This window comes from Panicum virgatum, chromosome 5N (genome assembly GCF_016808335.1).
Source record: "Panicum virgatum strain AP13 chromosome 5N, P.virgatum_v5, whole genome shotgun sequence".
Lineage (NCBI taxonomy): Eukaryota > Viridiplantae > Streptophyta > Magnoliopsida > Poales > Poaceae > Panicum > Panicum virgatum.
The window spans coordinates 56,428,766-56,497,512 of record NC_053149.1 but is presented as its reverse complement, the minus strand read 5'-3'; the positions used below and the strand labels follow the sequence as shown (position 1 = coordinate 56,497,512).

General features: G+C 45.6%; 5 protein-coding genes, 2 non-coding genes and 1 pseudogene across 7 annotated transcripts; 4 read left to right on the top strand and 4 right to left on the bottom strand.

The window, feature by feature from the left end:
* Nucleotides 1–2,290: 2,290 nt before the first annotated feature.
* LOC120676261 lies at nt 2,291–4,642 on the bottom strand (annotated as a pseudogene).
* Nucleotides 4,643–6,592: 1,950 nt separating this feature from the next.
* Nucleotides 6,593–6,665, bottom strand: TRNAK-CUU. The gene has a single exon. It is a non-coding gene; the product is annotated as a tRNA-Lys (tRNA).
* Nucleotides 6,666–6,734: 69 nt separating this feature from the next.
* On the top strand, nt 6,735–12,657 carry LOC120673642 (golgin-84-like). The gene is made up of 21 exons (XM_039954589.1): nt 6,735–6,901; nt 7,199–7,279; nt 7,367–7,416; nt 7,513–8,148; nt 8,257–8,319; nt 8,413–8,490; nt 8,597–8,800; nt 9,417–9,473; nt 9,557–9,631; nt 9,720–9,791; nt 10,342–10,404; nt 10,499–10,597; nt 10,810–10,887; nt 11,037–11,105; nt 11,242–11,289; nt 11,379–11,474; nt 11,569–11,645; nt 11,799–11,844; nt 11,948–12,046; nt 12,137–12,181; nt 12,301–12,657. Exons 1-21 carry the CDS (start codon nt 6,874–6,876, stop codon nt 12,361–12,363), a joined length of 2,127 nt encoding a protein of 708 aa, XP_039810523.1. The 5' UTR covers nt 6,735–6,873; the 3' UTR covers nt 12,364–12,657.
* Nucleotides 12,658–17,547: 4,890 nt separating this feature from the next.
* Nucleotides 17,548–22,246, top strand: LOC120673322 (casein kinase 1-like protein HD16). The gene is made up of 16 exons (XM_039954104.1): nt 17,548–18,130; nt 18,370–18,483; nt 18,581–18,654; nt 18,761–18,830; nt 18,920–18,975; nt 19,051–19,122; nt 19,223–19,317; nt 19,444–19,510; nt 20,044–20,173; nt 20,254–20,472; nt 20,552–20,694; nt 20,805–20,979; nt 21,113–21,203; nt 21,286–21,443; nt 21,548–21,736; nt 21,814–22,246. Exons 1-16 carry the CDS (start codon nt 17,816–17,818, stop codon nt 21,871–21,873), a joined length of 2,028 nt encoding a protein of 675 aa, XP_039810038.1. The 5' UTR covers nt 17,548–17,815; the 3' UTR covers nt 21,874–22,246.
* Nucleotides 22,247–30,825: 8,579 nt separating this feature from the next.
* Nucleotides 30,826–41,314, top strand: LOC120676442 (villin-2-like). The gene is made up of 26 exons (XM_039957702.1): nt 30,826–31,014; nt 31,485–32,202; nt 32,278–32,373; nt 33,041–33,193; nt 33,333–33,432; nt 33,530–33,598; nt 33,675–33,911; nt 33,989–34,166; nt 34,250–34,382; nt 36,142–36,301; nt 36,426–36,582; nt 36,657–36,760; nt 36,863–37,021; nt 37,342–37,410; nt 37,494–37,562; nt 37,702–37,839; nt 38,020–38,148; nt 38,309–38,459; nt 38,620–38,630; nt 38,715–38,855; nt 38,951–39,076; nt 39,227–39,283; nt 39,519–39,617; nt 39,732–39,975; nt 40,241–40,485; nt 40,824–41,314. The coding sequence occupies exons 4-26, from the start codon at nt 33,141–33,143 to the stop codon at nt 40,935–40,937; spliced, it is 2,943 nt and encodes a 980-aa protein (XP_039813636.1). The 5' UTR covers nt 30,826–31,014; nt 31,485–32,202; nt 32,278–32,373; nt 33,041–33,140; the 3' UTR covers nt 40,938–41,314.
* A 2,327-nt stretch (nt 41,315–43,641) lies between these two features.
* Nucleotides 43,642–45,513, bottom strand: LOC120672202. The gene is made up of 3 exons (XM_039952511.1): nt 44,792–45,513; nt 44,289–44,643; nt 43,642–44,058 (listed from the first exon to the last, which is right to left on the bottom strand). Exons 1-3 carry the CDS (start codon nt 45,325–45,327, stop codon nt 43,822–43,824), a joined length of 1,128 nt encoding a protein of 375 aa, XP_039808445.1. The 5' UTR covers nt 45,328–45,513; the 3' UTR covers nt 43,642–43,821.
* Nucleotides 45,514–50,553: 5,040 nt separating this feature from the next.
* Nucleotides 50,554–50,626, top strand: TRNAF-GAA. The gene has a single exon. It is a non-coding gene; the product is annotated as a tRNA-Phe (tRNA).
* Nucleotides 50,627–50,932: 306 nt separating this feature from the next.
* LOC120673235 (kinesin-like protein KIN-14C) lies at nt 50,933–63,185 on the bottom strand. The gene is made up of 22 exons (XM_039953993.1): nt 62,833–63,185; nt 62,239–62,393; nt 62,049–62,156; nt 61,020–61,254; nt 55,462–55,559; nt 55,291–55,374; nt 55,110–55,187; nt 54,939–55,031; nt 54,823–54,852; nt 54,298–54,639; nt 54,139–54,220; nt 53,936–54,031; nt 53,672–53,851; nt 53,476–53,582; nt 53,213–53,388; nt 52,855–53,019; nt 52,521–52,774; nt 52,250–52,413; nt 51,808–51,937; nt 51,596–51,707; nt 51,351–51,451; nt 50,933–51,219 (listed from the first exon to the last, which is right to left on the bottom strand). The coding sequence occupies exons 1-22, from the start codon at nt 62,870–62,872 to the stop codon at nt 51,149–51,151; spliced, it is 2,901 nt and encodes a 966-aa protein (XP_039809927.1). The 5' UTR covers nt 62,873–63,185; the 3' UTR covers nt 50,933–51,148.
* Nucleotides 63,186–68,747: the final 5,562 nt, after the last annotated feature.

Here is a 68,747-nt window from a genome sequence, read left to right as displayed (position 1 = left end):
AACCCCATCTTGACGAAGCACTGCCATACTAGAATGTCTGCGGAGCTGCCATTGTCAACCAAGATCCTTCCGACATCATTCCCAGCGAAGTGTACTGAATTCTTGCCAATGTTGGCTCTGATGACAAGGGGATCATTGTGAGGGTAGTGTTGCAGCCGAAGATCTACCTATGTGAAGGTTATCGGGACATGCGACCACGGAGTTCGGAAGCATTTGCCTTCGCTCACATGAGAGACAGTTCTGGAGTATTCTTTGCGCTGCCTCTTCGTCTCATGCACCGGTTCATTGGATCCTCCGGAGATGGCGTTGATGATGTTAACCATGCTGCCAGAGGGTCCGTCGCCTGCTCTTTCCGGTATCTGTCCTGGCTTGAGCTTCGGTGGTGGGGGTAAAGGCGTGGAGCTCCTTGACCATGTGTTGGCGTACTGCGGAGCGGGTAGCATCGGCATCGGCTGGTGCGAAGGTGGTGGCATGGATTGTTGCGAAGGCAATGACGTTGGAGGTGTGTATGATGGGTTGTAGTTGTAGACTGGGTATGATACTGGCCAATTTGGTGTTGGGGTCCAAGTGGTGGGTGGAAGGGGAACTTGATGCGGTGGTTGCGAAGTGTAATTTACTGGTTTTGCTGACTGTGTATTTTTGCGTTCGAGCTCTGCCTTCGTTTCAATTGCGATTGGGCATTCATTGGTCCAATGACCTTGGTCCTTGCCATGGAAATAGCAAAATGGTGGTTTTTCCCTTCGGCCCCCCTTTTCTCTTCGGCCTTTCTGGTAGCGGTCTTCGCGATTGTATCTGTCTTCGCGGTTGGACCTGTTATCATGGTTGGACCTGTCTTCGCGGCTAGATCTATCTTCACGGCTAGATCTATCTTCGCGGTGATCTCTGCCACTCTTGTTCTTGTGGTGCCTGGTTTCGCGTGACTCCTCCTCGGAGACGCTATTGACAGTTTTCTGCTTCGACTGGTCGGAATGCCATGGCTTCTAGTGCGACCTCTCGCTGTTCCTTGACTTCCTCTTCTCATTCATTTCTTCGAGTTTCTGCCTCTTCGCATGGTAGGATATGCAATATTCTTGCATTATCTCGAACAATTTGGTAACTGTCTTCGGCCTTCGTCGGGTTAAGTACTCCCCGCATGGGCCGAGGCTGATCCCATTGACTACTGAGTCAATAATGCTCTGGTCGGTGACATCTGGCCCTCTTGCGCGAAGCTTTATCAAACTCTGAAGGTACTCCTATAAAGTCATGCTTCCTTGCTTCAAGTTATGGAAGTCGCAGGATGTGACTTCGTCGGGCCTGACGGCTCGAAAACTTGAGCGCAACTGGGAACGAAGCTGGTTCCATGATAGAATGCTTCCTGGGGGTATGTTTGCATACCATCACTGGGCCAGTCCTCGCAGCGCGAGGACAAGTGCCTTCGCCTTGCATGTTGTGCCTCCTCCGGCTATCTCTATGGTGGCACTTCAGGAGGAACTCTTCGGGGTCTGACTCACCGTCAAACTGAGGCAGTACTGCTGGGTTGAGACGATGAGGCCATTGTATCTTCCAGCTCTTTGGACAATGGCGTTCTTCGCGGGTGGCCCCTTCGATAATATCCTTCCTCCTCTGGCTCAGACTGGTCAGAGATCTCTTCGATTGGTATAGTCCTTGTTCGGACCCTTGATGGTGCATGTCCTGGTGGGTTCGTTGCGACCGTGCCCTTCGGCAGTGGCTGCGGCGGCTGCAGTGCCTGCATTTTTTCGAGCAGCAGTCGTTGTGCTCTGATCTTCTCTTGCAACGCCTTGCAGCAGAGCTCTTTTTCTTGCAGCTTGTTGTACTGCTCTTGCCTTTCTGCTTCAGTCAACATTATTTCCTTCCCCTTCGCCCTCGTGATAATTTGAGGCTCCGTAGTTTCTTCCTGAAGAACTTGTCTCTTGGCTCTTCGCGCCTCTTCGAGGCGAGCATCAACCCTTCGCATTGCAGCGATGTCTTAGGCAGAGATGCCAAGGTCCAGCAGATCGACTTCGTGTTGTCCTTCTGCGATGTCTTCGACGGTGATGTCTTCGTTGCCGGTTGCGGGCTCTTGCCCGGCGGCAGCTTCGTCTTGCAGAGGTGTCGTCGTCGTTGTCGTGTCTGTCGAAGTGGTAGTAGCGTCTCCCTTATTCTTCGCCGCCATGTGGTGTGGCGTGGTGTGTCGAACCGACGGGTGGGCGCCAAACTGTTGGTGGAGAGTGCCTCCAAAATGGACAAACACCACAACAGTGAGGTAAGAGCGCACCAGTCGAAGAGAACAACTCCAATTCAGAAACAGGGCTTCGCACAGTAAGAAGGATTCTCTCTGTCTTCCAATCCCCCCATCAATATACAGGGGTCGGTATTTATAGGTGACGGTTCACCTACCACCCTCCGTTATTACACAATAATGCCCCCTAACAACTATATTCCCAAAATATTTCCGGGGTACAACCGTATTTTTACATCCTTTGGTAAATTACATCCGAACCTCTTCTGACTATTGGGCCCATTACAGCCCATTGGGCCCAGACTCGCTCATCACCATTTGGTGAACAAGATTCCCTTCGCGGCTTCCGAAGCGCTTACTCTCCGATGCCTTCCTTTGCTGGTCTTCAACTTCGCAATCTGCGCCCTGGTCTTCGCCGTAGGCGCCTTGGTCTTCGCCTCTCTTCGCTTATCTTTGCCTTCGCCTTTGTCGCCTCGGTCTTTGCCGTATGCGCCTTGGTCTTCGCCACTATTCGCTTATCTTCGTCTTCGCCTTTGGCGCCTCGGTCTTCGCCGTAGGCACCTTGGTCTTCGTCACTCTTCGCCCGAAGCTTGAGGCCCTTCGACTGCTCGGCTTGCCGAGCCGGCAGAAGACCTTGTCGTTGCATTCAAATTGCGCGCGGGCCTTCGGTCGATGGCCGAAGGTGGCGCCCCCAACAGTTAGGGTGTTGGGGAAGTTGCACGGCCGGCGGGCACGGCAGGCGTAGGCGTACCGGTACCTCTTGCCGAGGTAGGCGGGGTTGATGCTGCACATGTTGATTCCCCGGCCGTGCTCCTCCGGGTCCAGCGTCGTGTCGAGCTCGCCGAACGGGCTGCCGTCCAGCGGTATCCTGAACCGACCCACCCTGCCGGCGGCGCGCGGCACATCGTCGTCAGGAAACTGTTACTCTCGAGAAGGCAGGAGGTGTTGACGCATCGGCTGCCACAATGTGACAACCATATGTGTATGTACATCGTGTGGTACCTGGCGTCTGGCAGCACGTCCTGGTCCCTGAACGATCTCAGCCTGTGGAGGACAAGCGTCTCGATGATGGCGGGATCGCCGTAGTGCTCGCAGCAGTCTACGACGACCGCGGCAGCCGGGCCGTCGTCCTCGCCTCTCTCTTCGTACGCGTTGATGTAATGGATCGCCAGGAACGGCGGCACCTCGACGCTCGCCACCTATACTTCAAGGCACGAGCTAGCTAGCTTACCGTCTTCCCGGTGGACCTGCACATGACGTGCATGTAGCTGCCGGACGCCGGGAGCCACTCGAAGGCGTAGTACGGGGCGGGCTCGCACTTGATCAGGCTGCTGGCCGAGTACCGGAGCGGCATCTCCGGCACGACGACGTAGTTCTCCGTGACGGCGAACGAGTGCATCCACCCCGGGGTCGGCCCCCCGCGGCAGTCCACTCTGCCAATCACCTCCCTCTCGTCGCTCCCGGCCGCCATCCGGACGACGAGGTGGCCCGGGCGGGCGAGATCGGGGAGCACCGTCAGGAGCTCGGACTCGGTCATGATCGGGTGCGCGGACTGGATCATCATCATCGTGCCGCCGAGGCCGTCGGCGTACCTGAGCTTGCCGACCGTGGCGAGCGTCTCCGGGTCGACCAGGACGGAGCTCTTGGTGGTCTCGGTGAGGCACAGCACCCGGCCGTCCCCGAGCGGCAGCACGGCGCTGTTGGGGTTGTCCGTGAGCGCCGCGCCGCTGAGGATCCCGACGGCGTTGCCCACGCGGTCCAGCAGGCTCCCGGGCTTGGGGCACTGCGAGAACTCGCGCAGGACGGGGGCGCCTCTCGCCACGGCGGACACGTACGCGTCCGACTCGATCTGCCGGTGCGCGCCCGTGGCGCGGCCCTGCCGGAAGGAGACGCGGACGAGCGTGGCGTAGCCGTCGAACAGGTGGTGGAACGCGCCGCCGCCGCCGCCCACGTCCCACAGCCCCCGGCCCGTTCCTCAGGTACGTGCCGCTCTGCCGCGCACACATGAACGGCAGCAGGGTGGGCTTAGGTGTAAGCACGCGAACGAATCGAGAAGGCGTTGTTACCGGCGGAGTGGGAGTTGTACCGTACCAGCCAGTCAGGGAGGCGTCCTTCGACGGGCAGCTCGCCCTCCCACCGCTCCTGCCGGACGCTGGCCCACGCGGAGAGCTCCGTGCCGCCGTCTCGTGCTGCTGCGGCCTCCTGCGGCCGCGTGGTCGCCTTCACGGGGCGTGCGGGGTTGCGCCGTGCCGTTGCCGTTGCCGGCACGGAGTTGGTCTGCCGGGAGCGAGGGGAGGAGAGGAGTGGGCATGTACTAGGAGCGGCGCAGAGCGTGAGGAGACGGGCCGCGGCCGCCATGGTTGTCGCCTTGGCCGTAGAGCTGCTTGCTATCTGATGATCGTGTTAGATATGGATGGTGTCGCACGGCTGCTACGGGGGTTGGCGGTATATATGCACATCGTGATCTCTGAAACAGCCTGCCGATGGCATCTTTCACTCATGTTGGCGCCCGCGGCGGTCACCCAGCGTCGCCACGACAGCATTTTTCATTTTGTGCGCCGTTTGCTTTCTTGGTTGTTTCCTGCGTGTGCTGCATGCATGCGTGAGCGTTCTGCTCCAGCGGCAGCGAGGCTGCGCGCGGTAGCAAAGAGGAATTCAGGAGACGCGCACCTGCTTTCCCTTTGCTGGAGGAAAAAAGCTTGGGGGGTCAATCATTGGTCTGATTGTTCCTATTAGTGGGAATGTATTTGTAACTGAAAAAAAAAATCCTATTTACCTTCCTAAACTGTGGCATGAGTTTATATTTCCACTCTGAACTTGAAAATTGGGTATTTTGGCTCCTCAGACTCGCGATACTGAACAAATGGCCTACTTAAGTGGTTTTCTTTCTTTTCTTTTATATTTGTTTTAGATAAATCTTCGAGAAATTATAGTAAATCAAGTAAAAATCATAAAATAGAAAATCCAATGTTGTTGGACACCACATGAGTATATCTATGTAGTCCAATTATGGTAAAATTTTATGTTGGGCTAATAATTATATTCTTGAACTGTAGTGAAACTTTCATGCTTATTGAATCATGTAAAGTCTGATATAGTATTAACTCTTGAATCTATAACTCAGGCATACGTAATCTATTGAGCATGAAATTTTTACTACAACTTAATCATATAATGATTAGACTACCATAAAAATTTCACCATAATCAAGCCAAGAAAAATGTAGATACAAATTAATTATAGAAAATATATATCTAAAAGTAAAAAATTACTAAATTATATCATATCATATGTTCACTGCATAGATCTACTCATGTGAAGTCCATGTTCTATTATATATTTTTTGTTATTTACTACAATTTCTCAAAGATTTATACAAAATAAATATAAAAGGAAAAGGAAAACAACTAAGAGAAACCACTCAAGGAAGTCATTTGTCCGATATCACGAGTCTGAGGATCCAAAATACCCGATTTTCGAGTTCAGAGTGGAAACGTAACTCGACCTATATTTAACGGAGGTAAATATAACTTTTTTCCTTTCTAATAAATTTTTACATCGACTAGCTCACTAATGCATAGTCCATTCTCCGTAAAAAAAGAGAGGAGGAATACGGCCCTCTTAGTCCATGTGAACCTGACACATATCAAGAAGCCCACAGACAATCTCCTTGTCTTGTCAGGGCAGATCTTGAAGTTGGTTGTCAGGCTGAAGCTGTTTCAGCTCTTCGCTAATGTTAGGAGTCATGTGCGTAGGTGCATTGCGTTTCGCCGTAGAAGGAGATCCACGATCACTGCACTTGAGCCGCTCCGGTGCTGTTCGTTTTCTACCTCGCGATAGGGGGGGGGGGGGGGGGGGGGGGGGGGGGGGGGGGCAGCCGAGATGATGGCGGCAGTGGGTTGGGGGAGGCCGTATCCTACTGCGGGAGTCGTCGGAGACGAAGACAAGCGGCATGGGGGGCGAACTCCTCTTGGACCGGGAGTGGGTCTTGTGATGCCACTGATCGCTCTCGCATATGCGGCTCTGGATTGCTCCACCAGCTCTTGGGCTCGAAACCTAGCAGCGTTAACATCTGCCAAAAATAAAATCAGATTCGAGTTTACAAATGAGGTTCATATTACACTGAGCAAAAGCTTGACCATTATAATGTTACAATTTACGATCAAGATGACAAAGGATAAAGCAGGCCCATGCTTCTATACAGTACGCTCGGTAACGCTTTTTTTACATTCTCCTCCGTGATTGTACGGGTTAACAGGGGTTCAATAATTTTTGAAGTATACTCGTTCGCACTCACAAAAAGGAGAATCAGCAAGCCAAAGTAAGAGAAGGCAGAAGATGAAAAGAGTACGCTAACGAGAAAAAAAAATCGAACGCCCACCGTGGGGCTCGAACCCACGACCACAAGGTTAAGAGCCTTGCGCTCTACCGACTGAGCTAGACGGGCTTGTATATTTAGGTCATGGTAGAATGTTACTTATTACTAATAGAACTGACCGGTTGGTCCGGGCGAACCTTACCCCGCCACGCTACCAACCATGGCGACACCTTAGAACCCCACTGCCGCGGCCGGAGATCTCACACCGGCCAATTCATCGAGCTCGCTCGCCGTCACACTGCGCCACCAGCGGGCTACCCGCCAACTCCCTCCCGCCATGGCCTCCTGGCTCAAGGTCGCCGAAGGTACGCACCCCCTCGACCTCTCATGCCCTCTCTCGCCGCGCACCCAGATCCACCCCTCCTCGCCGGCGAAGATCTGCCGTCCCCCTCCCCCATCCCACAACTCTCGTACTATCCCAACACTGATTAATTTGTAAGACTAGGATTAGCTCCTTACGATTTGGCTTTATTAGTGTGCTCTGTTTGATCATTCTGGTGTGCCCAATTTCAACCAACTGAACCCATCACTGTCTCATTGCCTGCTTGATTACGCTGTAAATGTTTGCAATGGAATTTAAAAGTTGTGTTCATTTGCAATAGACTTGCTCGAAGTCGTCGACCGGAGGGCCAAGATTGTGGCAACTGAGTTGTCGGATGAGCAGTCTACCTCTCAACCTTCAGGTAGCGTGCCTTCTTGGTTTATACGGTGCACGTTTAGCCATTTGGCGGGTGGTCTAATCTGTATTCGTCTAATGTTTGTTTGTGAAGGATCAAATAGCCAAGAAGTGGATGGGAAGAAGGGAAAACCGAGGGAGAAGGTCGCTACTTAATATCCTTCTTGAGCATAGCTTGTTTCTTTACACATTACAACATTGGACTCACTGTTCAGGCTTTGCTGTAAATTTGTATTGCAGGGTCCATTGAAGCTCACGCCTGCTGATGGTGGTAATAAGACAAGTGCTCAGAGGGAAAGGAAAAGTAGGCAACCGCCACGAGAGCGGATGAAGATTGAGAAGATCAGGCCTTCAGCACCAGCAGATTCAGCAAGTGTTGATACCAGTGCTAGTGAACCTGAAATTGCTCCAGTTGATGTTAAGGTAATGAATAATGAGAATACATTGGAGAAAGGAGAGAACGCTACTGATGATCTTAAGACTAATGGGGCTGGGACTGTTGCTGATAATGTGGTTGAAGTCCAGCCGATGAAGATAAACTCTGAGGATGCAGCTCCCACTGTGGATGCTGTTGCACGTTCCAGAAATTCAGAGATCGCTGTCGAGAGCTCTTCTTCAGTTCCAGATGAAAAAAGTGAGTCAAGCAGTAGTAACCAGACTGCTGAGACTGGTCCAGTGGTTAATTTGGAGGGGAGAGACTCAGCTGTGGCTGTTATCCAGGACAGGAATATGTCTGAGTTGTCAAATACAGAAGGTACTGTCAAACTGCAAGAATCAAAGAAAGAGAATGTTTCAGATTCACCAGAAAGCATAGAAAATCAACAAGGACAGAAATCGGATTCAGTTTCGGCCAAAGAACAAGACCAACTTGAGGAGGTACGTTGCAGCATCAGAATCACAGTGACCAAAATGTTCTGATTGATATGTGAATATGTTCACTTGTTCCTTTCCCACAATACATTTTGTTCTGTTTATCATTGGCAGGCTCAAGGATTGTTAAAAAGTGCTGTTAAGACTGGGCAATCAAAAGAAGCTAGGTTAGCTCGGGTAAGGATCAGCATAAGCTCAGTTGCCTCACTATGTAATCTATGTTGGCTAGATCTGTGTTAAGTTGTTTGTTTGTTTTCAACCTACCAATAGGTTTGTGCTGGACTTTCATCCCGCCTCCAGGAGTATAAGTCTGAAAACGCACAGCTGGAGGAACTTCTTGTTCAAGAGGTCCAATTGCCCGCACACTTTATTCTGATTTTTTTCTATTTATCTCCAACCAATTGCATGCTGATTCTTTTCTTCTAATATACATCAATGTTATACAACATGCCAGAGAGAGAAGTCTAGCTCATATGAGGTTCACATAAAGCAACTACAGCAAGAATTATCAATGTCCAGAGTAGAAGGTTCAAGAGCTGAGTCGAATATGGTTGATGCTTTGACTGCAAAAAACGCAGAGATTGAATCTCTTGTTAAATCATTGGACTCTTGGAAGAAAAGAGCAGCAGCTTCAGAAGAAAAGCTAGCTTCTTTAGAGGTTTCATCTTACATTAGTCTCTTTTCATTATTTCTTCTATAAGCATAATATTGCGAGTGTACTAAGGCCTAAGGAAACTAGATAGTAGCTTGTCATCCTATGATGAGTGGTACATGCTTCTGTAAATACATTTCAACACTTCATTTACTTGTGGCTTTAATATTTTTTATTGGTTGACATGTGCTGGTAAAGAGGGTGCCGTCTCTCAGATTTGATATTCTTGTCCTGATAATATGGTTGCTTTGACATGTTGGCACACGTACAGTCCAGATAAAAACCCAAGTCGAGTGCCCGTACCGTACCCTAATTGAGTAGAGGAGCTATAAACCTGGAATGGTCTTCTACACTACTATTGCTTGATTCTGAAATGTGTATCGATTATGATTTATATCTGGTGTCATTGGAAACTTTTTACTAGTTCGAAAATAATGCCACTTTTTCATTATGTGACGCTGCTTGCTACATTCTCACTTCTGAAGCAATATAGCTGTATGAGTAGCTATGAGCATTTTTTATTTTAATCCTCAATTAGTAAAAATTAATATCATTTAAAAGATAGATATTAATCTTAAAAAATATAATTTTTTTAATATAACCATGCTGTCTGTTGAACCAGGAAGATATGGATGGTCTCAAGAGGAATCGTGAACTTACTGAAACCAGGGTCATCCAGGTTAGTAAGGCAAAGATGGTTTCTGTCACAGTCCCCATGATGCTGATCAGATACATAACCTCCAAACACACTGTTTAAATTAGGCTTTACGGGAGGAACTTGCTACTGCAGAGCGTAGGGCTGAAGAAGAGCGCATTGCACATAATGCCACAAAAATGGTAATTTGTCCATGTTCAGTCTTTCCAGCACTTCATATTCGCCATTGTTACTTGTGTTATATTCTAATCACTTTCTGTTACAATACAGGCTGCTGTCGAGAGAGAAGTAGAATTAGAACATCGAGCTGTTGAGGCATCAAATGCTCTTGCTAGAATCCAGGTAATTTTACGAGGTACAACTATCCTTATGATCTTTGTTGCAAGGATGCGAGAGTTATGGAGCCAACTATTCAGATACTATCGGATAGTAGCACCTTGGTGCTAAGCAAATGTTTGGTTCTTGTTAAGGTTTCGTGCCATATTTATTCACAATATAACAACGAAAGGTCATCCTGGTTCTGTTAATCTTCAAGAACTTGTAAGATTAAAATTCTTGGCATGCTGTCCTGTTCAGGTGCTATTATGCTTTGTTTTCTTATGCAATATTAACACTTGGATCCTCATAGCTATTTGAACGTTGGAAACATAAATTCAAATTTAGATTTCAGAGGTTTATACTTGAAGCATCAACATGAGTACAATAAGAGGCGTAATCTTGGTAAAATTCATGTAACTGATCAACTTCAATGCTCCTATTCAGTATTTCCTAATTGTTATGCATATCCTACTTCCAATGTTGCATGCAGATCTCAGTTTTAGTGCTTCTAGCTAATTTTTAATATAATTGGCGATCCTCTAATACTGATCTTAACTCGTCTTTTGTCATCCAGAGAGCTGCTGACCAAAGCTCATCAAGAGCACTGGAATTGGAGCACAAGGTGTCTGTGCTTGAGGTAAATTTTGTTCCATTTTGTGTTTTGTATATGACACTTTGACGTCATAGCTGTTCCATTATCCTAGTTACTAATGATATTCTGGTTATTTCAGGTTGAATGTGCTTCGTTGCAACAAGAACTTCAGGAAATGGAAGCTCGTAATCGCCGTGCGCAGAAAAAGCCTTCAGAAGAAGCTAATCAAGTTCTTCAGGTGAAAATAAAGAATCATCTTATTCTTTCAGGACTTAAAATTGTTTGTACATCATGCCTTTGATGTGGAATGCCTCTTGTTTACACAAGGTCTTAAGATCAGGTTTCTAGTGTTTCTAAAAGTAACCCCTGCTTGCATGCATGTATATTGCTTTGGAAAGAAAAAAAAATGATATGACATGGTGTTTGTATCTTTTACTTTTGTGAAAACAGATGCAAGCATGGCAGGAAGAAGTTGAGCGTGCACGCCAAAGCCAACGAGATGCAGAGACAAAGATATCATCCTTGGAGGTGACAGTAATTTCATAAGCTAACTAAAAAGATTCAGTATTTCATTCAGCTAGAATTCTCAAACTTTATTTAACATAAACATTGATATGCTAATCAATTTGCTATGGATATTGTTTTGTATTTATGCATTGCAAATTTTCATGATGCAGGCTGAGTTGCAGAAGATGAGAGTTGAAATGGCTGGAATGAGAAGAGATGCAGAGCATTATTCTAGACAGGTGAAATAGTTATTACTTTGCTGGGCCCTAACCAAGTCATTCAGATTTTGGTTATTAAATATCTTATTAAGCTAATAATCGTTTGCTACTACCATACCATTCTAGCACTTACTTTTGTGGACGTTTCTTGCTATAGGAGCATGTTGAGCTAGAGAAGAGATATCGTGAGCTAACTGACTTGCTGGTATGCAATCAGCCTGTCTGTTTCTTCTATATATCCTTGGCTTTCAACAATTGAGAAGTAACTTGATTCTGCATGCATCCTTTTTCCAGTACCACAAACAAACACAATTGGAATCCATGGCCAGTGAAAAGGCTGCATTGGAGTTCCAACTGGAGAAATCATTGAAACAATTCCATGAAGTGCAGGTTGATAATTTATGCTCCTGCTGTTGCTGTTTTGCCAGACCATTTTACTGAAATTCTTATATTGTTGCCATTATGAATGCCCACCATTTGATAGATCGAAGCAGAAAGGAGCAAATCAACTCGTAGATCAGCATCGTCGTGGGAAGAAGATACTGATATCAAGGCATTAGAGTATGTTAACTGTTGCGCTTTTTACAATGCATGAAAGTTGCGTTTTCTGTTATCATTCTTGTATTTCATGAGAATTGAGGATATGCAGTATTAAATGTTTGCATATATTTGCGAATTCAAGCAATATTAGACAATTAACTATGGGTATTGTAGGCCTCTTCCTCTTCATCATCGCCACATGGCAACAGCAAATCAGCAGGTAGATATAACCAGTGTAAATTGGAAGGTCTACACCCTTTTAAATTGATGGGGAATGAGCCATCAATATTCACATCTATTTCTATGCATATTCTTTGTTCCAGCTACAAAAGGCTGCGAAGCTTCTAGATACAGGGGCTGTCCGTGCAACAAGATTTTTGTGGCGACATCCTGTTGCTCGAGTCAGCCTGCTATTCTATCTGGCAAGAACAGCACAACTTCAGTTTCATATGTGTTTGCCCTTTAATCAAATTAAGACTGCTTACTGACTAAATCTGTTATGCCTGCACCAGGTGTTTGTGCATTTGTTCTTGATGCACTTGCTGCACCGCCTTCAGGTACTCAACCATGCTGTCGCATATTCTCATCCTGGGTGTTTTGGGCTATATTAATGTAATAATGTGCATGTTAACCTCTAACTGAATTTTGTTGGTCACAATGTTTCTGAATGTCGCAGGACTTTGCATCCAGAGAAGGAACATCCGGCATGGGGGATCTGGCCAATGCTAACCTGCCATAGGCTCTGAGCTATGTGCACTTCCTCCTTCCTGCCGATCCAGGCAATCCTCCCTGATTCTAGCTCCACACGCTTGAGTTTCCCTGGTTGGACTTGGATGCGGTATTAACCCCCCAACATTTCATTCTTTTAATTTTCTACCCCTTTTCCATCTTTTGTAAAGTAGTAGTATTGGCCATGGGCAATATAATCCATTCTTTTACACTTTTAACATTGGGGATTCTGAAAGAGTATGTACCAGCTTGTATCACACCTTGACATAATATACCACCCAACCCACTTGAGCCAATTCCTGTACTCTCGAGCAAACTGTTGACCATTCTGAAATCTGGAGGGTTTCTTTCCTCGATGCAATGCAATCAGTCCCTGTTTTGAAAGCGGACACTTCACTCGCAGACCATGCTGGAGTTCCTGTACTCTGAATGAGCCTTGTGTCTGAAGAATACCGGTGCATTATTTGCAAGCTCTCGGTGTGCAGTGCGTCAAGCAGCGCGATTCAAATCGCAGGGCCAGCCAGGGGATGTGCCGCGCTGTGCATTGCTGGGGTACATGCTCCACTGTACCGGTTGGTAGGAGGGCGTTGGGCACGCGTCCCTTCCGGCTGGTCCCGGAGGCCGCGCACCGGCACCGCGTCGGGTAGCGAGGTGGCATGTGAGGACCGAGGAGACGGCGTTCGGAGGAGACGACGTGGGTGGAGGTGGTTTGGACGACCAGGGCCAGCCGGCCAGACGGTCGTCGACTCGTCGTCGTAGCTGCTCTAGCCTCTAGGCACGGGACGGCAGTCCCGCCGTTAGCTTCCTGGTGCCTGCCCTTTTCCACTTCGCGCTCCCAATTCCCAAATGCAAAAGTCCGGGAGCCCATCCGCGTCCCGCGCCGCGCCATCGCGCGCGTCCTTCGGCGGGAGCGCGAACCGCGCGAAGCAGCGCGCAAAAAAGAAAATGAATGTGCCGAGGCGGAAACCATCCGCCGCGCCCCGCGCGGGTCGCTGCGGTTATGTCAGGCAGCTAGTCCAAAATTTGGGAACTCCCCAGTCCCAGCAGCACCACCAGACACCGCACGGGAAACAGGCGGTATGGAAGAAAAAAAAAAGAATTCGTTCGTATCTGCTGTGTGTACACGTGAGTTTACCACGAAGCGGTAGCCTGTAGACATTTCGCCTCTGCTAATTTGGACCACGGTCGACACCGGTTTTCTTTATCTTTGCTTTTACTGAAGGTGCAATCCTTCTAAATTTTGGGGTGAGGTGTTAATAATTATGGTCGTGTTGTTATGTATGGTTATGTGGTTATATTTGAGATATCGCAAGATATACTACTGTATCTAGATCTAGACTATTCATTATTCGGATGCATGTAGGAGTTGTAAAATATCATCGATTTTCATTGCTTTTTTTTGTATGTTGTTGTTTGTATTCAAACATCTAGTATGCACTTAATGGATTTAAAATGTGAGGAACCGCTCAAATTATCCCGATTAAATCAGGTTATCATCCATTGATCAATCTCAATTTAAGCGAGATAATCCCGGTAGTCCCCGGTATGCGCCTTAAGCAACGCCTAGGATCAACTCGCATACCGTTTGTTCACGTCATAGCAACCATCACAAGGATACATATGAGAGCAAAATTTTAAACTTTTCATTACAAGTCTTATTTATCTTACAAAGCTCATGACTTTAACTAAACATAAGCAACTATATATGAGGGTTTTTAGCAATTAAAGAGTTTTTTTACACCTAAGATGTATCATAGGTCTAGGTGGATAACCTACCATGTTTTTCTTAAGATTCAGAGCCTAAACACAGTGGATATTTAGAGAGTATTAGGTAGCAATAGTGATGTCCTTGCCCATAAGACACCACTTGCATAAGCTTTGAGCGAGTTCCATCGTCCATCCACTTTGCCGGCTCCGGCAGGATGAACGTGGCGGTCACTCCTTAGGAGAGAACCTGCGAAACAACTTAACGGCAGCACCGTAAGTATATTTCGTACTTGTAGAATTTATCCATAATACTATATATTTGGTGGATGCAAGAGGCTAGTCAAGTTTTAACATTGATATATAAAAATGCGAGCATAGTTGTCAAGTGAATAAGCAAAAGACATGGCATCTAATAATTCTATATCAAGCACCAATACAATTTGCACAAGTAAAGTGATCATGTAATCATGAGCTTAATCTTCCATAAGCCCTTCACGAAACTCTACGTTAAAGTCAAAGTACAAGAGCGTGCTCAATGTCCAAGAGCGCGGCTATTGCAATAGATTATGAACCCTGCAGGGGTGTACAACTTTTCCCACACGACACGAGACCATAGGCTATACGACCCGTCGATCCGTAAGCAATGATTCACGTGTCAACCGTTCGCATATCCATCCCCAACGCTGAGACGAACGGCCAGGATGGACAGGTGCAACGGAACCGCCGACTACACCCCATCACAAATCGCGCCGAATCCACTCAGTGAAGGGTGTGCGTATGGTACTGAGCTTACCATCCCATTATAAAGCATGTGGCTTGTACGAAAAAATGCTCAAGTATCAAAGCGATGACGCGTCGGTCCTTAACCAACTCAAACAAGTCTAAACCATTTGGATTCCACTTCCAAGATGGCCCTACCACACTTGCTCAAGTCTCGATCCATCATTCATATCTTGCTCATGTTTTAATCTTTCTCATCTACTCAAGTATTTTTAAGCAAACACCCTATAGCTCACGAGTGATGGTGACCTTGCCATCTCTCGACTTCTACCCCAAGCTAAGCATGACTAAGCAAATTAATTCGAGAAGTCTAAGCATACATACTTTACCTAGTATAAGTTGTTCTAGAGGTAAAAGGGAAAACATGCCAAGTGAGTTCTACACAAATCACATGAACTAGATAGAGTTAAGCCCATGCACAAGTAATAATTTATAATAGCAAATCAAGATTCAAAAGTAAGGTTTGAGATACATAGGTGTCTGCCTTGGTACTCCGCAACCGCGACACTCCGGAACGTCATCCCCTAAGAAAGTAGAAAATACATGAATTAGAAAGGATGCCAATGCATATGCTTATGATGAGTTAGAAAAGATGCCACGAATGATTGCTATGAGATGTATATGATATGAGAAGCATAATTTATTAGTGCAAAACCATGATAAAAGAGGCTAAATACATAATATATATGGGGATCAAGTATAATTAAAAGCAGTGGGATTAAATGACTATCAAAGGGCCATATTATAGGGATTCCCGGACACTCCAGACAGTCAACCCCGGATAGTCCGCGTTTCAGCCCCGGATAGTTCGTACCTCCCGGATTTTTCTACAGTAATTCCGGACTTTCCGGCAGCTCGACGTATGAACCTTGAAACGTCCATTCCCGGTGATTCCGACCTTGGTTTGGGGTGGAGTTTGTTTCTAAAGGTTCGTAGGAATGTGGAGAGTCTATTTTGAGAGCTAAATCCAACATGCATTAGGATTTGAGAGCTCTAGGTCATTAATGGTGAAGGTGCTCTAACGGCTTCAACCTAGGGCAATGGGGATGGAACGGGGGAGAGGATGGACTTACCGGTGGCGAGTGCAACGCTTGCAAGGTCTTGAAGATGGTGGTGAGGGCTTGGTGCAGCTCGAGCTCGTTCTCCTTGCTTGAAACTTGAGGATGATGGAGGAAGAGCTTGGGGAAGCTCCAAGCTCCAAGGAAGAAGATGAAGCCGAGGTGGAGCAGCTCGCCGGCGTCGATCTCCGGCGTCCTCCGGTGAAGCTCTGGCGAGGTGGAGGTGCTTAATGGTGGGGGAGAGGTGAGAGCCCCTCCATGGCTTGGGGTAGAGAGAGAGGTGTGCTGAATGAATGAGGGTGAGAGAGAGGGCAGGGTGTCCTGGTGTTATGGAGCTCGGGCTGACGTGTGGGGCCCGTGGGGGCATGTGGCAGTCATGTAATATGTGTTTGACACATATTTAACTTGCAATACCCGGATACTCCGGGCGTCGGTTTCGGATAGTCCGGACCGAGAAGTTAATATGAGAAAACTTCTTTCTTTTCTCCAATCTTCAAAATTGATCTTCCGATCTCCAAAAATTCCACCAATTTTTGTGTTGATACTAGAAATCAAGAGCAAACCCATTTTGTTTGGAATTGGTAGAAAAACTATTGTAGATTTGAAATGAAAATTCTTCCCGGAATGCTATTTCTAGGTTTTCGGCTAAGCTGTTTGGCTTCAAGATGGTTTCCTAAAATCTGGGAAAAATCACATAAATTAAAGTTTTTGAAAGTAGTATTTTATCAAAATAATTCCCAACACAAGTCATATAATGAAAATGCAAGTTGCTTCCCAAAGCATGAGTTCAAAATACATTAATAATTCAAAATTAAATTTAGATGCATTCAAATTAAGCACAAAATCTTTATGAATGCTTAACAAAAGCTCATGATGCAATGCTTAACATGATAATTATATTTGGGTCGTTACATAAAATATCCTTGTGAGTTTCATAGTCACGTGTGACATGCAAACATAAAGTCGGACACACTATTTGTCGTTGCGATGTTATAGATATGTAATAGATAGTCAAAACTTGCAATCTATTGTCGTTTTACTTGTACTCAAACATGTATTACACACTAAATAGTTTTTAGATCTCTTTGTTGTTCATGATATTATGATGATCAATTAAAACTTGTACTCGGCAATGTTGGGCATATATTAAAACTATACAATTTGCATTTATGGTTTACCTCTTCTAATTTCATATCTCATGGCTACTGTCAGCCTGTTCGGCTGCCTAGAATTGGCTGGGGAAGCTGCTGGTGAAGCTAGGCAACGAGCTCACGCTACATCCAGCCAGCCAGCCAGCGGTTGCAGCCCAGCCGAACAAGCTGTGTTACGATGGACTTCGAGCACCTTCTATCTACAATAGTGAAATACCAAGTTCCAACCAAGACAATCATTAATGTTCGTGAAGAAAATAATCGATCACTCTATTTCTATTTCCTGACAACAATATATCAATGAGTAGGTAAGATGTTGTGACAGTCGTTACTATTACGCGTTGGCGTCGAACTGCCGTGGGTTCTCATGTGACGGTGAAAACAGGAGGTGTAGCCTCTGGCGTCGTCGGAGCAAATGACTGTCCCACACGCGGTCGCACGCGCAGCGGTGGCAAATCCTTTCCTTCCGCATAACGAACTCGCTCCCGGTCCCGGGCCTCCCGGCTCCCCTCCCTCTCCCTCTCTCGTGTCTCCAGCAGCAGCACCACCGCCTGCCTCCGCCTCCACATTCCCCATCCCCACCACATCACACATCTGCCCCCCACACCAACCCGAACCCTAGCCAGCGTCCCGGTCGCGGTGCCAGCCACCGCGCGCCGCAGCGTCGGTCTCCCCCCTCCTCAGCTTCAGAGCTTCTCCACGAGATCGGCGGCGGAATCTCAGGAGGTGGTGGCGGCGGCGGGCCCCTGGGGCTCCATGGCTGAGGATGCCTGTGCTGCGTAGCGCGGCGCGGAGGGCCCGAGAGGCGCAGGGGAGTCCGGCGGCGGCGGCGGGAGCTCCGGAGGCGGCAGCACCGGCACCGGTGCCACCGCCAGCAGACACGAGGCGGAGGGCGACGAGGGCCGCCGCAAGAACGGAAGAGAGGGAGCGGGAGGAGATCAGGCCCGCGGAGGTCGTCGCGGGGGAAGGCGGCGGCGACGGAGACGAGGGGGAGCGTGGGATGGGTGACCCGGACAGCGGGGGGCGCAGCGCCGACAAGCTGGTAGCCGATGACGAGGGCGGCCCTCCTGTCCCTGACACGGTGAGCTGTGTCTACGGTTTTTAATTATGCATGCTGCGGATTCTGTTGAGCTCTGATATGGTACTCCTTAGATGATTCCGAGAAATGAATTTTTGGTTCAGCTGGTAAAGCGTCCGTTGGTGTGGGCAATCTGTTCGATGCTTTTCCTGCCCAAAGGCGTTACCTTGTACTTTGCTTTCAATTGTTTGATTTCCAAATGATTTCGGTTTAATCCTTGCCTGTGTGCTCTATAAATACAGGTCCAGGTGGGCAATTCACCAAAGTATAGAGTGGACAGAAAGCTTGGGAAAGGAGGTTTTGGCCAAGTATATGTTGGCCACCGCATGTCAGCTACTGGTCCTGGTGCAGTTGAGGTAATAGGGGATTTTCCTTTTTACCAATTGATTTGGGAATCTGGAATCTTGGGGTTGTCTTAGCACTGGGATTTAATTGTCATCTTTTCTATCCTAGGTGGCATTGAAGTTTGAGCATAGGACCAGTAAAGGATGTAACTATGCCCCTCCTTATGAGTGGGCAGTCTACAAGTAAGTGGGTCTATGATCTTATGTTCTGGGTGTGAGGTGCAAGTTTTTCTGGGATTTGCTTAAGGCACAGGTAGCTGATCAGCTTTCATGGTTATTGCATGTTTAGTGCCGTTGGTGGCATTCATGGGGTTCCTCGAGTCCACTACAAAGGACGCCAAGGGGAGTTCTATGTTATGGTATGGAACTTAGTTTGGATTGTTAGAGTATTAACTTCTTTCTTTCTGATTATTTTGAGATGCTAGTTAACTTGGTCTTAAAAGTGCAGGTTATGGATATGCTTGGACCCAGTCTATGGGATGTTTGGAATAATAACTCTCACACGTGAGTCATAGTTTTTGAGTCAAAATATTGTGTTGGCTTTTAGTTTACCTATAATATCATTTCTTTGTTACGCAGAATGTCAGTTGAGATGGTTGCTTGCATCGCTATTGAAGCTATCTCCATACTTGAGAAAATGCATTCAAAAGGGTCGGCACCACTAATTATTCTTTCCTCATAGCATCTTATTCTTCATTAATTTGTTTCTTCTTCTGCCAAAGTTTAAAAATAAAAATGTTTGCAATTTCAGGTATGTTCATGGGGATGTCAAACCAGAAAATTTCTTGCTAGGGACTGCAGGGACACCTGAAGAAAAAAAACTCTTCCTTGTTGATCTTGGATTAGGTAAGTTAATTTTCTTGTTATTGATCAACCAACAGCTTGACAATGATGTGAATTGAGCTGTTATGTATGTAGACGACAGATTAAGGAGTGGGAATAATTTCTTATTCTTTGATCTTCTGATGGCAGCTACGAAGTGGAAGGACAGTGCGACAGGACTCCATGTTGACTACGATCAACGACCTGATGTTTTCAGGTGACAATATGAAGCCTTTATTAATTATGATAAGCATGCCTTACATTGACCCTTGCTCTTGAATGATGATGTCGATTATCCCGTCACATTTCCTGTCCAGTGATGGTTTGCTGTCTCCCAAAAATCCTGGATCTAGCCATTACATCAGAAAAATGACCACACTTGTTTCAGCCAACCATTATTATATTCCCATTTGGTATTTTCTCTGTGCATGGATTTGTGCATGTTTCCTTAGCCTTATAGAATCACTATAGTTTTTACTCTTCTTCAACAGCATTGCCACAACAAATTCACCTATCCCATTCGCTAGTGGCTAAAAGGTCCTGATTTGCATGCCTGTAAATAACCTTGTAGTCACTGGACATGGAATCATTCACTTAGTCTCTTTTCAGATACAAAATTAAACGTGCTATCAGTGACAAGTAATTCTGTGGTGCTTTTGCGGTTTTGCCTCTCATATTTACTTTTACTTACAGCTGGATCAACTGAAGGGATGCAGCAGTCTTATTACTATGTTATTGCTGCTATTTCAGGGGAACAGTTCGCTATGCTAGTGTTCATGCACATCTTGGGAGAACAGGTAGCAGGAGAGATGATTTAGAATCTCTAGCATATACACTAGTCTTTCTTCTACGAGGACGTCTACCTTGGCAAGGTTATCAGGTAAACTGTGGGCCGTCCAGTCCAGTTGTATTGATTTGAGCGATGTACATGTGTACCTGATTTTTCTTTTGCATCTCCAGGGTGAAAACAAAGGCTTCCTTGTCTGCAAGAAGAAAATGGCCACATCTCCAGAATCTCTCTGTTGCTTCTGCCCACAACCCTTCAGGGAGTTTGTAGAGTATGTGGTCAACTTGAAGTTTGACGAGGAACCCAACTATGCAAAGTATGTGTCGCTTTTTGATAGTGTAGTGGGCCCAAACCCAGATATCAGGCCACTTAACACTGATGGTGCTCAGAAGGTAAGTTCATGTTTTGCAATCTGGCATTTCAAAACACATTACTTCGGTTGCATCTAATCTCCCTTGGAACTCTCTAAAGCTTATACATCAAGTTGGCCAAAAGAGAGGGCGTTTATTGATAGAGGAAGAGGCAGATGAACAACCAAAGAAGAAGATCAGGATGGGAATGCCCGCAACACAGTGGATAAGTGTTTATAATGCTAGGCGGCCTATGAAACAAAGGTAGACTCGTACAACGCCCTAAGTTTATTTAATGGCTAACACTATCATGTGTCTTAGTGGATCAGCAAAACTAATGTAGCATATTCACTCAATCACTCTGGGTATTGCAGGTACCATTACAATGTTGCAGATTCAAGGCTTGTACAGCATATTGAAAAAGGGAATGAAGATGGCCTCTTTATCAGTTGCATAACATCTTGCTCCAATCTCTGGGCTCTAATCATGGATGCTGGCACTGGATTCAGTTCTCAAGTTTATGAGCTTACACCGCATTTCCTTCACAAAGTGAGTGACCTACACCTTGTTTCATTCTAGCTTGAAACTTTTACAAAGTAACCACTTTGTTTATCAGGTAGAGTTACTAGGTAAAGTGTTCTCTAAATTGCTAAATCTAATGGTTGATTTTTTTTATACGAAGGAATGGATAATGGACCAGTGGGAGAGGAACTACTATATAACTGCACTTGCTGGAGCAAACAATGGCAGCTCCCTGGTAGTGATGTCTAAAGGTAAAGTAGCTAAAGCCTGCAGTAGTAAAGCCCCTTTCTTACTCCAGAAATATTCTTTTAACTACTCGGTAAATTTACCCAGGCACAACGTATACTCAACAGTCTTACAAAGTTAGTGATACTTTTCCCTACAAATGGATAAACAAGAAATGGCGAGATGGTTTCTATGTTACTTCCATGGCAACTGCTGGAAGTAGATGGGCAGTTGTCATGTCTCGTAATGCAGGTTTTTCTGAGCAGGTAGCAGTTCTTTTTCACTCCACCTGTCCCTCTGCATTTATTTTTTACACTTGGGTTTGAATTTTTTATATTGATCTCTTGGTTTGTATGCAATTAATTTCCAGGTTGTTGAACTGGACTTCTTGTATCCCAGTGAGGGAATTCATAAGAGGTGGGGCTATGGTTACCGGATAACCGCGACTGCTGCAACTTGGGATCAGGCTGCATTTGTTTTAAGTGTGCCAAGGAGACGGCCTACTGATGAAACCCAAGAGACATTGAGGACGTCTGCGTTTCCTAGTCAACACGTTAAGGTTAATGAGCCTCTTGTATCTCATTCAGTAATTGCAACTCTCTCTTGGTTCTGATAAACGGTACTGTTTCGTTGCAGGAGAAATGGTCCAAGAATCTCTACCTAGCATCAGTATGCTATGGGCGTACTGTATCCTAGGAATCTTTTCGCGCGGTTTGGAGCCATTTTGTGCCGAGTCCTGTCGGCGTATTCTTTTGGTCTAGCTAGCTCAGTGTAGCAGCTCCTATGTGCGGTCTAGTTCTGAATGCGACTCAGCCTTACCCTGACCGTTGTTGCGCGGCTCATTGTTCCCGATTATAGAGTAGCATGTACAGTAGTAAATGTTTTTTTTAGTTCGTGTTAGTTGTTAATTTAGCCAACTATTAGCTGTAGTGTAAGGCTAGCCAGATATGTACACCTGACCAGTTTGGTCACCGACTGCCCGGAGTGAAAATGCAAATATGACTGTCTTTATTCATACTGTTCTGTTCGGTTGTACTCCCTTCGTTCAAATTATAAGTCATTTCAAGAATCTTGGAGGATCAAAAGTTTTCAAGTTTGATCAAATTTATACAACAAGATAATAACTATAATAACATTTACGATACCAATTAAGTATCATTAGATTCTTTGTTAGATATATTTTTATAGTATATCTATTTGATGTCGTAAATCTTTGTATTTTTCTTTATAATTGTAGTCAAACTTTGAGATGATTTGACTCTTCAAGATTTTTAGAATGACTTATAATGTGGAACGGAGGGAGTATGCTTTTTTTTGGCAGTGATAAAAGTTTCTTGACCCATTCAATGTCCTCCCTGTTATGGTTTCCATATTCCTGCCCCTTTGGGAACAGTCTACCTATATCAAGATAATCTTACAGTTTCTAAGAACATGAAAATACACAAATGTTTAATTTAACGTAAATGTTGCTTAGTTATTTTTTAAATAGAGTTGACGTCATTTACCTAATGTATAATGACCTCTGACGGGTCAAAATAATAAGAGAGCATGTATTTTGTCCACCGTACAGATTGGATATTGATTTTCTTACTAGTATTGCTCATATGGTACTTCAGCCTATAATTTTTCCCTTCGTAGCCGCATATCCTTTTTACATCATAGAAAAAATTTGAAGCCGAAATCATATTTACTGTGCACGTAAGTACGCCACACATATGTACCAAACCAAATTTTGCAAGAAAATGCTGTCCATAACGGATGAACACCCTTGTACCAAAAAAAATTATTAAGGGCTTGTTTGATAGAGTTCTGACTAAAAAAACGGCTCTGGTTGTGGTCAGGTGGGGATCTAGCGGTGGTCCAAGGGTCAGGGGAGGATCTAGCGGTGGTCCAGGGGCTCCAAACAATAGAGCCCCTTTGAGCCTCCTCTCCATTTTGAAAAAACACAGCCAGGGACGGATCAAGCGGTGGTCTAGAGGGGCTCCAAACAATAGAGTCCCTTGTCTCCCCTCCATTCTTTGAGAAGAAAAGAGTAGGAAGAAGGAGAGGAAGAAGAAAGAAAGGAGGAGGAAGAAGAAAATCAGTCATCCCTCCCCTCGATCCATTCCTGGATCTGCCATTTGATATGGTTTCTCTAATGAAGCGATTTTTCTGGTGGAGCTAAAACCAATTTGAATTTTTCTTTATAGAGCTGAAACCATTTCGAAAAATATATGGGAAGATAACTTCTTCTATAATTTTACAAATGATGGAAGATGTCAAATATTCATTCACTCTGTTCGCTTGGCTTGTCAGCCAATCAGCCAGCAGTGTTTTTCTCTCACATCAAATCAGCACCAGCCACCAGCCAGTCAGCATTACTTTTCTTTCATAACAAACGACACCAGCCACAGTCAAGCGAACAGAGTGATTGTATCCTTGGCTATCTGATTTGATTGCCAGTGTGATTTATGTGAAATAAAATAATTAGTATAACTATAGATTAATAATCATGTTCTCTTTTATTCTTTTCTCCTTTTAATATTAATTTTGTTATTCCTCTCCTTTCACTTTCTATAGTCATTTCTCTTTCCTTTATCTTTCTTATCCGCCCATCCTTGCTCTGTGTCTCCAGTCTCCACTGACTAAGACCATCTCCAGCAATCTTTTAATAATCTTTTCTCAATAACTGGTATTGAGAGACATCTCAATAGCAGTTTTAAGATTATTGGGCGAGTTACTTTTGCAGTCTCCAAATAATCTTCTCCCAATTCAACTACTTTATTGGGAGAGTCACAACTCCTCCCTTTATTTAGGGAGAGGTGGAGTGAATTGTTGGAATGTTTCAATAATTATTGAGAAAATGAAAGATTTTGGGAGACTGCTAGAGCACTACAATCTTATCGACTCTCTTAATATAGTAGTTTGATTGAGGATTAGGAGCTGCTGGAGACTCTGTAACATGGATATGTGACTTTGGGAGCGTATCGCGTATCGGATACATATCCGATACGGATACGTGTTCGATACGCCCGGATACGTATCCTCGGAGTATCCGATTTTTGTTATTTTTGCAGAATAATGGATACGTGGGCCGATACGTATCTGGCTCATAGATACGGCATAGGACGAACCAGTGGCGCTCCGGCTTGGGCTCGAGGAGGCCGGCCGGCTGCGGCGGGGGCGACTGGACGGGAAAGAGGAAGACGGGGAAGAGGAAGACCCTCAGCCGGAGCGTGGATCCGCAGTTGGAGCCGCCGCTGGAGCCCGGCGTGGGGGCGGAGCAGGTGGAGGCGGTCGTACTCGAGGACGAGGTGCTCCAGATCCTCATCGTTGGTGACGGAAACGAGCGCATCGAGGTCCCCGGCCGCACGCACCGGCCGCCGGCCGTCACCCTCAGCTTCTCCATCCGCAGGGGAAGAGAGAAGGAAAAGAGAAGGGGCGTTGCTGCGTCGGGAGATAGGGGAGATGGGGGGCACGCCAGCGCGGGGAAGACTGAAGAGATAAGAGAGAGAGAGGAAGATGAGAGGAGGGGGAGGAGTTGGGCTGTTACATGGGCTAAAGAATGGGCTAAAGAAGAGGGCAGTCTAGATTAGAAGAAGAGGGCAGTCCAGATTATTATATCTTACCGTTGAGTATAATTACTTTCACAAATTTAATATGAGCCATTATTTATTTATTTAAAAAATAGTAAAATGTATCAGCGTATCGAATTTTTTTTAAAAAAAATTGTCGTATCTGCATATCCGTATCCTTCCGATACCGATACGCGTATCTGTGTCCGTGCTGCCTAGACTGGAGATGCTCTAACTGTAACTATGCTCCTTCCTCCGTCCTCTGGAATTGAATCGCTAGCCGCTGTTCCATGTGCACTGCTCGTCTGCTCCCTTGCCGCCCCGCTCCCTCGTTGACGGGACGCATCCGCGGAGCTAGCGCCTCGCCGATGCCGCAGTTCAGGCAGCGAGATGGTGCCCGAGGCATCGGTCAACGCTTTGGAGCAGCAGGTCGGTGAACCGACCACCGATCATGGCGGAGCCATGTTTGCCGGCGGTATAGATGCTGAAAAATTCTAGAAAAAATCAATGGGACGCGGAGCTAATCTCAGAAACCCCATACAAAAATTCAGACTCTCATGTGATCTGAGGAAAGAGAAACAAATGGAGAAAGTTTTGCTTGGGTGGACGGTAAATGAAACATCATCCTCCCCCGATCCCCGGATAATCGCCATTTGCTAGTGGCTCAGGCGCTCAAAAAATCAGAAAAAAAAATCATGGAGAGGGGACATGGAGTTCCTTAGGATCCCACAAAATCTCAATGTCAATGTCATGTGATCTGTAGAGGGAGGGAGAAAGGATGACGGGAAAGATCAGTTCGGGAATGAAACAACGGCCAGTCGGCCACCCGCGGCCACGGGATGTCCTCATTTGCCAGTGGCAGAAGTTCGCCAAAATTCCAGCAAAAATCATGCATATGGGAAGCGGATCGCCGAACCATACAGCAAAATTTCAGACTCTGATTTGATCTGGAGAGAGAGAGAGGGGGTGAAAAAGAGAAGTTTTTGGCTGGGGGTGGTCGGTGGTCGGTAAATGAGATAATGACCACCCCGCGATCACCGGATAATCCCCGTTTGCGTTTGCGTTTGCGTTTGCGCGTGCGTAAAAAGTTCCAAAAAAATGGAAAAATCTAACCCGCGATTAGTCGCGCACCTAAATCTAACCCGCGATTAGTCGCGCAGGTGCGCGACAGCACGACTCTTGAGCCCAGCAGATCCGTCTGGGCTTCCTCCACTGATAGCCCATTACAAGAGAGTCACATTCATTAGCCCTCGTGTCCAAGCAAAACAGGTCAAAGCAAGAGAGCGCCTTGCTATGCACGTGGCATCTCCCTCGTGTCCTTCCCTCTCCCTCTCTTCCCTTACATATTTTTTTTAAAGATGCATGTCCATATAAATATTTTATCTTCTTTATATTACCTCCGTCTTGAGAACCGATTACACCATTGTGTTCTATGTGACAAGACGAACAAAATTAGATCCCACTTGCATATATTTTGACGATATTTGTGAAGTAGTATTAACTTATATGACGATTGGCTCTCTTTCTGTAGCAACTTATGTGTATATATTGGTTCACTGTAGTAACAATTTATGTGAATAACAACTTTTATTTTGTGGTGTATGAGTGTATGATATATTTTATTTGTAGTAACTTATATTTTATATGTGTGGCAACTCATGTGTATAATTGATTATGTTTTTAGCAACTTTTATATAAATGTGTAATAATTTTTATGATAATTGTATATAAACTTATATGTACAACAACTTACTCTTTTTTGCTACTTATGTGTATGACATCCGGTGTTTTTGCCAACTTATGTATACGATATATTCTATTTTTGTTACAACTTGTGCTTATAACAAATTATGCTTTTGTGGCAACTTTATTTTTTAATAATTTATAAATATTTTTGTGGCAACTTTTATCTTATATATGTATGGAACTTTTCGATTTTGCAGTAACTTATGTGTAAAACAAATAGCTAGTTATACTCAGATAATATGACATCTTATATTATATAACTTTTATCTATTAAGATCTTTCTGAAAATACTATAGCAACGGACATAACTACAGTAGCAACTTATAAGATGGAGATATTATGATTAGTATGTATTTTATAGCCAAAAAAGCTAATAGTTCTTACATGCTATACACGCAAGTTGATACATATATACACTAGCAAAAATTGATACATATACATGCTAGCAACTTATATATATAAATTGTAGCAAATCCTTCAATATTATGAAATTTAAATTTACACATAAGTTGCTACTAGTGTAAAATATCTTTAAAATATATGCAAGTGGGATCTAGTTTTGTTCATCTTGTCACGTAGAATACAATGGTGCAATTCGTATTCAAAACAGAAATCATATGAAGGAGATAATTTTTTTTAATGAACAAGCGCATGTTAAAAATCCCCACATGCATCTTATACGTGAGTGGCAGCGAAATCAGGCAAGGTCAGGGAAAGATGCATGAGGTGGAGGGAGGTGCAGGCGGTCCGCAGAGATAAGGTGAGTGAGAGGGTCGCACGCTTCACCTTAGCGCGACCCGTCGCGCGTTAACTGTGTCAAAAAAAAATTGATGGGAGTGGAGGCACGACAAATTGATGGGAGTGGAGGCACGACATGGTGAATCATTCTACTGCGACTTGTTTAGTTGCAAAATTCAAAATTCTAAATCTATCACATCGGGAAAAAAAATTATATGTATGGAGCATTAAATCTAGATGAAATAAAAAACGAATTACATAGTTTTCTTGTAAATTGCGAGACGAATCTAATGAGCCTAATTAGGCTATAAGTAGACACTAAATTGCTACAATAATTGCAATAGTATACATGCTCTAATTAGGCTCTAATTTCAGACTCTGAATTGATCTGTGGAGAGAGAGAGAGAGAGGGGGGTGAAAAAGAGAAGTTTTTGGCTGGGGGTGGTCGGTGGTCGGTAAATGAGATAACCACCACCCCGCGATCACCGGATAATCCCTGTTTGCGTTTGCGCGTGCGTAAAAAATTCCAGAAAAAAAATTGATGGGAGTGGAGGCACGGCATGGTGAATCATTCTACTGCGACCTTGTTTAGTTGCAAAATTGATGGGAGTAGACATTTGAAGCATTTGAAGTATACTTCAGGTGATTCATAAGATTCATCTCATAGTTTACAAATGAGTTATGTAATTAGTTTTATGATTAGTCTATGTTTAATGGTTCAAATGTCCAAAGGTACGTGGTTGTAATTCGGCAATGTGTGTATACTTCGGGTGATCCATGGACTGGGCAACTGGCTACTGAAAAAGCTCCCAACTCATAGGCATCAATGCGCTAAGGCGATAACAAGAATTTCTAGGAGCTGCGATGAAGAAAATTCTCAAGTTTCTGTTGAGCAGTAGTAATTGGATAGACTGGCTGTTTTCGGAAACGAAGGATGGCATTGCAAGTCGTGGTGGTAAATCGATTGAGAGAAATGATACGCTCTCCTGATGAAACAGTTTTGGGCTAATCGACTAGAAATAAATTAATGTGCAAAGCATTAATAATACACGACCGTCGTAGAACTCTAGAACACTTCAAGTCAGACTCAACAGAAAAGCCTACGAAAGTTCTGCAAGGCGAGTTGATACAAACACTTCCATCTCTCTCGTCGGCTCGTCGCTCGATTTGAAATCCTTCACTACAACCAGCGATGGTTTCTGATCTGATTTTGCTGCCTGGGCCTTCAGCTCTCAACATTGGTTGGCGCCGACCACCGGGGCGTGCCTTGACGTGTTCCTACATACTCGGCCCAGCACTCACTCCGTCTGCGAACCATGGAATTGGAATGCAGGGCAGCCACTGGATTCCGGTGTCGCGCTGCAGCCTGTGTACCAAACCATTGCGCTTTTTGCAGTAACAGCAGCAGGCTGCAGGCCTACCAACGTTCAGATCAGGAGCAGCGCGGCAGCTATGCAGAGAGAAACGCTGTTTCGTTTTGGATTAACTAACCATAGGAATGAATTCGACATTGATCTGATCGTGGGCAGCGGAACAGAAGCACCATCATGTGTGGAAACGAATCCTGAAGGAAACAAGAACACGTGAGCCGGGAGGGATGGATGATACACCACAACCTCCTCCAATGCAATCATGGAAACGAATCCTGAAGGAAATAAGATCATGGCGTCGATGCTCCCAACCAACGCCCTGAATCATCAGGCCCTTTTTCTGGTTAGACAGGCGCAGCCGCGCTGCACTTTGCCAGTGGTGAGCGAGCGCGCGGTCGGGCTGGGGCAGGGGCAGGCGGCCGTGCGCCGGCGCCCGTACCCCTCCTGCTGCCGACCCGATTCGCAGCTGGGGCGGCACATGGCATGCCGGCGCGGCGGCGCCCAGGCCCCGGCCCCCTCCTTCTAAAAGCTTCGAGCGAGCGGCGGGCGGGGCAGCCGGCAGCGTGTGTGTCCTCGATCACACGCTCGCGGCCCGTGCGTGCTAGCCATTGCTGCTGATGGCGCGGCTGGCTGGGGCGTGGGGTCCGGCCGGAATGAGATGGCGTGATCAATGAGCTGGGCGGGCTGGATGAATCAATCAGGTCGATGATGATCGGATGCGTGCACGAGCCGGGCCATCATTGCGCCGTGTGGAGACGGCATGGCTCAATCAGCGAGCTCTCACCGGCGTGAAAACTGAAAAGGAGGAGATCGGCTGCCTTTGAGTTGATCCATGTTTCTTTAATTTCTTGCCAAGACAGCGAGAGAGAGTCTCGATGTTCTTTCTCTTTTTTTTTGAACTTTTTTTTGCTTGGTTTGTTTACACGCAAATGAGGTTTTGAACGGGAACTAAACCATTCGACGTGGAACTCATGTGCACTGCACACGCTTGGTTGATAAAACAGTAAAGTGAAATTCCAGCTCGAGAGAGATTTTTGCCGCGTGTTTTGGCTTTTATTATAACGAGCGTAGCGTATGAGTATGACCGACCAAATGTGTGGCGAATATGCTTTGGGCTGGCTCTAGCTCTTGGAGCATGGATGAGGTGGAGTGGGTCGGTGAAATTTGAAAAAGCAAGCAAGCCGGCTGCCGGCCTCCTGGTCGGTGGGCGGCGGCGTTAGAGGTTTAGGAAAATTGGTACGGTACCATCGAAAGATCACCACACCTGTAAAATACTACTGAAAGATGACCGATATGTAAAATACCACTGAAAGGTGCAACTGTTACTAGAAATTAGCATTCTGTTAGAATTTCTCACGGAAATTTTTGATTTGGCTCATTTGAGCACAAAATACGAATATGAAATTACCCTTCTACCCTTGTCTCATGACCAACAAAAAAACAAGGGGCGCTGGGCCTGCCTTATCCGCTCCACGCCTCCCGTTCATCCAATCTCGCGACACAGCGCCGCTCCCCCTGCTCCCGTGCCAGCGCCGCTCCTCCGGCCCCCTGCCAGCGCCGCCGCTCCTCCGACCCCTCCTGCCGGCGGCGCCGCCCCTCCCACCGGCTAGAGCCCATGGACGGCTGGACCGAAGGGAGCCCCTGGCCGGCGCCCGTCCCCGACCCAAGGACTCCAGGCCGCATCCCTTGGCCGGCCCTAGGCGCCAGGCGGCGTGGTGCCTTGGCCGGCCCCCTAGGCGCAGGCCGCCGCTCGTCCCCGACCAAAGGGCCTGCAGGCGCGCATCGCTGAATCCTAAGCTTCTCAGCTCCCACTCACGGTCTAGGGGTATTTTTGTCCAGGTTAATTGAGTTCGCTGCTGAAAGATGACGGGATGGTACTTTCAGTTCGGGTTTGCACATTTCAGTGGTATTTTACGGGACGGTCATCATTTAGTGGTATTTTACAGATATGGTGATCTTTTGATGGTAAAGAACCAATTTTCCAGTTTTCAGAAACAAAAACTCCGCGCGTGTGTTGGTCCGCAGCTGCGAGGCGTTGTGCACCGGTCCGCAGCGTGGCGCTACGACCTACTCCGACCCACCAGGCCAGCCAGCAAGGGAGGAGGAGGAGAGAGCCGGCCAAGGCCGAAGGCCGAGGGCCGAGCCAGCCAGCGACCCAGCAGGCCCCTGCCTGCCGTCCCGTTCATCATCATCGCCGCTCCCCTTCCCTATTTACGCTCGCCACTCTGTTCCAGGTGGCTCCTCCTCCCCCCTGTCTCGCTTTCCGGCCTCCCCTTCCGTCTCTGATCCACTGATCACTCCCCGCGTTTCGCTCGCCCTGATCCGGCGATCAGCGGGGAGCCTCCTCTCCCGGCGCACAGATCCGGCGGCGACGCACGCCCTCCGCCGCCCGCCCGGCACCGGCAGAACGCCACTCGATCCAGATCCAGGTATCGCCTCTCTCTGTCCCCAATTGCGCGTCTGTGTCTTGTCCCGCAGGCCGCCCTGTGGAGATCCACCCGTCCGGGGTCTCGTTGAGTTTCTCATCTAGCTCATTAGGAATTAGGATGGCTAAGCTCCCCTGGGCGAATTGCTTGTTTTCTTGTTCTCCAGGGTCGCCTCGCCTGTTTGCTGTTAGCCATGAAATCCAATCCGTATCGTATTCACGCATTCTGTTGCGATTTGATTTCATGTGCTGCGATCGAGCGCTGCTATAGGTTTCCTAATAATCTCTATAATTTAAGAGGCTTCAACTGAGCAGTGACCCACCCCTACCTGCCGCGAGGGGTGCACCAGTCATCGCGCTGTCTCGCTGGAAGCAATCGGCATGATCTAGCACCCGCAACGAACTTGCACACGTAAACAAGGCAAAACATCATGATCAGCATCACCATTTGACCCAATCCATTGCTGCGTGCAGCTGCTATCTTCTACCATGGATTGGGGAAATTACGAAGTGCATACACATATAGCGCGACTGGACTTGCTGCTGCTGCTGCAGGCGGGATATTTGGGATTTGAAGGCTGGAAAGGCTACTGAAGTAAAAGTGACAAATGCCCCACTGTCGGTATCTGGTCAAAGCATAGGCTCATAGCGCACCAGTTATGAACATGGGGACAAGTACAACACAAATATGCCAGGGATGATGAATGCCTATTTTGCCAGGAGTTGAGGGAAAGTGCAAAGCTACAAGATAGCATAGTACTTCGTAAAGGAACAAGTTGGAATTTTCTTACACGAATAGTGACCGTAGAGTGACTGTTGGTTAGAGCAGAGACTTAGGGTCATGCACCCTATCTGTTGAGAGTATCGCTTTGTCTCTTTTTACTAACCTGATATATTTGGATACATAGTAAATTTACTGTTTAGGTAAAGGTATACGAAACATCGTCTACATTCCAGTAGCATGCATTTGAATCAGTCAACTACTCACTAATCACTATTCACTTGCTGCTACTTTTTTCTAGGCAATAGCAAAAACAATTCAATGCTGATTACTATTTGCACAAAGTTTCTTTTTACCTTTTTATTTTCTGTCTGTTAGCACTAACTTCAACCCATATTTGATGAAGGATCAAGAAACCACTTAATGTAGACAACTAGATGCAAAAGGAACTTGGAACTTCACCAATTCAATGTGATATCCTAATTCAATCACACTGTTGGCACACTCTGTATGAATATTTTCTCATCCCGATCCGTTGAATTTTAGTAAAGCAATACCAACTTCATGGTTATGGGATAGGATGAGCAATGGAGATAAATCAGGGCTCACAATCTGAGACTGAAGACCAAACTGACTAAAGTGGTAAGCATTTGATCGAGCTAAGTGATAAGTACCTGTAAAGGATCTGACAGAGGTAGATAGAAATGAGTTGTTGTCATGAAAAGGAAACTAGTGAATAGATAAGTGAAAGAATTAAAATGGATACCTTAATTAGTAGCTGAGGTGACAAGCAGAGGAAAATTTTAACAGTTAGCGTAGCGCCACTTTAAGAAATGATTTATTATACTGTTATGGCAACACAAGTGGCCTGAAATGAATGCACATAAGCACAGTAAATGGCGCTGATATGCTTGGGTAAGACATAGTAAGGAAGTACAGCTCAAGTAACATAATACTCCAGGTGACCAGTATTCTGAAAAGCTACTCGATCAGGCACACCATCTGTTTAGCAATTATACAGCCTATACTGTATGTAAACTGGGAGGTTATCCATTCTTTCTTGGTTGATTATCAGGCCTAATCAGCTGACTTTTACAAGAGTTAAAGCTCTATCTAGCTAAAGCTACAATTTTGAATCACGATAATTTTCCATACCTTGTGCATTAATATCCATATTATCTGGTTCAGAACTTCTTTATCCGCTTGTTTGTCATGGGTATTTTGGTTTTAATATTTTTCTCTTTTTTATTGTTTTCTTGATTAAACAGACTGTCACATTTTTTATTGTTAATTGTTTTTCCATTTTCAGCATATGGTGTGTCTCTAATATTCAGCACACTTGTTGTGCAGTGGAACCATCTGCTATCATCTTGTTTTCTTCAAATTAATCCCAGAAAAGTTGCTTCCAGATGTCAACTACAAAAGTGCTAGATCCTGCTTTCCAAGGAGTTGGCCAGAAAGTGTATCCTTTCATATGTTTGTCAGTCTATTCCAGTTACATTTTGAGAAGTTGGCTTTGATAGATTTTTTTCTTCTGTTATTCAAACTTGCAATCTAGAATTTGTTTATTAAATATTAATGCATCCCTTAGCATCATCTAGTGGGACAGAAATATGGCGTATTGAAGATTTTAAACCAGTTGCGTTGCCAAAATCTGATTATGGTAAATTCTACTGTGGAGATTCATACATAGTTCTGCAGGTGCCTGCTTGTGCTGTTTTCTCATATCCATTACGAAGGTCTTCCTATTTTTCCATAAGACAAAAAATATTAACTATTTCTGTATTTTTTTTTATAGACATCCTGTGCCAAAGGTGGCGCGTATCTGTATGATATCCACTTCTGGATTGGGAAAGATTCAAGTCAAGTATGCACTTTGAACTTAAATTCTGTATTATTAGTACTTGTGCTAGCTTTCCTTGTGACTATTGCTTGTATTGCAGGATGAAGCTGGGACTGCGGCCATCAAGACAGTTGAACTTGATGCCGTCCTTGGAGGTCGTGCAATCCAACATAGGGAACTCCAAGGTTATGAATCTGACAAATTTTTGTCATACTTCAAGCCTTGCATTATACCTTTGGAGGGTGGTTTCGCCTCTGGGTTCAAAAAGCCTGAAGAGGAGAAGTTTGTAACACGGCTGTATATTTGCAGAGGGAAGAGAGCTATACGAGTTAAAGAGGTATGGAAGATTTATGTGCTGCGTGCCCTTTTGAATTTTCTGCTCAATAATTCCGGGATGCTGCCTTACTTGTTCAGGTTCCCTTCGCCCGGTCATCGTTAAACCATGATGACGTGTTTGTCTTAGATACTGAAAATAAGATATACCAGTTTAATGGTGCTAACTCCAATATCCAAGAAAGGGCCAAAGCATTGGAAGTGATCCAATATTTAAAAGAGAAATATCATGGTGGTGTGTCTGATGTTGCAATCGTCGGTGAGGGACATATCAACTTTAGATTGGTAAATTTGTTGGCCATCTTTTGCTCTACTTATGGTTTAGTTTATTTTTTATATCAGATGATGGGAAGTTACAAGCAGAGTCAGACTCTGGTGAATTCTGGGTCCTTTTTGGAGGTTTTGCACCAATAGGGAAAAAACCTGTGAGTGATGACGATGTTGTACTTGAAACTACGGCACCAAAGCTCTACAGGTATTTCCAATTGATTTCCAGCAAGAGGACAATATCTTGAAACAGTTTCTGTCATATCTAATTTAAAGTTTTAGACATATTGTTTTGTCAGTTTGAATATACACTTTGAAAAAAAACTAGGATCTGAATTGAGTCAAGCCCACCAGCAATTTGACTCAGTGTGTCAGAGCGTAAGATTTCACTTCCATTTGCACATAACATGATTAACAATCTGACAAAAAAGCAGAATTTTTTTGGAGTAAACCCAACAACATTTCTTCAGCAATGTTTCAACCCACTCTGACGTGCAACGGTGCAACCAGAAAACATTCAGATCAAGAAATAGAAAAGAGAGAAATCATAGGGGAAAGAACCACCAAATCATGGGCTGTGCCAAATTCTCACTAGATGCTCACCAAGAAAGCAATGAAAGCTTATTCGAAAAGAGTCCATGAATACAAATGCATCTCTCATCTCAAAAAAAGAAAAAGAAAAGGATCCCCTGCGGCCACCACTGATGGCTCGCCGCGTCATTGCTTTCACTTGCTCCTCCGAAGCTCAAGAATACCGGGAACGATGGCGAGCCTGGCGCCACGGTTGGCGCGGTCACCGTCTGCTTGAGGAAGTGGGGCGGCTTGCCGGCGTCCTGTAGGAACCGAGGGTACTCCAAGTACCCCTTGTCACCGCCTGCCAGCACCGCCGACTCCAGCAGCGCCTTCGGCCTCTACGATGGAGGAGGGGCGCGGCCGCCTACAGCGCCAAGGGTGGGCGGAGCGTGGCTGACCTCCTCCGCTTGCTGGCCGAGTCCCTGCACGCCGTGGGGCACGACGCCGCGGTCTGCCTCTCCCACTGCGACAAGTCCTCCCACCCCGCCGGCGAGCATGTGTACTTGGACGTTCTTCTCCCTGCGGAAAGAGGAGACGGGAAGAGGGGGAGGCCGCATCTAATTCCCGAGCTACTCCCTCCGTCCCAAAAAAGGATGTAAATCTCACATCTCGAGGAGTCAAACAATTTTAAGTTTGACTAAATTTATAGAAAATAATATTAAGATTTATTTTCCAAAATAAATATCATTAGATTAATCATGTATTATATTTTCACACTAAATTTATTTGGAGATATAAAATGTTAGTAATTTTTTTATAAATTTGGTCAAACTTAAAATTGTTTGACTCCTCGAGAAGCGAGATTCACATTCTTTTTGGGACGGAAGGAGTACATGCTTGCAGGTGGTGGATGTGGCAGTAACCACGAGCAGCACAGGACGTCCAGAAGTAGCCAAGAAGAAAACGAGAAAAGTTACGTGCACTCCCGTGAACCCGTGGAAGGAGCTGAGCCTGCCTGTAGCTAGCCAATAGGATGTTTTTAGCGCAACACATGCCGGTAGTCTCTGGTAGCACCTCACATTTAATCCACGTCGATTGAAATGCATCCGACGGTGCATGTTCAGGTGGGCATATGCCTACGTGGGCACAAAATCCGGTCTCTTAAATCTTGGTCAATTTCTGTAAATCATATCAATGATTCTGTGGTTTCCCATGCAATTGTACCTCCTAGATATAAATGGGCTAAGGTACCTAGATGTATTCTGATTTGCAGCTTTGGTTTAATATGCACTTCCGTCTTACTACTTTTGAGATTCTATCATGTTTTAAGTTCTTTATGACCAATTGTGCCTTCTGTATTTTACCGGTCCCTTCTTAATTGTAATGCTGTGAGGGGGTGGTTCTTCCTCCAGTGGTCGAGTTTTTGTTTTTATTATGAAATGTTCTCCATGCAGCATCAATGATGGTCAACTGAAGCTGGAAGAGGCAGCTCTTACAAAAGCTATGCTTGAAAATACCAAATGTTTCTTACTTGATTGTGGGGCTGAAATATATGTATGGGTTGGCCGGGTAACTCAAATGGAGGATAGAAAATCTGCCACCAAAGCGGTTGAGGTAAATTCTTGAACTGTTTTTCTTTCCTCAGCACCCCCCCCCCCCCCCCCCCCCAAAAAAACACACACACACACCCTGCTTTCATTTCTTGTAGGTAATACTTTCATGGTTGTGTCTTGTTCAGGAATTCCTTATTAATCAAAAGCGTCCAAAGACAACAAGAGTTACACAAGTCATTCAAGGTTATGAGAGTCATGCTTTCAAGTCCAAGTTTGAATCATGGCCAGTGGGCAATGCTGCTGGGAGCCCTGGCGTAGAGGAAGGGAGGGGAAAAGTTGCAGGTACGTCATCCAATTATAAGGATAATGAAATTTCCCCCTAGATTACTGGTGATAATATTTTTTTTATATTTCAGCTTTGTTGAAACAACAAGGTGTTGATGTAAAGGGAGCTGCAAAAAACACCGCTCCAGTAAATGAGGAAGTTCCTCCTTTACTTGAAGGCAGTGGAAAGCTTGAGGTTGCATTGATCAATATTCCTTTTTATGAGCTTTGTTGTTTGAAACAAGTAAACTGAAAAGACATTTAAGGGACATGTCCTTACCATAACAAATTGTAACAGGTATGGTGTGTTGATGGCAACACTAAGACTGCTCTGCCGAAAGAGGACATCGGAAAGTTTTACAGTGGAAACTGTTATATCATTCTCTATGCATATCATTCAGGCGACAAGAAAGAAGAATACTATCTCAGTTACTGGATTGGGAAGGATAGTTTGGTGGTAATATACTTTGCATGCTGCCAGACTTATGTTGCTGTCTTAAACTGTTCTTGCATCCTTTCTACCTTTCTACTTTTGTGCTTAGAATTTCATTGTGTCGGCAACGTTTATTTTTGCTGGTAGAATGTTGGCTGATGAAATTTAATGTTTTTAGTAAAAACATTTTTTTAGACTTAAAACCAAACAGTTTCTGCTCATCTGCAAAGCTGGTGGCATAAATTCTTTTGAAGTTAATTTGCACTTATGCTTTTCCTTTTGCAGAGTAAGCTTCTGACTTTTACAAGTGATCTGGATCTAACTTTTTGGCATTTGCTTCGCAGGATGATCAAACGATGGCATCTCAGTTAGCTAATACAATGTGGAATTCATTGAAAGGACGGCCTGTTCTGGTGGTGCATTTTATTATTTCAGATATGCCTGAGCTATTTGTTCAAAAGAGACAACTTCTGAGTTATTGATAGTTTTTTTGTAGGGTCGCATATATCAAGGGAAGGAGCCCCCACAATTCGTTGCTCTTTTCCAGCCCATGGTTATCTTGAAGGTATATGTTAAGCCTACCAAACATAATCGGTTGCGTCCCTTTTATGTTATTGTCAGTAATGGTTGTCTAGTTTGATTCCATGCCTACCTAAGTAATATATATGGATAATATGTATCTGGCAAATCAATAAATTATGTAGGGTGGAATTGGGTCCGGGTACAAGAAGCTTGTAGAAGAAAAGGGTGTGACTGGTGAGACTTATTCTTCCGAAGGCATTGCTCTATTTCGAGTATCTGGGACATCGATCCACAACAACAAGATTCTTCAAGTTGATGCGGTACTATACCTACCTCTTTCTACTACATGAGGATGAATCTTTGTATTGGAATCTTTTTGATAATGTGTAAATTGTTTAGTGTTGTATTATAGGATAACATTGACTCGACAAATACCTCCACAAAGAGCTTTAGTGAATTTCAGTTGCTTATCATTTAGCTGACCAGTAATCATTTTATAGGTGGCAACATCTTTAAGCTCAACAGAGTGTTTCGTATTGCAATCTGGAAATGCTATGTTTATGTGGCTTGGCAATTCTAGCACATATGAGCAACAGCAGTGGGCAGCAAAAGTTGCTGAATTTTTGAAGGTATGAGAGCACCTTTGAACAGCTTGAACCCAATCTATTAAATTTCTATCACTCTTTTTAAGTCCTACAAATCAATTGAGAACTTCCAAAACCTTGTGAAGCTCTGCTTTTTGTCTCGTTCAATATCTGTTGCTAAACTTTGATATTTCCAATCTTACAGCCTGGTGTTGCAGTGAAGCATTGCAAGGAGGGGACAGAGAGTTCTGCTTTCTGGTTTGCACTTGGTGGGAAACAGAGTTATACAAACAGAAATTCTACTCAGGATATTATTGCTAGAGAGCCTCACTTGTATGCATTCTCATTCAAGAATGGTCAGTTGTTGTAAATTTCATACTTTCATCAAGTTTTGTATCCATATGAAGTTTCTATTTCCTTTCATTCATGTGAAATATCTACGTTATATAAGTTTCTGGCCTAATCATCATTTGGTTGCTTGGGTTTGTTTGTGCTACAATCTTCGTCGTTGACCAGGGAGACTGGAGGTCAGTCCTCTTGCACTTGCTCTCCTTAGATCTATTCCTTCGTATTGCACAGTTCCAGGTATGTGATTTTATGAGCTGCTTCAGGTTACTGAGATCTTCAACTTCTCCCAAGATGATTTGTTAACTGAAGACATGATGATACTGGACACACATGGTGAGGTCTTCATTTGGATTGGTCAATGTGTGGAGTCAAAAGAGAAGCAGAAGGCATTTGAAATTGGCCAGGTATTGACTGAAGTGGTGACCTTATTCAGTATTGGTCAGTTCCAGTTTGCTGCTGTTGTACCTTTATTTAATATGTAATTATTACTTTTCCCCAGAAATATGTAGAGCATGCAAATTCTATTGAAGATCTTTCTTCATATGTACCACTATATAAAGTCATGGAAGGGAATGAGCCATGCTTCTTCAAGACGTACTTCAATTGGGACAACACAAAATCTGTGGTAAGCTCTTGGAAACATTATATTTTATCTTGCCTTTTCTGTTCTATCTGATATTAATCATACAAGAGATATTAATCGATTCCTGCTGAAAGGTTAAGGTTTTATTACAAAATGCACCATATTAAATAATAAGTATCATACTTAATACAGGTTCATGGGAATTCATTCCAGAAGAAACTCTCGCTACTTTTTGGATTTCGTTCTGAGGTAAGCCTGAGATTTTAAGTTGAAGATACAAAGTTACATAAGAATATATGCTTGGTTTTCTTGAACAAGTTTCTTGGATGTTAAACATTCAGTTTTTAAGTTGCTTTTAGGCGATGGACTTAATATTTGCATGAATAACCATTTCTTGAACTGTATAAAGGTTCCATGAACCAATACTCGGAAATGCAAATAAATATTCAACAAGTGCAATCTTTACATCATAGTTCTTTTGTAGGGTGCACCTAGGAGCTCTGGTAATGGTGGACCCACTCAGAGGGCATCTGCATTAGCAGCTCTATCATCTGCATTTAATCCATCGTCCCAACAAAAGCTGGTAAACTTTAAATAGTTGATTTGATTCCTCATAATATGTATACATTTTGGCTAAAAGAATTATACATTCTTTATGAAAACATCAATGTAACTAGCTTCTTGATCTTTATGTCAGTCTAATGAGAGGCCTAAAAGCACAGGCGATGGACCCACTCAACGTGCCTCTGCACTTGCTGCCTTATCAAATGCATTTAATCCATCCTCAAAACCCAAAACTCCCACCCCACCTCCATCTCGTTCAGGTCAAGGATCTCAAAGAGCAGCTGCTGTAGCTGCATTGTCCTCTGTGCTGACTGCTGAGCAATCTGGATCTTCAGAAAATCTACGAGCCAAGGCTAGCAGCACAGCAGATAAGACAGGTAGAGCTACACGTTTCTTTCCAGTACCATTCTTCAAGGAATCACTTGTTAGGTGTTTGAGTTCTCTGATTTGCTTTCCTTGTTTCTTCAAAATGTTTCCTTTAAAGGCTTGTCTTTTTTGTTTTGCAAGTGTAACCTTGGAACACTAGTCGTCTATTTGATGTTGTTGGTAAACCTGACGAATGGAATGAATCATAGATGAAGGCCATTACCTCCTTACTGGCATATTTATCACTTCAATGTTTGACACCCTTTTTCAATGCAGATGTTGACAGGGTTGTAATAACTCAATCTGGTGCATCTTCTCCTCAGTCTGAAGCTGGGGAGTCCTCTGTGTTTCACCAAGAAAAAGATGTTGTAGAAGGGGCACCATCTGAGGCTGATGGAGCAGAGGCTGAGGCCCCAGAGGAAGAAACAACAGAGAATGTGGGTGAAGCAACCTTTAGCTATGACCGCTTGATAACCAAATCCACCGATCCTGTTCGTGGGATAGATTACAAACGCAGAGAGGTTTGTCTCCGCCCTCATTCTTAAAGTTGTGAATTTCCATTAATGACCTTAGGATGTGAATAGATATTGAATTGTTTCTTGGTTTCATGCATCAATAAGTAACTTTACTTTGGCTTTTGGCTGCAGCTAAATTGTGTGCTTCTGTTATATGATGCATTTGGTTCTCTTTCGACAACTCCTTTTCACCTTTCTATAATCATACGTACATATATTCTACTGTTGCTCATCCAACCAATTCTGTTAATGTTTGAGTTTGCTTGAAATGAGCTTTACATTTAAAGGAAAGCACGTCAGGACATAAGTTCAATTTTAATTGAACTACTCTATTGGTTTTGCAGGCATACTTATCAGATAGTGAGTTTCAAACTGTTTTTGGCATGACTAAGGATGCATTCTACCAACAGCCAAATTGGAAGCAAGAACTACAGAAGCGAAAAGCTGATCTCTTCTGAAGAGAACAAGCTTCGTATCTAGTGTCTGCTATAAAATTTGATCCTCTTATCGTGAATGGGAGTAAATCTATCATATATTATCAGTTATGCTGCTTTCTGAGGACAGGCTACTGGTGGCTTTGCTCAATTGGTTTTTTTGCGACCAATTTTATAGGTCAATTCTTTTATTTGTACATGGCCTGAGTTGTGCTGCTTGCGAGGTCCTTATATACTCTAGCTTGCTTTGTGACTGTCCATATGTGTGTATAATTTTTTTTTTCATTGGTTTGTTACGTATGGGCATTTCCTGGTAGGTCATCCTTGATTCATTGTATTGTTACTCAGGTGCATTGCTCACGAAATATTTGTGCTGTCTGTTTGCTGTTGATGGTTGACAATTGAACGCCTCTGGTTAAACTTATCTACCCGTACAAATAAGTGGCCATCTCTGGCCATTGAGGTGCAGGGAGACGTTGAGGTGGCGTGCTTGCCGGCGTAAGTGAGGCGGTATCTACACTCCCTGCCGTTGAAGTAGGCGTTCTCGCCTTTGTAAGAGATGCGGGGTAGAGTTGTGGTTTTCCCTCTTGTTGGGGTCTTTGTCTGCTTGGCCGGCTACCTCGTCGGCGGCCATCCGGGACTCCTTTCCGGCGTGTTGGCGACTCGGCGTCGGATTTGGTTCCTCCGTTGTCCATGGTGTGTGGAGATTGCTGACGCTCGTTCACTGGAGGAAGATGCGTCCCACCAGGTCTGAGGCGCTGGATCTTGCGGCACCTGCACACCAAATGCTTTGGAGTCTCCAGCGATGGCGACGGGTGGATTTGGCTCCGGTCTGGGCAGGCGGAGGTACGCATAGGAGAAGAGGCGTTGTAATTTCTACTCCATGCAGGGTCCTTTATGCAAAAGGGGGATGTACTACATGTCCTGTGCTTCATTAAATCTGCCATGTTTGGCAAAAAAAAAAAAAAGTAGAGTACTAGCTATAGAAGTTGCCAGCTGAGCAGGATACAAATGCATCAGCTGAACCGAACCCGCTTGAGATCTCTGGCATCTCCAGGCAAAGGCGGGGAGAGTATAATGTATACACCTGGTTCATTTTGCTCCACCCATTCAGCATCGTGGCAAGATTCAGCATCAGGTAGCCTACTTCCATTCTTGGTAACTTCTGCATGACTCGTCTTATTCCTAACAGAACTTGGTCCATTAGAAGCAAGCAATCCATATGATTGAATCCCCGGTTAGTTATTTCAGGAACTAAAAAAGTTCCTGCCATACTCTTACCATGACGTATAGTTATCATGTTTCCTTTTTGCCATTTTGGATGATGACATCTTTCTAATTTCTTGTGCTTTGCTACATGATTATTGCTGAAGATGTTAGGTTCGGTGGCCCATAAGGACACTTTTCGGTATTTAGGTTTGATGCTACAAAAGAATGACGACATTGATGAAGATGTTAGGCATAGAATCTCAGCTGGCTGGTTGAAATGACGTCAAGCTTCTGGTGTCCTCTGTGACAGGAGGGTGCCACAAACAGGGTTTTCAATTTCGTTTTTGCAAAAATTTCGGCCACCACCGAAATTACCGAAATTCGCAAAATTTCGCTTAAATTTTTTTTGAGACTAGCACATAAAGTATGTTTTTTCTAAAAAATTTTAGATCTAAACAACTATTAGTGTGATTTATGAATACACATTATGGAATAGAAAAATATGCAATATGAACAATAGAAAACATGAGTCTAAAGTTATATAGCACATGTATTAGTGTATTATAAAATTTCGGATTTTCCTTTCGGCCACCACCGAAATTACTGAAATTCGAGAAATTTCGGCAAAATTTTGATCCCTGGCCACAAAAGCTAAAAGGTAAGTTTTATAGGACAACGATTCGCCCGGCGATGTTATACGGTGCTGAATGTTGGCCTACAAAAAGGCGACATGTCCAGCAATTGAGTGTAGCAGAGATGCAGATGTTACAGTGGTTTTGCGGGCACACAATGAGAGATAGAGTCCGGAACGAAGCTATTCGGGAAAGGGTAGGGGTGGTACCAATTGAGGAGAAACTTACCCAACATCGGTTGAGATAGTTTGGACATGTTCAACGGAGGCCTCCGGAGGCGCCGGTGCGTAGTGGGGTGCTAAAGCGTGTTGATAAGGTAAAGAGGGGTAGAGGTAGACCTAAACTGACTTGGGACGAGTTGGTTAATAGAGACCTTAAAGATTGTGATATCTCTGAGGAGTTAGCTTTGGATATGAGCGCTTGGAGACTAGCTATCAACGTGCCTGAACCATGACATTTGTGTCTTTTGGGTTTCATCTCTAGTCTACCCCAACTCGCTTGGGACAAAAGACTGTTGTTGTTGTTGCTGCTGCTACATGATTATTGCCAGCTAACAAAAAAATCTGGCTTGACAAGAAGTGACCCTGGTAAGAGTCTGTCACTTGAGCTCTAAATTATGTTGTTGGGTATACATGTTCTTTGAAGATGACCCTTATAATTATTTAAAGGAAAATGGGGCTTCATATATTGTTACTGGAAACATGAAAAGGGGATTTTGGTACCCTGGATGCAGCTCCCTGTTGTGTTGCTTTCTATTCTTGTCGAATGTTGTTGGATAGCACTATTTACCATGCATATATGGATGAGACGTCTGATTAAGTACCATCTGTGGTCAGGGCTGTTGATTTTTGGATATTGGATCCAGTGTATGAAAACTTTCTCGCGTCTAAAAGTAACAGTAGGGTGCTGATTGCAACACTTTTGGTGATTTAGAGTAGATCTGGTATACGACCAACACTTTGCCTGGTACTTTTTTCCTGGCATTTCAGCTGGCTAACAGTGGCAAACAAGTTTTGCCGTTACTTGCATGTTCAGGCAGGGGGAACAAGCCCTGCAGCTGCTGAACATTACCATGAGAGGAAGAAATGGTAAACCAGCACAAGGCAAGCTGCTACAATGATCTGCAGATTCAGCGGGAAGACCTTGCCGGCACCCAAGTTGCGGGAGTCCTTTGCTGCGCTGACCGAAGCGCAGGAAAGGAAGAACTCTGCCGACACGGCACCGTCCCCGCCGTCTCCTTGGAGATCATCGCTGCTGTAAGCCGGTTTCCCAGACACGCTCTTGTAGAGCCCGCAGCTCCATGCCTGCATACATGGACGTGAAACAGTTGAGTAACGCAGCCAGAATCATAAAGAATATTGATGTCGGTGATGGCAATGTGCCTGTGAATTATAAAGTTTCAGCCAATTTCTTGTTTACAGGCTCTAGTACGTTTGGACACAGTTTTGTGGCCTTCCTTTTGCCCGATCGCTTTCTCAATCTGTCGTTTCCAGTTTAAGTTTGGAACTGCCCTTGAGAATGATGTAGTTGTCACCTGGAGTTGCTCCCCGACGGTGACCACGACGGCGCCGTCCAGCGGCCGGAACCTCGACCAGCCTCGCCGGGAGTAGACGTGGAACCCCGACGCGCCGGGGCAGAGGTGGAGGGCGAGGGCGCGCGAGCAGCGCGAGCTCCGTACCAGCATCCGCAGGACGTCGTCTTGGCTGACCGGGCCGGACGCGCTGCTGCCGTCGTGTTGGTGCTTGCGGATGCAGAGAAGCGAGGCGTTCGCGTCAGCCTTCGCCAATGTTGGTTCTGCGGCATCGGCAGCTTCCTTGCCGTGCTGCAAGGCGTGCAGGAGCTTGGTTGAAGCTTGCTCAAGCTGAGCGAACAAGTCATCCGCTGTGTTCCTGCGCAGTGTCGAAATCCAAAAGTTTCAGATCGATTCTGAATTCGCACCAGAAAATTGTTCAAATCATCAGCCTTTTTGGGTCACTCGCTCGCGCGGTGCAGTCAGTCTCGCAACATTTTGAGTTCATTAACTTGCAAAGTTCATACCTGAGCTGCTTGGCACCATTTCGCAGCGGCCGATTTCCCGCAATTTCTCGGTCTCCATCGCCGGGCGGCCACCACAGCTCCTCTCTATCCTCATCTCCTCCGCCACCTTCCTCCGATGCCGGCGATCCTTCCCTCGCTGCCGCGGCACGTAACGCCCCCAGGACCAAACCCGCGTCGACCCCGTGGCCGACCACCTGGAAGCAGCCAAACGCGACGGCCGCCGACCTCAGCGCCTCCACGGCCTGCGCGCCTCCAGCCAGCGCCGCCGACGGTGAGTCCAGCACGCGCACGTCGATGACGGGCGGCGCCCACGCCGCCTGCTTCTTCCTGTTCCTCCGCGGGCCAGGCCTCTCCGGCAGCCGCAGCACCGGGACCCTGGCGGAGCAGCGCAGGAACCTGCCGATCTCGTCGTCATCCTGGCACGAGCTGCTGCCCGTGAGGACGCCGGTGACCGGGGACGGCGGCGGCGCCCGGAACTCCGGCACCGGCAGCTCCCGGGGCCTCTGAAGGTAGGTGACGAAGGACGCGGCAGCCATCAGTGGCGGTATAAAATGGTTCTGGTCTAGTTCATGATGCTCTAGATTTCTAGCAGGTTATATATATAAACACATGCATGGCTGAGGTCGAATGCAAGAGGTGCCAAATGCTACCAGTTTCTAGTGCGTTTGAGTTCTTCAGTGGGTATGGTAGGGACATGAGCGTGTGGGTAGCTTCTGCGGTGAGCTTTCTTTGTGCGGTAAAGAGGGACAAGGGGGGAAGGGCGTCGGCAGATGACAGCTCGAAAGAGGAGAGGGTGCGGGGGCATGATGCCGCATCATTGTGCCAGGGGTTGATGGAACTGTATCTGCGTACGATTGAATATCTTCACGTCGTTTGTGCGTTCTGTTGAAGATGTTCTGGAACACGACGTACTAAAGCGCTTTTGTTCCCGTTGTGCTGCTTTAATTTGGACGGGTTGATGATCTAGCGTCCTTCTGTACGTGCATTTTAGTACTTTATTGATTGTCGCTGTGGCAGTGGGGAGGGAGAGGGACCATCTTGGTCGTTTTCCTCGAAGTAACTGTTAGGAAGAATTTTGTGGAGACAAAATGTAGGGTGAAAAGGCTCTCTTTCATTGATCTCAAGGAGACAAGGATTACAATATATAGGGAGATTTACAAGGTCAATAAATTCAGGAATTGTAACCCTATGTAACAGCAGCAATAAAGATATTTTATTGCCATGAAAATGGCTGTTAACCCAGCCTTAACAATGGCTGTTAGCCTAGTCTTAACAATGGCTCTTACCATTGTCTTAACTATGTTTTATGGTCTCCATTGTAACAGCTGATTTGATGAGATCAAATAAAGCTTCTGTAACACTCCCCCTTGTGATCGAATCCATCTTGAGATCAACGTATGCTTAAATTTCTTTTAAAAACCCTGTGGGGAAAAAATTAGGAATAATATTTCTGATGATTATACATGCCTTGGTTTATCTCAAGAAAAACCCCGGTGGGGAAAAACATGAGATAAGACATATGCTTACATCGAACATTGTCTCATTAAAAACTTTGTATGAGAAAACCAGATGGTAAAAACTCATAAAAAAGAGTGCAATGTGAAGCGTTTAATAAGGTCCATCATTCAGAGTGTCTCCCCCTGAAGCTTGCAAGTCTCTGAGCCGTCTCATACCAATTCCCTTGACATATTTCTCGAATAAGGAAGTAGGTAGGGACTTGGTAAAGAGATCTGCCAGATTATCACAAGACTTTGTTTGTAAGATGTTTATCTCTCCACTTTGCTGAAGCTCATGGGGATAAAACAATTTGGGAGCAATATGTTTGGTGATGTTATTTTTTATGTAACCTTTTTTGCATCTGTGTAATACAAGCGGCATTATCTTCATAGATAATGGTAGGTGATTCTGCGGAATCAATACCACAAGATTTCTCAATGTGGTTTATCATTCTGCGGAGCCACACGCATTCACGTGATGCCTCGAATAGTGCAATAATCTCAGAATGATTTGTAGATGTAGCCACTAAGGTTTGTTTAGATGACTTCCATGATATAACAGTTCCTCCATGAAGGAACACAAAACCTGTCTGTGATCTGGCATTGTGGGGATCAGACAAATAGCCAACATCAGTGTATCCAACTAAGATAGGATCATTGGTTTTCTGAAAGAATAAGCCAAGATCCTTAGTACCATTCAGGTATCTAAGGATTTGTTTTGCTCCGGTCCAATGACGCTTAGTCGGGGCAGCACTATGTGTTGCTAACAGATTCACTGCATATGCAATGTCAGGCCTGGTATTGTTTGCAAGGTACATGAGTGCTTCGATGAGACTGAGATAAGGATATTCTGATCCTAATATCTCTTCTCCTTCTTCCCGTGGTCTTAAAATGTCCTTTTCCTTATCGAGAGATCGAACAACCATGGGAGTTTTATTTGGATATGCTTTGTCCATATTGAATTTCTCCAATAATTTCTGGACATAGACAGATTGGTGCACTAAAATTCCTGAGTGAAGGTGCTCGATTTGCAAACCTAAGCAAAATTTAGTTTTACCCAAATCCTTCATCTCAAATTCCGTCTTAAGATGTTTGCGGGCTTCATCAATAACTTGTGTGTTGCCAATGATATTCAAATCAACTACATACACTGATATAATGCAAAATCCTGTAGAGGATCTTTTTATGAAGACGCACGGGCTCATCATTATTGGAGTAACCCTTTTGCAAAAGATACTCACTCAGCCGGTTGTACCACATCCTTCCGGACTGCTTAAGACCATAGAGTGATCTTTTGAGCTTTACACAATACATATTGTGATTTGCGCTTTTATTTGGTATTGAGATCCTAGCAGAGACCTTCATATATATATATGCAGTTGATGATGTCGTGACTACTGTCACGACATCATCAACTGCATATATAGACGTTTTTGAGTTGCCAGTGAAATCAAATATCAGAACGTAATTTCACTCATAACTGGAGAATATATTTCATTGAAATCAATGCCGGGTCTCTGCATGAACCCTTGTGCTACAAGCCTCGCCTTATATCTCACCACCTCATTGTTCTCGTTCCGCTTCCGGACAAAAACCCATTTAAAACCCACAAGGAAGATTTTTGGAGGTGTAGGTATCACAGATGAGAATACCTCTCTTTTATTGAGCGAGGCTAACTCTGCTTCAATTGCTTCCTTCCATTTGTTCCAGTCCGAGCGTTTCTTACACTCTACCATGGATTTTGGATCTGGATCATTTTGGATGGTTTCTGCAATTGATGAGGCAAAGTATATGTCGACAATTGTAGTCTTACGATCGAATGATTCTCTAGAATCAACATAGTTTGTGGAAATTTCATGTACCCCATTTGACGGCTCGGTATTTCCCAATACGACAGCGTCAGGGCGTTCCAATATCCCATCATCAGAAATTGAGTGCACTGTTGATGTGGGAGGTGGATTGGGTAAATCCACTTGGTGTCTGTCAACTTGATGTTGAGTTTCATTTACTGTGTCAGAGGATTGTTTCCTCTGTTTCCTCGTGCGCTTGCGAGGGTTTGCCGTACTTCCCCCACTCTCTTTTGAGATAGGGAGTTGAATAGTTTTATTTGGTACCTCTACTCTTTTCGGCACATTCCTTGCAGGAATGTATGATTTTGTGACACCTTTACTCACAGTAAATGAGTCTGGCAAATTATTTGCAGCATTCTGCAAATCAATAATTCTTTGAACTTGTAGTTCATATTCTGTGGTACGAGGATCCTCCTTTAGGGTGTCTAAGGCATTCCAATTTATTTTCGGGCATTTAGTGTGGTACTTGAATTCTCCCCCTAATGCCGGGAAATGTTCTTCATTGAAGATACAGTCAGCGTACCGGGCTGTGAGCAAATCTCCTGTAAGGGGCTCCATGTATTTAATGATCGACGGAGATAAATACCCCACGTAGATCCCCATTTTCCTGTGAGAGCCCATTGATGTATGCTTTGGTGGTGAGATCAGTACGTATACAGCGCAACCGAATTTCCGTAGATGGGAAATACTAGGAGGATCACCACGAACCAATTACAACGGGGAAGTTGTATGATATGCAGTTGGGCGCAATTGTATTAAGTCACCAGCGTGTAAAACTGCGTGATCCCAACATGAGGTTGGTAAGTTATAATTTTGCAATAATGGTCTGGCAATGGGGTTTATTCTCTTGATAAGAGTTTCAGCTAAACCATTATGAGTGTGGACATATGGTACAGAATGTTGAACTTCAATTTCTAAAGCCATACAATAATCATTGAATGCCTTGGAAGAAAATTCTGCAGCATTGTCCAATCTGATTGATTTTATCTGGTATTCAGGTTGGCTTGCTCTAAGTCTGATGATTAGTGCAATCAATTTTGCGAAAGCATGGTTCCGTGTCGATAAAAGACACACATGAGACCATCGTGTGGATGCATCTATTAGAACCATAAAGTACCTGAATGGTCCAGACAAAGGTTGAATAGGGCCACAAATATCTCCTTAAATGCGTTCAAGAAACTTTAGTGGTTCAACCTTTATTTTGAGATGTGAGGGTTTCAAAATCAATTTCCCAGTTGCACATGAGGTGCACACAAAATCTGAGGATTTCGGGAATTTCCTGTCGCTCATACCCTGTCCATTAGAATTACTCATGATTTTTCTCATCATCCCGATGCCAGGATGGCCAAGGCGTTCATGCCAAGTTTTGAATGTATCAACATTCTGAAAAATCGCTTTGTATGCAAAATGTGGTACGGGTTTGATGTATGTGTAGTACAATCCAGACGGGAGAGAAGACACTTTTTCAAGTGTTTGTTTGCCATATCCGGTATCTTCTGTGAAGAGGAGGAACTCCTTATTGTGTTCTTCATATATTTCCACATGAAGTCCATTTTTCGGATATCTCTATAACTTAGTAGGGTACGTGTTGAATCGGGATACAGTAATGCCTCCTCGATATGAATTTGAGTACCCATTGGAAGTATGAAAGTGGCCCTGCCGGAGCCAACGATCATAGCATTGCGTCCAGAGATGGTCAAAACTTGTCCTCTCTTGGTGAGAGTTTGGAAAAATTTGACTTCCCTTAGTATAGTGTTAGTGGTACAACTGTCCACTAGGCACATCTCTTCTTCCATTGGATTGACTCCCGTAACAATCTTTGGTAATTCTTCTTCTTCTACTCAGTTGGCTAGGGCCAATGCTGATAACGTGTTAGGAAGAATTTTGTGGAGACAAAATGTATGGTGAAAAAGCTCTCTTTCATTGATCTCAAGGATTACAATATATAGGAAGATTTACAAGGTCACTAAATTCAGGAATTGTAACCCTTTCATTCACTGTGTAACAGCAGCAATAAAGATATTTTATTGCCATGAAAATGGCTGTTAACCCAGCCTTAACAATGGCTGTTAGCCTAGCCTTAACAATGGCTGTTACCATTGTCTTAACTATGTTTCATGGCCTCCATTGCAACAACTGATTTAATGAAATCAAATAAAGCTTCTGTAACAGTAACATCGACCGAATCTTCTTGAAAATGGCAATGTTCGTGCGGTGCATACACGAGGGCGCGCAGAAGTGTTTCAGAGCACGAGGAGGACCAGCAGCTCGCATTGATACGTGCTCGCTCCGTAGTTTCGGATGCAAAATGGGTCACTGAAGTCGTAAAACGTTGCAATTTCCAGCTAATGGAAGGACCCTTCATTAAAGCCATTTATTTTTGATAAATAAGTTCATGTACCAAAACTTAATGAAAGCGGGGATAGCTCAGTTGGGAGAGCGTCAGACTGAAGATCTGAAGGTCGCGTGTTCGATCCACCCTCACCGCATTTTTTTCAGACCAAGGTTACTGTGGCTTCGCTCTCATATTTTGCCTTTTTTTATTTTTGCGAATTCCGTGTTCTTATCATCGGCAACAATCTGCTGCTTTTTGTTTGTGCTTGACTGCTTGTCGCCTGAAGTGAAGCAGAATGAGATTGGACACCTGGAGAAGCAGCCGCTGGGCTCGGCATCGCCTTGGCCTCGGCCTCGGCGTGAGCCGCCTGAACCCACACAATTCACAATGGCACAGCGCGCGCCTGCTATGCGCTCTGTTCGCTGCACGCGCAGGGCAAAACGCCAAAACCATTTCGGCATTTCCCATCAAATGGCCAGCCTATCTATAATCGGCTGAATGCCCATTATCATTACTCAGCAGATCGTTGACAAGTGATTCCGGTCCAGCGACACACATATACCCAATACCCTACACCAAACCAGCCGTTGTGTTTCAGCACAATCTGTCAGTGTCAGATTACAGAGGCGTGGCAATGGCATTGGGGGCTGACCCATACGCTGAAGTCTTTATTCCTCTACCGCCTTTTGGGGGGTTTCACTGAAGGTCCTCCTCCAGTAACCTGGCTTCCCGTAGACTTTGTGCGACCTGGTTAGCAAACACGAGTTTGCATCAGATTCAGGGTTAGGGATAGTACCATGTGTTGAGATGCCATTTCTGGATGCTCGCAGCATAGATCAGCTTAGGTAGCATGCAAGCGATTTGCGTTTGTATTGTACCTGGAGGTTTTAGAGCAGACTCCCTTGGTTTTGGTTTGGAGTTTGCCGGCTGCCCATTCTTTGTGAGGAACAGTCTGGCTATCCTTGATGGAGTCTTCTCCCTGTAGTTTGTAGGGCATAGTTTAAGTTGCAGGATTCGTTACTGAAAGAAATATGGGATGCCTTCTAGCGTGCAATGCTGAAGTCAAAAGAATGATGGCAAGGAAGAGAGATGTGGAAAGTGGAAGCCCTCAATGGTAACATACATCTGCTCGGCTGCTGCCTCAGAAGCACCGCCAACGGAATACTCTGTTCCTGCTACTGAGCAGCCGTCATCAGATACATCTTCACATTCGGCTTCACCTGATCCCGCAGCCCCTGTATCAGTGGCCAAGTGTGTCCATTACTGATTCCATTTACTACTGCATATTTTTGAGGCATGATGAAATCCTGTCACAACACCTGAGCGATCCATTACCTGATAATCGCCGGATCTGTTGTCTACTGTCATTTCTATCTGTTGATGAAGTTGGAGACTTGGATTTCTCCTTCAGGAGCTGCTCAATTTCCATATCTTTCCGTGATATTGTGTCTTTCAGATACGAAACCTGGACACAAAAAATGATGAACGCTTCTGAAATCAGGATAACCAATGGAAGATGCAGAAACTATCTGATCTGATTATAGTAACAACTACCAGATTGCCTTATTAACAGCAATACACTTTTTTTCTCCAAATTAAAAGTTAATTTGTGGTCATATCAGAAGAGAGTGTACTCCTTGAAACCGATCACTGTAAGTTAATATGAAGCTTACTAGTGCTCAAAGCTAAAGTAATGTTTGTATAAAACTTGCTACTACTGTTAAACTAGTGAACACAAATTATCCGAATTTATGAGTCAGATAAGAGAGATAAAAACCTGTTCTAGCAGCTCCTTTATATCTTTGCCCTCTTTATTACTTCTTGCGGCACCTAACTCGACTCCAGAAACCCTTTCAGCAAACTTCAAAGTGCTCATTGTTTCTGAATATGATTCGGTATCAGGATTTATTTGAACAAACATCAGTGTCTTTGCTTGCCCACCTGCAAGAAATAGAAAAAAAATTATGATAAGTAATTTCCCAAAAAAGTAATAACAGCTATATGTTAGAAAACCCCCCTCTTTTTTTTGAGGAACAACTATATATTACCTAAAGAGCTTTGTAGAACTTGAGTCAGCTTGCTGTTTCTGTATGGAACATGGGCATTTTTTTGTGCCAAAGCAAAAATAACATCACCAAGGGCAGACAGGGATTTGTTTATATACTGTGCTTCTTTTAATCTTTCTCCAATTGCTTCAGATCGCTCAACTCTTTCACTCCCAGCAAGATCAATCAAATGGAGACATCCTCGGGAAGTAGATCCATTCTTCAAATCCAACCCTCTAACATGCACAGTTAGAATGCTGCATGCAACAAAAGTTTCAAAACATTATGTTCCAAAAAATTTAGGGTTTGACTTTAATAAGCAATCATTGGCATATACCTGTGAGATCGACTGCTCCTTTCATTTAGAGCTGTTGATCCAACTGCTCTATTTGTTTGTCCAATTTCCATCAAGTCCAGCACATCAGATGTTGATTTGACTGGATGTAAGCTCGCATCTGGGACAACAAGTCCATTCGGCTGAGAGGTACTCCAAATTCCGAGCGTTTCTTTATGTCAAGAATAACAAATTTTTTTCTTTGCATAACTGTCAGTCGGAACACTAAATGGAGCCATGAGAGAGATGATAATACTCCCTCTGTTTTTTAATATGTGACACTTAATTAGCTTGTTCTAACGACACATGTTTAAAAACGGAGGGAGTAAAAAATAAACATGCTTTTCATGGGGAAGGATATCTTTTTTGTGAAAGATTATTGGATAAAAGATCTCGCACTTGTTCGTTGTAAATCTCAACCATTTGCACTTCCACCTCATATGAGAAAGCATTTCTTCTACTTAGAGAGATGTCGAACAAGTCATTTAAGGCTCGATAGTTCACACCCCAATCTTCTTTAGATGTGCCTGGTCCACTCTAAGAAAATGATACCAAGCACCAATTAGTAATATCCTCAAGAATAGTATCAATTCAACTTTGTTATCTTGAGTCTTGATTTCTTACCATTGTGTAAGTTTTTCCTGAACCAGTTTGACCATATGCAAAAATGCATACATTAAACCCATCAAGAACTGATCTGATCAATGGCTGGATGTCAGAGAACACTTCAGCTGGAAGTTCGTAAGAAAAATTGGTGAGCAATATTCAATGACACACCTTTTTAACTTCAGATTGCATCACTAGCATATATGAGATATACCTTGAGAAGCATGCGTTTTAAACACCTTATTAAACTTGAACATTCGACACCCATCCTTCCCTTGTTTGAAGGGGTTTGTGATGAAGATCTCACCATTTTCACCAATATAATCAACTGTAGTTGCTTTCCCATCTTGACCAGGAAGAAATGGTCTGACACGGCAATAGACTCGGATATTTCCTAACAATAAATATTAGAGTAGGAAAATGTTAAACAACAATAAAATGTGTACAAGTGTAAATATATCGTTGTGCAGGAAAATACCTTTTAGTTCCTGTACTTCGTTAAACAACTTCTGATTTTCTGCAAGAACCTTATGGTAATTATCGGCAGCATCTACTAAACCTTTTAGATCATGTCCTAAACAAGTTTGGCAAGTTAAGAGAAGACAAAATAAATTATCAGCAAAATAGAAAATGTATGTGTGGGACAATGCTGCTATGAAAATCATGAGTACTCTCACATACCAATGTTACATATTTCGTCCCTCCATTTCATTTGAAGGGTAAACATTTCCTGCTTAATGGACTGAGATGATAACCTTATGTCCTAACATAGTTGAATATAAGTGAGAAACAAAAATAAACTAAAGACAAAGGAAAATTAATGTAGAAAAATAAAACAACCTTAATGGACATTTTTTGATTATCCATAAAACTTTGGAAAATGTTTGCTTTCCTGCTCCAAAGTTGAGATTTCAGTTGGGAAGCAGACTCAATCTCTTCAGCTTTCTGTTTTGATTGCATTAGAAGAAACTCAGCTTCCTTAATTCTTGAAGTCAAGTGTTCCTCCATCTGCCTAGCTTCTGTTTCCGTTCTCTCATGGTACTGTTCATGCATTCTACTCAAGATCTGTATTTCTTGCTGAAGAGAAGCTATCATATTCTCTGCATTCTCTTTTTCCCACATCAACCGAACCATGTCTTGTTCACCTAGTTTTCTTTTCTCATCAATTTTTGATTTCTCTACCTATAAGAGTAAGACAAACAAATTTATGATCTGCTCACTATAACTACGAGCACAAAATGTAGTACAATATTCAAAAGTGATCCAAGCATCATACAACTAGCAATTGTTTCATTTTTTAAATAAAGATTGAAACAAGTAACATGGTTAGAAAAATAGAAAGGCAGATTAGGATATTTTGAATACCTCAATTAGCTCAAGCCGATTTGCCGTCATCTGAAGAAGAGCAACATGTGTCAATATCTAAACACAATAGTGATTCATGTGGTACTTTTTAAACCATGAACAAATTCGATAGCTACCTCATTTTCTTCATTTGTTCCATTTACTAATGTCTCGAGTGCTTTAATTTTGGATTGGTACTTGTCTTCCCGAATCTTTATGATGCTATTTTGCTGTGAAAATAAGTAATCTGTTTCAAGTCGAATCTATATGACAGGAAATGGTGAATTCAGAACAAATGACACACTTACATTTCTTATGTGATCTGCTTGAATAGCAATGCGGTGCTCAATCTCTTGAACAACATTTCTTAACAAGTAAACAACACGCTGAGACAAGAATAGGCTGGATTTAGTCATCAATAACTGATGATAAATAAACACTGCGATTCCAGGCAGTATGTTTATTGAAAGTCCCTGAAAACAGACTTACATGTGGTATTTCTCCTCTTTTCCTCTCAATGCTCTCATCTAGAATGCCATTAACAATTCTAAGAAGTGATTGAGTAGGTGCGTTCTGATAAAGATAGTTATACTAATTAATAAAATAGCAGAGATAAAAATAAAAAAAAAGTGTGACATGGTCTGATGCTAAAGAGTTTACATCTAGACTACTTGAATGCATCATCTCTGAAACTTTGGCAGCAGGAAGATCAGTGTAGAGGCCCCGCTTAAGTTGGAAAGCATCATGGACCTTTTGTCCTGCAAAGTAGGGTAAACATGATGTGCTGTCAAGTCTTGATTCTTCTGTTGATTTTAGCTTCATGCTGAATTATTTTAATAACGACCGGACTGTGTGCCCCGTCATGATGCAGAGACTGGAATTAAAAATGCCCTTTTTTCTAAAGGAAGGGTTAGAATGGCCATATATAAACATGGCAAGGGAAGTCAAACTCGAAGTGAATAAACAGGACTAGAACTTGTAAATGTAACCAGTCTATTAAAGGTACACAAGCTAAGGGTACTCTGAAAGCATGAATATGGAAGTTAACATATAAAGTCATTCGGACTGAAGTGCAAGACGCCTGATTTTTTTTTCTTTGGAAAGGGGGGGATTATTGTATATATGATGTGGTCTGCTCTATTAATCAACCAAATACAGATAGAATGTTCAGCAGATCGGATATCTCCTTGGCTCGCCATCACGCAGGAGGCTCTGAGCACCTCAAGGCTATCCTTCTACTTGCCAAACTCTCCCCTCTTTCCTGAATAAATAGACTCTATCTTAACAAACCTCCTAAAGTTTAGCCTAACAAACTGGAAACAACCAAAAATGCGACTAAACTGTTGTGGACTCCTTGGCTTTGCTCCTGCGCTGGTACTTCTTGCTGAATATGGTGTCCACAACACTCCCCCCCCCCCCCCCCCCCCAAGACCAAAAAGCTCGTCTTCGAGCTTGAAATCAGGGTGACGCTCCTTGAACTCCTGAAGAGGCTCCCAGGTAACCTCGGCGGTGCTGCGGCCTTCCCACTAAACAAGCAAATCCCAAGAGTTCCTGCTGGGCGTCGCGCGGAGGACCTTGGTGGGCACCGGCAGCGCACGGCTGTTCGCGATGGGTGGCAGCGCGCCCATGATGCTTCTTGAGGAAGACGTCGTGGATGCGCGCCTTAGCTGGAAGCCGCAGACGATACGCCACGGAGCTGATCTTCTCCACCACTTGGAATGGCCCGTAGAAGCGTGGCGAGAGCTTGGACTTGGAGCTGTCGGTGATGCCGGCCGCAGTGCGCTGGTGCAGGCGTAGCCACACCCAGTCATCCACTTGGAATGCGAGGTCCCTGTGGTGCTTGTCATGAGACGACTTCATATAATCTTGCGCCTGGAGAAGTCGTTCCCGAATTTCTGCCAAGAACACGTCGCGATGTTGGAGCTGCTTGTCCACCGCGACGACTCGCGCCATGCCAGGGTCGTACTGCACCAAAGACGGAGGTGGCCAGCCGTAGACGACCTCGAACGGCATCGCACGCAGAGCGGTCTGGTACGACGTGTTGAAGCAATACTCCGCCCAGGGCAACCAACGAAGCCAGCTGCGCGGGCGATCTCCAGCCAAGTACCGCAGGTAGACACCCAGAACGAGGTTGACGACCTCCGACTGGCCATCAGTCTGCGGCCGGAACGCAGAGCTGAGGTGGAGCTTCCCGCTAGGGAGGGACAAGAGCTCTGTCCATAGCGTGCTGGCGAACACTAGGTCTTTGTCGCTCACGATAGAGCACGTAAACCCGTGGAGGCGTACGATGTTGTCGAAGAATGCCTGCGCAACGGAGAGGGCCGTGTAAGGGTGGCCTAGGGGAACGAAATGGACCATCTTGGAGAAGCGGTCCACCACCGTGAGGACAACAGACTTGCCGCCGACCTTGGGAAACCCCTCGACAAAGTCCATGGCGATCTCGCTCCACACGGACGATGGAACTTCGAGGGGTTGTAGCAGACCTGCCAGGTGGAGATGCTCTGTCTTGTTTCGTTGACAGACGAGGCAGCCTCGGATGAAGTCGCGGACGAGCTTGGACGCCTGGGGGCAATAGAAGGAGGAACACAGCCGGGCGAGCGTCTTCTGGATCCCCTCATGACCAGTGTCGTGTGCGTTGTCGAGCAGTTGTGGCCAGAGCGAGGACGATGCCGGCACGTAGATGCGGCCTTGGTGCAGCACGAAGCCGTCGGCCTGGGGCCATGCCGCATCAGCGACGCCATCCTGGATCTCCTGGCACTTGGCAATGATCTCTGGGAGGGACTGCGCCTCTCGCCGGAACGTGTCGAAGAGGGGGAACTCCGGCCGCGACACGGACTAGGCGTGGACCCGCACGCCAAGTTCGTGCTCATCGCGCCTCGACAAGGCGTCGGCCGCCACGTTCTGCTTCCCAAGTTTGTACTCCACCTGAAAACTATACCCAAATAGTTTGCTTACCCAGGTTTGTTGAGAAATGGTGGAGAGGCGCGGGTCCAGGAGGTGTTTGAGACTGCAGTGGTCCGTACGCACGATGAACTCCGCCGTCCACAAGGCCGCCGGTGGCGCACGGCCTGCACGAGGCCAATGAGCTCGCGCTTGTAGGCCGCCAGCTTGGCGTGCTGCGGCGCGACAGTGCGGCTGAAGAAGGCGATTGGCCCGTGTCCTTGATGCAGCACCGCGCCAAAGCCTGATCACGACGCGTCGCAGTCGACCATGAACACCTTGGTGAAGTCGGGCAGCTGCAGAACCGGGGCCGAGGTCAGCGCACGTTTGAGGTCGTGGAACGCCGTCGTGGCCGCGTCGCACAACTGGAACGCATCCCGCTTGAGGAGGGCCGTCAATGGCGCTTCAATGATGCCGTAGTTATGGATGAAGCGCCGATAGTACCCCGTGAGTCCCAGAAACCCACGGAGTGCCTTGATGGAGCGCAGCAACGGCCAGTCCTGGACGACCTGAATCTTGTCGACGTCCATGGCTACCATGCCGTTCTCGATGACATGGCCGAGGTAGTGGATCCGTCGTTCCCCGAAGGAGCACTTGGAACGCTTGAGGACGAGGCCGTGTTGTCGTAGCATGCTGAGGACCGCCCTGACATGCTGGAGGTGTTCTGCCTCGGTGCGGCTGAAGATGAGGATGTCGTCGAAGAAGACTAACACGTACCGGCGAAGGAACAGCCGCAGCACCTCATTCATGAGGGCTTGGAACGTCGATGGCGCATTGGTGAGGCCGAACGACATCACTAAGAACTCGAAGTGGCCATGGTGAGTTCGGAATGTCGTTTTGGCGACGTCGTCTAGGTGCATCCTGACCTGGTGGTACCCGCTGCGCAGATCCAGCTTCGTGAAGAACACGGCATCCTTCAGCTCATCCAGGAGTTCCTCCACGATCGGAATTGGGAATTTGTCCCGAACCGTCTTGGTGTTGAGCGCTCTATAGTCGACGCAAAAGCGCCACGAGCTGTCACGCTTGACCGGTGATGAGAACGCCGAAGTGCTGGCCCTGATAATGCCTTGCTCCAGCATTGCTTGGCATTGGGCCTCGATTTCGTCCTTGAGGAATTGGGCGTATCAATACGGCCTGACTGCCACCGACGGGGTGTTGGGCAGAAGATGAATCCGGTGATCCAGCGGTCGTGGCGGCGGCAAACCGGATGTCGTCACGAACAAGTCATCGAACTCGACGGGGAGGGCCGTCAGGGGGTTGATAGCCTGTGTTGCCGCTAGGTGTGGTGACGGTGTGGCGTTGACACCGGTCCAGCGCACCTTATGATCATGGCGCCAAAAAGTCATGGAGAGCTTGGCGAGGTCCCCGACGACGGGTCCCAGGGTACGCAGCCACTCGCAGCCCAAGATGAGGTCGTAGCCTTCCAGCGGGATGATGTAGAGGTCAGTCGAGAATTGTTCGTCCTCGATGTTCATGGTCACGCCGTGACAAACGCCGGAAGTGGGCACGCGATCGCCATTTGCGACGCCCACCAATAGTCCTGGACGTGGGACGGGGTCGAGGCCGACGCGACGCGCCACTGCGTCGGAGATGGAGTGCGTCGACCCGGAGTCGATCAGCGTGACCATGGCGGCGCCGCGGATCGTGGCTCGGAATTGGAGAGTGGAGCTCGTGCGGGTGCCTGTTACGGCATGCACCGAGATGGTGATGTCGTCCTCCGCTTGGGCGTCCTCCGCTGCTTCCCCGTCATCGAGTTCCAGGTAGTAGATCCCTTTGCCGGAGCAGACCTTGGTGTGTTCCGTCGAGAACTTCTCCAGGCAATTGAAGCAAAACCCTTCAAGGCGCCGCTGGGCCATCTCCTCCGGTGAGAGGCGCTTGAAAAGGCCGACCGCCGGTGGTGGCGGTTTGGGCGCTATGGCGGGCAGTGCCGGTGAAGAGCCCGTGGCGGCCGTAGCTGGTGTAGACCGCGAAGAGGATGCCAAGGCACGCTGGGACGTGACGTCGCGAGGGCCTCCTGTGGCGGTCAGATCCGTGGTCACGTGTTGACGACGTTCGAACGCGCGGGCGAGGGCCATGGCGTCCTCCAGCATCGCGGGGTTTCTGCAACTCGACATCCGTGCTGAGGGGTTGCTGGAGTCCCGCCATGAAGATGGCGATCTGCTGCGGTTCCGTGACGTCCTTGCAGCGTGCCAATAGCAACAGGAATTGCTCCTGGTAGTCGTCGACTGTAGATGTGCGCCGGAGTTGTGTCAGCTTGCCCAGGGGATTGCTTCGAAGCGGCGGCCCAAACTGCTGGTTGACGCCATCGACGAACTGTGTCCAGAACGGGACGCCTTGGATTTTCTCCAGGCGGTATACCATTGGCCGGCGGCGCCGTCAAGATAGAAGGATGCCGTCGGGACCTTGAGGTGTTCAGGCGTGCCGTAGGCACGGAAGAACTGCTCGCTTTTGTGCAGCCACGTGATGGGATCGTCACTGCCATCATACTTGGGGAAGTGCAGTTTATGGCCTGGGTCGCCGGCTTGCCGGACGAGGATGCATCGTGGGTGTCAAAGCGACCTTGCTTGTCCAGGATCTGGGTCTGGACGTTCTTGACGGGGGCTGAGATGAGACTGGTTTCCTGGCGGACTACAGAGATGTCCGCATCCATGCGCTTGCCAAGATCGCCGACCATCTTGACGAGCTTGTCGAACATGGCTTCCATGGTGGCTTGGGTGGCCGGCGTTTGATCGCCGTCGTCGGACATGGCAGTGGAGCGATGGGTTTAGCGGCGCGCAGGGGAAGAGGGGGATGTGGGCAGGCGATAGTAGATGCAATCAGGCCAAGGAAAGACCTAGACTGATACCAAATGATGTGGTCTGCTCTATTAATCAACCAAATACAGATAGAATGTTCAGCAGATCGGATATCTCCTTGGCTCGCCCTCACGCAGGAGGCTCTGAGCACCTCAAGGCTATCCTTCTACTTGCCAAACTCTCCCCTCTTTCCTGAAAAAATAGACTCTATCTTAACAAACCTCCTAAACTTTAGCCTAACAAACTGGAAACAACCAAAAATGCGACTAAACTGTTGTGGACTCCTTGGCTTTGCTCCTGCGCTGGTACTTCTTGCCGAATATGGTGTCCACAACAATATATGTGAAGTCCAAGGATAAGTTGGCTATAGCACCGACAACCAGTTATTAATGGCAATTTTTTCTGTTTAAATTACATACTTTGAACTAGATTCACAGTTCATTGCCACAAATGATGACACCTAAATAAAAGACACATGCATACCTGAATGAAGATTATTTCTTTGTTGAGACTTCAGATCCCAGTGGACCTTCTGTCTTTCCTCCATGGGAGATCTTTTCCCTGGCATCACAACCGAATTTATAGGCCCATCGGATTCTCGAAGTTCCAGTCTCCTTCTAAGGGGTGTCTTAACATTGTTTGAAATGTTTTGACTTGATCCCGTAGTCACATTATCCTTTAGTGCCAAGAGACACTCCACTACAGAAGACACCGATCCCTGTAATCATTGAATGCGCAGGGTTAGCAAAAACTGACATGAACAGAACCACAGATTTTCAATTGACAACCGTGACAAAAGTCTGAATCAAAATGTAGGAGGCACAGAGGACCATTTCCCAAAAGAAATCACAAATTATGAACTCTATTAAGCATCTGAGAATGGCACAGATTTCAAGGGGGGTTTTTAGTCTATGCTGTACGGGTGAAGCTCTTATGGATTTTGGTGAAGATTTGATATAATTCTACAGGAGAGTTGTAAGATCTAAGACCTCTCTGAGTTACTCATATTCCTTACAGTGCAACACTTTTCAACCTTTCCAATAGCAACTGAGGTTATTGCTGCTTTTCAGTCAACCATAATCGAGCTTAGTGGTACAAGTCATATATAGCCACAGTTATGAATATGGTTGTCAAAATCTCAATTATGTCATCCGATTTTACGCATTTACGATCAGAACCAACGGGCTTGGCTATACGATTCTTGTCAATATAATCTACCACTCTATGATTTTTAAGTTTATGATCCCATGCCATGATTGCAATCTTACCTAAAGACCTCCAATTTGATTTAAAATCCACGATTTTGATAACCTTGGTTATGAATACACACAATCTTCATACTGAAATGATATGCAAGGCCTAAAATAGTAGGCATTATTGCCAACATGGTATTAAGGACTAACACCAACTATGGTAACAACCATTATTAACATACAGCTTGAAAAGGAGATGATGGCACCATTTAGTTCATGTATACCGGAAAACTACTTCACATAACAGGAGTAATCTCACCTCCTCCAGATCCTTGACGCTGAATCCTGGTAGCCCCATCTCCGCGACAACAGAGAGGAATTTCTTCACATTCGACCTCTGGTCTGATGCATTACCACCCCACATTCCCTTAAAAAAAAAGAACTCAAGTTTAGATCAGCAAGAGTAACATGCACTAGAAGTTCAGCATCTCGGAGATGACTGAACTCACCTCCTGAACATCAGGCATGAGCTTCTCCGCAATGTAGCATAGCGCGGTACCGTCGATGAGGTACTCCCGCAGCTCCTCATCTGAAGAATCCAATGGCAAGTCGAACTCCGGCAGCAACCCACCAAGCCAATCTATCACCTCAGCACGCCGATTGGCTAGAAATAGTTTATATAACCAAAAGGAGCAGTCGTGAGAAATGTGTACAGAATCGTAAGATTGAGCTCGCAAATTAAAAACTTAAAGCCTCACATCACTAGAGACGAAGATCAAATTTCGAACTCCTATACAAAACTCTGACAAGCCAATGCTCAAGGAAAACTACTGCATCGCACTGCACTGTCAAACTACGCATCAAGAGCACCAGACTCTCCAAATACAGGTAAATTCAACCCCAGAGGCGCCAAACTTAGACCTGAATCGCTCCAGCTTACCAGTTTTGGCCAGAAGAGAAAATATCAAATGACATACTAAACACACGAAACTTTCAAAGATCCAAACTTTGGGCTTCGGAACTTGAATTAAGGCGTTAGACCATTCCCCACAGAAGAAAAGTAAAAAAGAAAAAGTGAAAGCTCAGATCGACGACCATCCCACCTGCATGGAACTCGCCGTACTCGCCGTCCACGTTCCCCATCCCTCACCGCCGGAACCGGAGCCTGCAAATGCAGGCCGATCTGGGCCCAGATCGAGCCCTCCGGCGGGCGGGGTGGCACGGGTCCGGCCGAATCGAGAGGCTTGGAGGCAATGCGGGAGGTGGATCGGCGTGAGCTCGGGGTGCGATTGGCCTGGGTTTTCTTCGCCCCTCCCCGTCCCTCCTTCCCTCGTCGTCCTCCTGCTGCTGTTGGACAGGGTGCTGCTCAGCACTCAGGCTCACAGCAGCTTCCCTTTCGTCCTGTGACTTCCCCGCTTCACTGGGGTCTCCTGGTTAGTTGGGTTTTGATTTTTGTTTTTGCTTGTGCGTTAAGGCCGGTGGTCAGTGGCAGTACTATGCTTTGCTGTCCCTCCCACCCACCCTGGAAACTCGCGTGGTATTTACCGTTATCGTGACTAACCGCAGGCTTCGCACGGTCTGAATCAGATTTTCGGATGCTGTGATGGTCTACCGTTCGATACAGGTTGCACGCTGTATGAATCATTGAATTGCCTAAGGAGCATACCATGATGAACTAGATTTGTATTAACTACGTACATGCAATGAACACTCCTCGTTCTTTTTTTTACAGGAACTACGGCGGACCCGTTGAGTACAAAACAGAATAGAGAGTACAAAATGAAGGAGGAAGAAGGGGGAGGACCAGACGCAGCTGGTCAAGGAGGAGAGAAAAACATCTACAAGCACATCTATTATAAGCAGCTCAAGAGAGCAGAAAGGAACAACCAAAGATCAAGCGCAGCTGATCAAGGAAAGGAAACCAAAAGAAAAAAGAAAAGGCTATCTATTACATAAAAAAGTGCTCCAGTCCTCGAGGCAGACTTTGGCTTGGCGTTCTGCATCCGGTGACGCCACAAATAAAGGTTGGCGGCACAGCGGCGAAGGGCGACATGGCAGGTCTCATGCTCGTTTCTGAAGACCAGTGCATTGCGGCGTTTCCAAATGTTCCAAAGAATAGCAGTAAGGATAGTAGAGCGGAGCTTCTGGTTAGGAATACTTGGTCCAGGGAGGGAGGCATTCCAAATAGATTCGATAGAGGTGATGGAAGAAACTGAAAGACCGAGAGTGGACCAAAATTCCTGAGCCCGATGGCAAAACAGGAACAGGTGAGGAATGTTTTCAGGAGAGGCGCAGGCAGGGCACCGGCCAGAGTTGTTAGCCCTGCGCTCGTGAAGACGAGCATTGGTGTTTAATTTGTGGTGGTGAACAAGCTAAAGGAAAGAGCGACATCTTGACGAGGCAGCGTTGTGCCAAATGCTAGGGGCAAAAACATCATCATCAAGATGGGAGAAGGATAGGGAATAGCTAATGGCCGAGGAAAAGGCAGTAGAGGGGAGCCCCCGCATATGGCGAACATCGCGACGGTTGGGAGAGAGGCGGACATCAGAGATAAGAGCAGCAAGAAAGTTAAGTTCAGCCGTGGCCGCAGCAGTGAGACGAGTGTGGAGGGAAAGGGAAAGGGAGTCGCCAGAGATAGCTTTGGCCACAGAGATGTTAGATTGACGGGAGTGAGAGTAGAGGGCGGGGAAGGAGTGCATGAGAGTGGCGCGCCCCAGCCAATGGTCATGCCAAAAGGAAGTATAGGCCCCGTCACCAACCTGAACAGAGGTGAAGTGCCAGAAATCAGGAAGACCATCAAGGATACCAAGCCAAACAACAGTGTCGGAACTATGAACATCACCCAGATTGGAGGAGGAAGACCAACCATACTTATTTGAGAACCACATTTGCCAAGGAGCAGTAGGTGGTTCATGGAGTTTGAGGAGGAATATTTGGAGGAGGCACTTATTTTGGACATGTAGATCCTTAATCCCAAGACCACCTTTAGATTTGGGCAGGAGGACAAGGTCCCAAGGAGCTTTGCAGGTAGCGCCGGAGCACTTCTTATCCCTGGTCCAAAGGAAAGCCCTGCGCTTGGCATCGATTATGTCAATGGCGCCTTTGGGTAGGAGGATAGAGCACATGGAGTAAATGGGGAAATTAGATTGCACTGCATTGACAAGAACTTCTCGCCCACCCTGGCTAAGAAGGTGGCCACGCCAACCAGCAAAATAGTTGTCAAAGCGATTAAGGAGGGGTTGGAGGTCAGATATACGAATCTTAGTGGCAGTTAGAGGGAGACCAAGGTAAGGTTGAGGGAAGGAGGAAATAGGACAATCGAGAGTGGAGGCCATTTCGGCATCAATTGGGGGAGGTATGTTCAAGGGGATAAAAGTGCTTTTATCGAAATTAATGTGCAGCCCGCTGAAGGAGGAGGAGGAGGAAAGAATGTTTTTTAGGCAAATGATCTGTTCAAGTTCACCTTGAAGAATAATCAAGGTGTCGTTCGCGTATTGAAGCACGGGGCAGGGAAGATGAGGGGAAAGAGGATGACGCGGTTCTCCACGGCTGGAGGCAAGAAGAATTAGGCGTTGGAGAGTATCAGCTACCAGAATGAAAAGATAAGGAGAGAGAGAGGGTCACCTTGGCGTAGTCCCCTCCTGCATTGAATCCAATTGCCGGGCTTGCCGTTAAGGAGAACAGCGGACTGGCTGGTGGAGGAAAGGTCTCGAATCCAGTTCCGCCAGAGCTGGGGAAAACCTTTGGCTTCTAAGACGGCATCAAGGGCAGCCCAAGAGACCGAGTTGAAAGCTTTACGAAAATCAAGTTTAAGGACAACAGCTGGGGCTTTTCTTTTATGACAAGATTGGACGATGTCAGCCGCATAGACGACGTTCTTGGAAATACTCCAGCCTTTGATAAAGCTGGTCTGGTCGTCATGGACAAGGAGGGGGATAAGAGGTTGAAGGTGAGAAGTCAGAGCTTTAGAGATGATCTTTGGGGCGGTATTCTGAAGGGAGATAGGGCGGATGTAAGGATCGATGGACCAAGAGGGGGGTGAATTGGTCCTTTTTCAAATTTCTAAAGCAATTTAAAACAACCTTAACCTATGCAATGCTAGTAAGGCTCAATTCACCAACCGGCTAACTAAGCAAACTACACAAGCTACTAAAGAAAAGAAACTAAGCAAGGTAGAGCTAAGTTATGATCTCTAAGGTCAAGCACATGAAAAGTTGCATGAAAGTAAATGCTTGAAATGAAAAAGTGGGCAAGAGACAACCGGATTTTTTCCCGTGGTGTCGATGTGTTGGCACACACCCTTAATCCACATTGTGACACTCACTAAGAGTCTTGTCACCTCCCATGTCACCGAGACTTGGGCGCTCACTAGGAGTCTCCGTTCACCATCCCGGCGTGGTGGAGCTCAAGCCACGTACAACCTTCTTCGGGCTCCCACAATCCTTGGCAAGCTCCGGAAGAAACACCTTCAATCACCAAGATCGCCTAGGTGCTGCCAATCACCAAGAGTAACAAGCTAGGGCCTTCACTTGAGCAAGAACCGATCACCAAGAACTGATGCACACAAGCTTCTCTCTACTCAAGTCCTTAGTCTTGTTTCTTGATTGATTGGATGAACAAGTATGTGAAAGATGAAGCTCAAGGTGGCTCTCAACAATGTATGAGTGTATGAATGTGTCCAGGTGTTAAGAGTGTGCAAAATGACCCATTGGAGGGGTATATATAGGCAGCTCACATGAATAGAGCCGTTGGAGAAAAGCTGCCAGAAAACTGCGTAGCACCGGTTAATCCGACGTACCTCCAATAGTCAGCGTCGGTTTAACCGATGAATGTAAACTGCCCATTCTGAAAACTAGCCGTTACAACTTGGGCAGATTAACCGACGTATCATCGGTTTAACCGGTGAATGTAGTTGTCCACTGATCAACTGAAAAACCAAGTCTCTGGACAATTGCACCGACGTTAACTCAAAACCATCGTCGGTTTAACCGGTGAGTACAACTTCTGAAATCCCTGGAAAAACCATCTCACTGGTCAATTGCACCGACGTCTCATTTCAAACAGCGTCGGTTTAACCGGTGTATTGAACTTGAAATGCCCTGGAAAAACCAACTCTGGACTAATGCACCGACGTTAATTCAAACAACATCGGTTTAACCGGTGTATAGAACTTGTCCAGACTCTGCTGACTTCGTTTAACCGATGTATTGAAAAGTGGAAGCGTCGGTTAAACCGGTGTATAGATTTTTTCTGATTTTGCCTTTTCTGATTTGAGTCTTGAGTGAAATCCAAATATTCTTGAGATATAAGTTGAAAACCACTTATTTGAACTTCTAGAAACCTGAGTGACCATAGTGTGCATCCATTTTCAAATGACCATGTACATGCTCAAGTTACTTGACCTTAACCCCTCTTAATAGTGCGATCACTACAAAACTATAAAACCTATACTAACCTAAGTGTCCTTCTCAGGCTTATGACACTTAGGACTAGAAAGATCCTTAGTCTTGACATATTTTTGAGTTGAATACCGAGATCGCCTTTTTGGATAACGAAATTGAGGGGCCTCTTTTGACATATGACCAAATGAGCGATAATGATCTATTAAGCTGCACAAACTCATTAGTCACAATAATGGTTGTCATTAATCACCGAAACATACCTTGAGGCCCTAGATGCTTACAGCGGAAATCGCTAGCCCTGGTGGAGACTTCTTTTTTTGGCAGAAAAACTATATAGGATTTGTTAAGCTGGTGCAAGTTTGCTCGGTGGGAGTCGAAATCGGAGTGAAAGAGAGGAGACAGGGATTGACCAAGTCCCAAAAATGCTTAAAGAAGGCAGGGCCGAAGCCGGTCCAGGACTGGCGTTGGAATTCATGGCGAGAAGGGACAACTTGATTTCAGAGGAGGTGAAGGGGCGGACAATGCTCTCAGCCTGAAAGGAGTCCAGGGAGTTAGAAAGGTGAAGAGAGGAGAGATCGAAGGAAAGGGAAGAAGGACTGGAGGTGCCGAACAGCTCAGAGTAAAAGTTGAAGAGGATGCGCTCTTTGCCAGCATGGCTAAAGACAGGAGCATCATCGAGAAGGAGCTGCCTGATTTTATTACGTTGAAGGCGGATGGTGGCGCATTGGTGGTGATAGGCGGTATTTTCGTCCCCAAGAATGCATTGACGCACTTTACCACGCTGTCTCCAATAAAGCAAACGTTGGGAGACCAGATTGGATAAGGAGTTGCGAACCAAGAGGTGCAGACGAGATTCAAGGGAATTGAGGGGACGCCTCTCCTCAAGGAGGTCCAGGGAGGAGATGAGGAGTTCACAATTATGAATGGTAACATCAATAGGCTGTTGTGTTTTTGACCATCTCCTAGCCGCGGACCTGATACGTTTAAGCTTGAGGCAGATTTGACCGGCGCTAGAGGTGGTTTGGCAAGGACCAACACTGTTCCAATTAGCAGTAACTAGAGTACAGAAGGAGGGGTAATGGAGCCAGTGATTGTTAAGACGAAAGACAGACGGACGAGGAATGTTGGAGGAGGCACTGAGTAGGAGGGGGACGTGGTCAGAAGTTGTGCGAGCGAGGGAGGACACGACAGAATCAGGGAGAACAGCATTCCAGGCGACTCGGTCGCACTCGTGACGTATCTCCAAAGAATTTTGTTGTCTAAAATTACCGAAATATTAGTACTACCAGGATCCGTAATAAAATCGAACAGGTACCTAACCGAACAATACGGCATCGCACATCGGCACATGTCGACGCCGCGGGTGATTATTCCAAGATCCAACACCTCAACGTGCACAAAAGAGAGGAACCCAAATAGAGAAAGAGAAAGGGAGAGAAACCGGGAGAGCGGTGCGAATGCGAGTCTGCGAGCGCGAGGAGCGGCGCCGCGGCGGCGTCAGCTCGCCCACCGGCGCGGCGCGGCGCGGCGGGAGCCCTGGCCCTTTTGTCCGAAGCTTTCCTGGGGCACCGAGCTCGGTGGGGACGACTGGACGAGGCCGCACAGGCAGCTGGCCC

Bases quoted from the DNA above. Each gene is read 5' to 3' on its own strand.
- LOC120673642 (XM_039954589.1), top strand. From the start codon at position 6,874: ATGGCCTCCTGGCTCAAGGTCGCCGAAG. The intron at 8,801-9,416 runs GTTTCATCTTAC...CTGTTGAACCAG, and splicing joins AAAAGCTAGCTTCTTTAGAG to GAAGATATGGATGGTCTCAA. The intron at 11,475-11,568 runs GTTGATAATTTA...ACCATTTGATAG, and splicing joins AACAATTCCATGAAGTGCAG to ATCGAAGCAGAAAGGAGCAA.
- LOC120673322 (XM_039954104.1), top strand. From the start codon at position 17,816: ATGCCTGTGCTGCGTAGCGCGGCGCGGAGGGCCCGAGAGGCGCAGGGG. The intron at 19,318-19,443 runs GTAAGTTAATTT...TTCTGATGGCAG, and splicing joins CCTTGTTGATCTTGGATTAG to CTACGAAGTGGAAGGACAGT. The intron at 21,204-21,285 runs GTAAAGTAGCTA...AAATTTACCCAG, and splicing joins CCTGGTAGTGATGTCTAAAG to GCACAACGTATACTCAACAG.
- LOC120676442 (XM_039957702.1), top strand. From the start codon at position 33,141: ATGTCAACTACAAAAGTGCTAGATCCTGCTTTCCAAGGAGTTGGCCAG. The intron at 33,912-33,988 runs GTATGGAAGATT...TTACTTGTTCAG, and splicing joins GAGCTATACGAGTTAAAGAG to GTTCCCTTCGCCCGGTCATC. The intron at 39,284-39,518 runs GTAAGCCTGAGA...GTTCTTTTGTAG, and splicing joins TTTTTGGATTTCGTTCTGAG to GGTGCACCTAGGAGCTCTGG.
- LOC120672202 (XM_039952511.1), bottom strand. From the start codon at position 45,327: ATGGCTGCCGCGTCCTTCGTCACCTACCTTCAGAGGCCCCGGGAGCTG. The intron at 44,644-44,791 runs GTATGAACTTTG...GACACTGCGCAG, and splicing joins AATGGTGCCAAGCAGCTCAG to GAACACAGCGGATGACTTGT. The intron at 44,059-44,288 runs GTGACAACTACA...CCATGTATGCAG, and splicing joins CCGTCGGGGAGCAACTCCAG to GCATGGAGCTGCGGGCTCTA.
- LOC120673235 (XM_039953993.1), bottom strand. From the start codon at position 62,872: ATGGGGAACGTGGACGGCGAGTACGGCGAGTTCCATGCAG. The intron at 55,032-55,109 runs GTAAGTGTGTCA...TTATTTTCACAG, and splicing joins AAGCAGATCACATAAGAAAT to CAAAATAGCATCATAAAGAT. The intron at 51,938-52,249 runs GTTTTTATCTCT...TTTTGTGTCCAG, and splicing joins TAAAGGAGCTGCTAGAACAG to GTTTCGTATCTGAAAGACAC.